Below are 72,089 nucleotides of genomic sequence, written 5' to 3'. Positions count from 1 at the left end.
ACAACATATTTTTTGAAAAATTAATTTGCAACAAAAAAAGACAAGGATTTTTCTTGCACATTTCATATTTTATTATTGTAATTCTTAGATAAAAATTTTAATATATGTTAAACGAGTGGGTGGATGGTTAGCAGGTGAAAAAAAAATATCATCCACATCCGATCCGATCCATCATCTGCTTCATCCGTCACCCGCTTCTCATCCGTTTAATTCGGGTTTTTGTCCATTTATTTAAAGCGGCGGGAGCGGGTTAACGAATATCCACTTAATATTGCCATCCTAGTAATATTCAACTTATAGGATGATAAAAAGTACTACATGCATAATAGTACACAAAAAGTATTATTAGACAACTTACACTTTAATGGTACATTATACATGCATAATGGTACATTATAATGTATCACTGTTGAGTCAGTTTTTTTTTTTTTTTTTTTTTCAGAAGCTTGTCAATTTTACATTATTACCTTTCTATATGCTTTGTAAATACATAGCAGTTATGTGTTGAGATGCACTCGCCTACAATTACAAAATTGGTGAGATGGAAATGTGATTCAGATTCTGCATTTTTTTCCTTTTGGGAATTGTACTAATATATTTAGTAGTGTGGAACTGAGTCAATAAAAAGTGTAAGTTCTAGCTACATTTTAGTAAACATTTTTATAGCGGACATTGCCTAATTTTGTTATTTATTTAAATATATTAACTTTTTAAAAATTCCTAAACTACTTGTGTTTTGTGTATGCACAGTTGCACACCATAACTCCCGTACCAACCTAAGTCACAAATTAATTAATTTTGTAGCTCAAGTGCTCAACCATTGGTCGTATGATATTATTATACGTGACCAAACCATATCTTGAAGCGTCAGGTCATGTAGCTTAGAAAATGAACCAACATTGCCAAGTTACGTTACTTCGCTATTAACCTCAATTATTGATGGACAATCCATCCCTGATCTTGCCCTTTGTCCCCCCAATCAAACCTTCATTGGCAAATCTAATCTTCATTTCAATTTCAATCTTCAAATTCAATCATAAGTTGTCTCTTATCTCTTCACGATGAGCATCGCATGATATCATGCCTTAAACTGTACACCCGAGCAAATAATTCAAGATTTCGAATTATATAATAGAGGCAATTAATTACACTATGAACAAACACCTAACCCGAGTGTATGATATCATGCCACAACTGTACATCCAAGCATATAATAGAAGATCTTAGATTGTTCAATATATTACACACCACGAATGGACACCTAACCCAAGCGTATGATAACATTCCGTATACACCCGAGCAAATAATACCGAGTAGAAGATTTCGGATCCTGTAATAGATGATCTTGGTAATAAATTGGGAAAATTGAATCTTTCAATTTTAACCTTGTAGGCTAAGATTGTTGAGTGTGTCACAGGTTGCAACATTTGGGTGCAGATTAGTTGGCAAACCGGCATTTAATTGGGCAAATGCAAAGATCATTCTCGAAGTCTCAGCTTTTCCACACAAAATGTATCTGTCCATCAATTGCTTCTATCATTCCACCCTTTCTTCGTGATTTCTTTCATCATATTCAAGGTCCACTCATATTCCCATTAACAAAAATTTTACTTAAAAAGTAAATAATTAATACAAAATTTGACAGTTCATTCGTCAAAGCATTTTCAATATTTTTTTTTTCAAACCTTTCCAATTTTAAAAAAATTCAAAAGATTTTGTACAGCTAATGAAATTATTTCTAGTAAAAAATTGTTACACTCAAAATTCCAAATTAAACATTTGACTAAGACAATATTACAGTAAAAAACTAAAAATGTTTGTTAATTGACTTTTTAAAATAAGAATTTTTGGACAATTTGAGAAATTGTTTTCGAAAATATTAAAACTAACTTTTATGGTAAACAGAGTTAGATGAAAATTGTTTCCGAAAATATTAAAACTAACTTTAGAAATCGAAATAGAGTAAAAGTGGGTAGAACTCGAATTGAACGAAACCGGAAAGTGGGTAGAATTGAGACCCGAAAGAGGGATTTAATATTGCATTGAGTACAATGTATATACTCATAGTAATTCTTGAAAAATCCCAATTTCTGGGTAAAATGGGATCAAAATTTTGCAATCAATTGAAAAATTAGTGAATTTAAGAGACAAATTAAAAAAGAAAAAACTAATTATGTAATAAATTAATCAATTAACACCTCTACAATGGAAAAAAAAAATGTTAGAAACAAATAAATCTACCCTAAATAAGAGATTGAGGGAATTTTCATTGTATGATATAATTAATTTAATCAACAAGGGTTGGTTTGAGAAGATTCAAAGAACTCCGGGCCAAGTTTGGTACGACAAACCGGGCAAACGGGTTGTTTAGCAAGCCATGTGTCGGCACAATGGAGATGAAACCCGTGATTACAACCGGGAACCATTCGAGCCGGTTGATCTCCTTCAATATCGTCAAGGCAAACAGCGCATTCGTTGCCGTGGACGAGCTGGTTGCCGGTAACCTTAGGGAGTTTTTCAAGCTCCGCCGCTGACAACCCCTTCTTGACAACCGGCTTAACGGCCTCTGGAGGGGCGTGGCTGGCGGCGTACCATAGTAGACAAATGTATACAACGAACACTACGCTCATACCGGCGCACGGCAGAAACAGAGCTAAGAAGATTGACAACAACATGTTACCAGTAGCCAGTTTTTGATGCTTAGAAATTGTGATGGGTTGATTTTTATTTGTTGAAAGAATTTGTTTCTAATTATGGAGGGTTGTTAGGAGAGAGAGGGAGAAGAGGGGGCGTAAAACACATTATAGCGCAGGTTAAGGGTTTTACTTCTTGAGGAAGAGTGAGGGGGTATTTATATGAGAAAAATAAATGAGAAAATAAATAAAAGAAAAATGAGGAGAGAGAATAAGGGCGTGTTTGGGTGGCGGGAAAGTATGAGCTGGAATAGGGTTGTTGTAGGTTAACGATATTAAAGGGTTTTTTTTTTTTTGGTAGTAAATTTTTTGATTCAAGGGAAAATCGTGAATGAGAGATTTTTATTGGTATGATTGATAGTGAAGAAGAGGAGGAGCTTCGAAGTAACGGCTATATAAGGTACATGATAGGGCTAAAACGACGCGTTTTGTGATTAAAGTATATCATAAAATAAATGTAAAGAATATTTATTTATTAAAAGAGTGTGATATGTTTTTATTTTATTTTGTATATTTATTATTTACCCTTGCTTTTTAGGGGTTTTCTTTTATGAAAAATGGAGTATGGAATGGACCCAATATTTGGTTAGGGGGTTTATGCAATTAAAAAAGAGATAGAATTTGTTGGCAAAAAAAGTTTAATGCATTAAAATGAGAAATGGAAAATTGGGTGGTTTTTGTGGGCCGTTTGCGTGATGTGTTTGGGTGGGTTTGGTAATTATGGTCAATTATCTTCTACATTCATTCAATTTGATTTTGATTTGTTATTGTTTTTATTTAGTGTTTCTGTTTTGCCAATTGAAACTAGTATAACCATAAAGATGATAGATTGATAGGTGTGCAAAGAAAAACATTTTAAGAAAATCAGCAAATTGTTTTATTCTACAAAAATAAATTAATATTACTTTTTTTTTTTTTTTTGAAAGCAAAATTAATACTTGTATTACTTTGTACTATGTGTTATAGGCCGCTTGTGGAAGCCTAACTTAATTGATCGTTTTGTTTGTTCATATGCTCTTCATTTTCAATTGATAGTTCTATTTTAAATTATGTATAATTTCAGGTAAAATAGAAATCTATATTATTGTAATAAACTTATGAGAAAAAATGCACTCATATAAATCTTGTTTAATTTGTCTTGATATGCAAATTTACATTATCTAAATTTATGAATAATATTGAGTAGTAAGTAAAATATGACTATTTAAGGGAGAAGAAAAAAACTTCCTTTTCTTAGTTTTCATTCTAAGATAGTAAATCAAAGCGAACAAATTGTTTAACTAAATAAATATGGCAATATTTTAGAGATTCTAAACAAATCAGCAGATTGGACAACTGTACTAGAGATTTACAAAAATAATTATAATTTGTCTTAATAACATTTGTAAGAAATCTTTGTTAAAAATCAAAAAAAGGGGAGATTTTTCACTAATCTATAGGAGACTCTTAAAATATAAAAAAGTTAAGTTAGTGTGAATCATTTTCTAAAATGGGACCTATAATAGAGGGAGGTGAACCGTTCTTTTCATGTTGGTTTAGTAAAATAGTACCCCATTTCACAGTAGTACACTAGTACTCTACAAGTCTCTTTTTTGGGTTGGAAACTACCAATTGTTACTTTTTTCTAGCTGTTTTTATTTAATTTTTATTTTTGTGTGTTTTATTTGGATACCTTTAGCTTTTTTAAGGATGGGTTTTGAGTGTTTTGCATTTGAAGAGATGGGGATGAAGTTGTACGAAACCAACAATCTAAAACAGTAACAACATTGACTATTTAAATGATTGGTGATTTGGTTGTTACGTATTACACTTGATTGGCTACAAATGTAAAATGTTACTACTCTCCTATTTTCTTTTATTGGTTTCATGGTGTGCCTAAAAAATATCTTAGTCACACTAAAGTTTATTTTTATTGGCGCAATAAGGTATACTACGGGTATACTTTTTCCTTTTTTTTTTTTTTTTAAATTTTAAATTTTTTTTTATATATATAAAAAATATAGGTGAGAAAAACATCATTTGCCCAATTAAATAGACTTTGATTGTCAAAGGATTTTAGTTTTGTAAAAATGGTAAATACCATAGACTTGTTTAAAATAAAAATAAAATTTACCTAGCAAAGAGTTGTGATTTAACTAAAGCTTAACTAGCAAAGAGTTGTAACTTAACTAGCAAGCTTTTTCGAAATTATCTATACATACATAAGATTCATCTTTCTAATTCATGAGTGATAATGCCAATAAAAGCATATTAACTTTTGTTTATATCTAGTGAAATAGAAAATGGAAATATAATTATTTTATGTAGATAAATTTTACTTGTAACCAACAAAATTTATTGATGAGATTTTGAAGGCACGATTACCATTATTTTAAATTGGGTGATCAAAATATTAAAATTGGTGGTCTTTTAAATTTTAACTAGCCTTTTGGCCCGTTCAATGCACGGGTTATTACCTGGGATAATTATATTCATATGTAGGTATGCTTTTATACAAAGTAATTGTTTCTTTTCAAAAACTTAAAAGAAAAAAAAAAAAAAAAAAAAAAAAAAAAGAGTGAGGGTAGAACTGTGAAAGAACATGAAAGAATTGAGTTAGATATATATACATGAAGAATGTGGCATATGAAATGACATATTAGTTTAAATTATATTTAAAGTCTAGGAGATGAAAAGACAATTTATGTTTATGTAATGTGTACTAATTAATTGAACATTATTTGATTTCAAAAAAAAAAAAAAAAAAATTGAACATTATTTTATGATGGTGGAAATGAAACACTTCATTTTCTTACTTGAATTTGCAAATTGTAGAATGCATAAAGACTTAAACATACATAATTAAGGGAGTTGACATGTGGCATATGGGGTTGATGAGTGACTTGTGAATTGTGATGCCATGTGTCATATGAAAAATTTGTGGTTTGTGTTTTTAAATACTAATAAAGTATAGAAGTATAGATATAGATATAGAAGTATAGATATAGATATAGATTTATCAATGGTGAAATCAAGCTAAGATGAGTATAACATAGCACAGTGTTGAAGTATTTTGTTTGGATCACTGCATCTCCATCAATTGTGTGATTAATCATAACTACCAATTGACTTGAGTGAACGTAGTTGAAGAGGTCTATTTCAATTTGCCTTTTTGCTTGATTTCATATTTTTCCTTTTTTTTTTTTTTTTTGAATCATGAATCATGATGTATGGGCCATTTGATGAGGTACAAATTGTTGTGCGTGCCAGTACTATCTACTACGGAGTAATAATAGACGTAGATTTTGACTCTATTGACAAATTTTACTAATGTTACACATAAGTACTATCATGGTGTGATGGATTTATCTTATCTTAGGATAAATCACACCACAATCATAGGTTTTACCCTTTCGTTTTATGAAAAGTCATTTCTAAATTCATTCTGCACATTCTTGTAAAAACTTTTTCTATCGCAATCAATTTATATACTTGTATGCAGAGTGTGTTTAGACAATTTTTAAAATTACGAATATAAAATTTTACGCACTCAATATTTAAAGAGGCTACCAATTTACCAAAGGCAGGCGTTTAACACAAATAAAGTGTTAAAACTTAAAATGGTTGTTCAACTAGCCTTGTAGCCACAATGCTGAATTGCTTACTCTTTTCCAAACTGACAAAGTCATTAATTCTAATAGACCTAAAAGGAGTGGCATAGTTTATGAGCTGAATTACTCAATTCAACAACTTTGAACTATATTTGACATTTCATTACTTATTAATCATGGTCCATGATCCATTCCATCCGGAAAAAGGAATATGATTAATCTTTATTGGCTTATCAAAATATCATAAGCTAATTGACAAAATTATTGAATTTGATTGATCCAATAATACAATAATGCCAAATTTAATAGTTGTACGGGGTGTATGTGATTGTGGTCAATAAGTTAATTAAAGATGATCAATACATAGCCATAGCCATGTAAAAGACACAAATGATTAATTGTTATAACAACATTTTTTCAATGATGGAAGCCAAGTAATTTTACTACTGTATGATTTATCGATATGATAATACATGTGAAAATTTCACACCTACCTAATATGTAGATTTTAGCCGTGATGGAGTCCTATATATACCCAACTCACTATATAGGAATATCCATGACATAAAAAGCCTCAATAGATTTATACTGGCTTTTTCATTGGCATGAAATTCTTCAAACCACTCTTAAGGGTAATTAATGTGCAAGTTAAGCACACGACAAATTAAACAAATATCACCTATAGACTCAAAATATAAGTTCTGATCCCCCAAATCATACCCCAAACAATCAAATAAAAATACTAAAATGATCTAATATAATTCGAACACTCATTCACACAATCAAGTGATCAAGTCCAAGTACCTAACTTTAAAATAAAATAACATCATCAGGTGGAATGCGATCTTGCGTATATTTTCCACTTACCACCCTCTTTTAGCAATAGACTAACATAAATTGATGGGTTCAAAACAAATATACGCACATAGTAATATGCTCCCAATTGAATGGAAGAGAATCCATGTTGAGTTCAAATATTTGACGACTACGGTCTAGAAAGGAACCCCAGTTGATAGATTCATGCGTGAATATGTGACTTTTTTTTTTTAAATTTTGTTTTTTTTTTTTACCTTTTAGTTGGAGGCTAGAATAAATCACACTATACTAATTTCCTTTAATCAATATTTAATCGATGCTTTTTCTGCGTACTTTGTCACATCGTGCGGCCGGGTTACTTATTCAGGTGTTACTCAATCAGTTAAAAGCTACTTATTCCAAGGTTATTTAAACAATTAGCACATTTTTGTCGGGATTACTTAATCAGGGATTACTTATTTAGGGGTTATTCAGTCGGTCAAGGATTATTTATTCTAGAGTTACCCTGACTAAGTAACCCCTGACCAACTATTAAATAAGAAACCCTAACTGAGTAACTCATGAATACCCTGAAATACCTTTGAATAAGTAACTCTGGTCACACGGTGTGACCAACCACATATACAAATTATACGAGTAATAATTAATACTCCCTCCGTCCCTTAATATAATGCCTCTTTTGAGCATTTATTCCTCACATAATAAAAATAAAGAAACATTGTATTAAGGGACGGAGGGAGTATTGCGTATTTGCGTATATTGAAGTGTTTTTAGTCAAAAAGAATTTTTTGAAGAATTTAGACAGTCAACATATTTGGAATAACATAAAAATATCTGGAGGACTGAATGAAGGCAACTAGGCAAGTCGTAAAACACTAGAAAACCTGGGGCTCAGGTTTTGTCGGGAATTAATTACTCCGTATTAATTTGATTAATTAATCAATTGATTAAATTTTTGTTTGGAAGACAATTGATTAATTTTTGTATGTACACATTCCTTTAATTATTAAGATTTGTACTATAGTGTAGTACGAGACGAGTAGATTATTATTTTTCCACTAACAAAGGTCCACTAAACGGTGGAATTGGTAAGCTTCCTCTAGCAATTATCATGGTTTTTTAAATTAAAAAAAAAATTCTTCACAAGGAAGTCGTGTTAAATACGGTGTAGGTACAATTTAAATAATACGAATGCAAGATCCAAAATTGACCACTATATTATTCTACTTGAAATAATCTGAATTAGAGCTCTAATCAAATTTGAAAGATCTTACTAATTAGCTTAATTAACTTAAATAACTTTAAAGTTTGTTTCCCCAAAAAAAAAAACTTTAAATTTGAATTTAATTATTCCGATTACATTATGATGAGCTAGATGAAGGACTCTTATTGTGCCATATTAAAAGCTGACTTCGATTTGAATTATAAAGTTATCGTGTCTTATTAAAACAACATGGAGTCTAATTTTCCACCTTTCAGTTATTACTCAATAAAATATCAATATAAAATACTGCACATGTCTTTAACAGAAATTTTAATTATTATGTTTTCAAAAAAAAAAAAAAAAAAAATTGTTATCATTTGCCTCTTAGATTTAAATTCCGTTAAATTAAAGAAAAGTTTTGGTATTTTGTCAATTCTCTTAACATATTCAATTAAAAATATATATGGAGTAATAAAATTGATTGCTTATTACTCAATCTCACACTTTATTCATAAATAGGTATATTTTGTACTCACAAGTACATCTAAAAAACATATACCACTATAAAAAAAAAAAAATATTATCAAAAACACAATTTTGTGAGTAGTTACAAGGCAAACATAATACCATGATTGCATGAAAAAGTGTAATAAAATAAAATTCAAAAAAAAAAAAAAAACCTTTTTTTCACATGATTATCATTTAGTTTAATATTACGTCCTCACATACTCACATATGTGTACCAACTTTCATATTATGCGTTGAAAAGGTTTTTATAATTTGCAAATTTTGCATAGCATCTAAAATTCATGACGTGCTCTATAAAATTGGTATCTAAGACTACTGAACAAAAATTATGTCAAAAGCTAAATAATCAACACACACTCCAATCAATGGAGACTTCATTAATCAATAACGAATTGAGAGTATGATTCTCGAATTTTTTTTTCCAAATAAAACACAAGCCAAGAATCCATAAAAAATAAAAAAAAAAAAAAAAAATTCCAATAGCCCCTTTCCCATTGTTTTCTCTATTTTTTACAACAACTTTAGAGGCCATGAAAAAAGTTATGGTCAGAACCGTAGAAGAAGGTACCTAGAAGCCATATAAAAAGTAAAAACCAATAAATTCTGTTTTAATGAACCTTAAAATGTGATAGGCTAAAAATGGTTGGACAATAATTTGCCAGTTTTTAAAGCTTTGCTGCTACAAATAAGAGAATCGTTGACCATTAGTACTTTCTGGAACTTGATATAAAATCTTTTCTATAGTTTAAATATTTTTAAACGTACCAAATTATCAATAATCAGAGTGGCGCAGCGGAAGCGTGGTGGGCCCATAACCCACAGGTCCCAGGATCGAAACCTGGCTCTGATAAATATATAAGAGAAAGCTTCCTGATTGCCAACTTTTTTTTTCCACTTTTTTGGGTTTAATTTGTTTGATTCAATTTAATTTAATATTTTGTATAAAAATAATTCATACCTGAGCTTTTTTTTTTTTTTTTTTTGGGTAGAAAATACCTGAGCTTTTGATGTCAAAGTTTTCAGCTTTCATCATTGGTTACTAATACAAAAAGTCAAAAGGTAGCCTAATAAATCATGTAAAGTTCAATTTAGAAGTTCACTTTATGATGAGAAGCTATAAACAATTGCAAAAGAAGGATTAACTTTGATTATGATATATAAAGTACTGTATGGAACTAAATTTCATGAAATTTGTTTACTAACAACATTTGTCTCATTTGAAGTATTAACATATCATCTAATCCTCTATAAACTAAAAATTAAGCATAAGTATTTTTTCATTGTTTTGACACACAATTTTAACCATTAGTATTTTATTTACGAAATAATTAAATTAAAACAAAATTAAAACTGTTATTTTGCAAATACACATCCAAACTAATATACATACCGACATACGTGTACAAAGTGCAGCGTAACAAGATTCATACTTAAATCTATGGCCATTAAGTCATTAATTGAAACAAAGGACATGGTATCTTCAACTTTTGTTTTTGGACAACAACATACAAACATATTCCTTAATACGAGTACTTTATTTTTACAAACCTAGTGTTCCATTTCCATTATCTAGAATTTTTTTAGCAAATTAAACTTCTAGAAAAATATATCTTTACAAGTAAGAGCCAATGAATTATCTAAGATCTAGCTTGTTTGTATATGGAACGGAATATATACATTTAAGCCTTTTAATTAAGGTCATTAATAATATTTAATTATATCAAGTAGTTTTGATATTGATGTTCTTTTCTCTTGTAATTTGGCTTTCGCAAAGTCGCAAGTGTATATCCACTTATCCACTACTCCGTATAAAATAATTATATTGTGCACCTTAGAGAAATTAATTTATTTTAAAGCGAGATTAATAATTCTCTTTGTGTAGTGTTTGATTAACTATGATTATCGTTTGCAAGGCTACGTATTAGGATGGTAACCCTAATAAATGTTATCATCATTTTAACGATTAATTAAATACTATGCTATGGCCATTGTTATTAAAATGTTTTTCACATTGACCTATTTGATCATCCTATAGATATAGATGACTTCAAATAATATAAGTTGCAATACGAGGGTAAAGCTTACACAATCATAACATATATAATAGTGTCATGTTGATTTTCATTGTACGCTTTATAATTAACTTGTTGTTCATGTAAGAAAACAAATGACTACTCCATAGTGTGATGAATTGTTGGGGCATCAAGAGAGTTTTTAGGTCTTTAGAGGAATCATTTCAAAGAAATTTTTATGAAGTTTATAAATTTTGTTTGGAGAAGTTTGTGACTTTAATTTCGTTTTACTCGTAAATCGATTGGTGCCATTAGATATGATCTTTCGATTAATGATATTTTCACTTCTCTTTAATAGCTAGGTTTCCGTACATATCTATTCCTTTTACACTAATTTTTTTGGTTCAAGTATCACTTTGATTACTTGTACATCTACGTAATAGAATAGTAATCCTAACACACATAGCTAATATAAAATTATGAACACGACACTGCTTGGATATATTGTACGAAACTCAAGCCAATTTCCATGAGACACCAACACAATTCCTTAATCTCTCCTCTCATATTATATGTTACGGCATTGATCTTATTGAACAAGGTATATATTATCTATTCCAATTACAAATACTTAAATGATTGAATAAGCAAATGGTGGAGTAGGTGCAAAAACAAACCAACAAAAGCAATGGATTATACTAACCAAAGTTTATTAAAAAACATATCTTAGACCCAAAAAAGACCTTATAAAGCACAAAGAGATAAACCATTAAGTCAAGCAGATAAGGCACTAAAAAGATGATCATATGTGATTGCCACAAACTACTAAAAAAAGTAGCTAAGTTACTATCATTGTGTATACTATATGGTACCACATTTAGTCTAGATTTCGATTTCGAGCTCGCATTGCGACACAGCTTCGCCCCGGAGTGCTATTTTAATGGCGGTATGGACCAACGAGGACTATAAACAATAACTTCTTTATGTACGCTTGATGATCAAGTCTAGGAACTTTAATTTTGTTGCTGAATTTTTATTTGATTTTTTGATTTGTAGGAATGGGGAAGTGGCCAGTGGGGCAGTGGGTACGCCACTATTTAATCCTAATATCTTCTTCAAAAGTTGGTCGCATCTCTTTGTAGTTTCTTACCCTAGGTAATGATTAAAATAGTACGAAAGATACAATTAAGAAGATTGTTATGAGAAAAAGGTTATAGCTAGGAAATATCTTCAAGTATACTCTTCGACTTTTGCAATGTCTCAAAAGTTGGATTACGGATACACGTTACGGAAAGCCTATCCAAAGCAACATTATATTTTGTCTGTCCATAATTTCTTGAAGCCAAATAGCCAATTAAGCAAGCTGAGCCAATATTATTTTTAACTAAGCAAACTTAGAGGGGATGGTATGAAACTTGTTTAGAATCACTTATTCGAGCCTTATAATTCATTTTTGTTTGGGAGTATAGGGATTTCCTTATCTTTTCTCTACTTTTATCTGTAAAAACTCTGAAAGGTAGAGGTTTATTACAATTGTATTCGCATAAAATAAAAAAAAGAGGGTCGATTGAGCCTCTTATTATATTGTAATATGCCATTACTTTTCCTACATAGTTTTAGCAAGCCTTATTGGCATCAACATTATTATTGCTAACAAGCAAGCTAAAGGTATACTGACTTTGTCATTCTGAAGTCAGTAATTTGAAAGTCATATAAACTTTTATTCGTGAGTGGAAATTTTCTATATGTAATTAGGCAGGTTGACTAGTGAAAGGTGACGATTCATTAAGGTCTTCGTTATTCGAATAAAAAACCCTCTAATCGAGCCTTATTGTAGACTTGTAGTACGTAGGGCCTTTTTAAACCCAACTTAATGAATGACAAGACAACATGAGCTTAGTTTTCATAATATATACACTTATACGAGTTTAATGGAATATGATCCGTACTTTCTTCCCTGCTCATTCCCAAGAAGTATGAGAGGATATATGTATAAATGTATACTGAGCACCCAAATTCTGATCTCAGTTAGGATAAGCACTTGAAGTACCACTATAGTACTGTAGTGTAGCATTACCATCACAAATATATAAAGTACCACCATAAGCTTATAAAATACCATTACATCTACTAAGTTCCTCATATGTTTGAGTGCTTAAGTTTTGCAACTTTTGTAAAAGATGAAAAGATACAAGGAGAGAATATGTATTAAAAATTAGGCAAAAAAGAAAGAAAAGGCAAAAACCAATTTGTAGTCTAATCGTTGGGTATGTTTCACAGTAGTTTTTGGTCATGTTTAAGCTCATTTTCAAATCTTTGTGTTCAATGCTCCTAAACAAGCTACTCACCACAAATAAAATATAATCGTAGATACAAAATTAAGGAAAAGCCTTGTAATATTTCTACTTGATTTGTGTTTGATCCTACATTGAAACAATAAAGAACCATGTTTCCTCAGTCAAGCTGAAGCAGAGCTTCGGATCCTTCTTGATGCAAGTCCCTGCGTTGTAATTCGTGACACGAGTTTAGGATCAAACCAAAACAATTAACATCACATACTCCGTATGCACATTAGTTCACATCTCTAGATTCTATTAATGTCACAATAAAGGGGCAATGATGCAATAAAACGGGTTTCAACTCCCAATCTTCAGCACAAATAACAGAGGTTTTAGTAGCTAAGCTGGCCAATGTTTGCACAACGGAATATGATACAATATTATGGAGTATTATTCACTCTTTGGGTACGATCTCAAAGACCCAGACCGTAACCTAAGTCCTAGGAAAGGTGATAGGAGAGAGCTCTTTAGAAATCGCAAATTACATACATGACATTTTTTCTGGGGATAGGTTCATAGGTAATAATCCAATTACCCTCTTCATACAGTTCAAGATTAATAATGTAAGTGGTAATGCACAAAGAAATACAATACTGATACTCCTTTGTCCCAAAATAAACAAGAACTACCCCATAATTGTTGTAACGTATTAACTACTAATAGTACATCAATACTACATTTTGACAATTAACAAAAGTACTTCGGAGTAGTTAGTTAAGTAGTCAGATAATATAGAATCAATATTCACACTAGAAAATAATAAAGCATGTTCGAGTAGTATCTAACAGGAAAAGTTAAAGTAAAGGTGGAATTCCCAGTCATATCATGTACTGACTGGATAATATAGTCACTACTTTGCAACTTGAATAATAAAGACAAATTTGTACTATAAACGGAAATAACCTTATACCTACAAATATTTAGCTCAAGTGGATGCCAATAAAAGGCTGCCCTCTTAGAGTAACTGAGCCAGGTGATGCAGATAAGTATGGAATTTTAGCAAGGACAAACAAACTGACATCAACTTGGTAAAGTAAAATTAGCACAATTTGCACAACCAGATATTTAGCAAGTTACAAACAAACTAACAAAATGGAAACTTAAGAAGCATGTCTACCTCAACTAAGTGAACTAACCTTTTGATGGGATGTTAAAGCACTAAGTATATTCAGATGACTCTCTAAAGTGATGATAATGAGAGGATATGCATCTTGGCAAGTTGGCAACGATGTCGATACACAATACAGTATGTCATCGTCTTGGTACCAGAATTCGGCAAAGGTTCTTGTGAAGAAGGTTCTGCTCCACTCGAAACAGTGGTGATGTATGTGACATAGTTTGAAGTATAAGGTTCTTCTATATCAATATGAAACTGTTCCACCTGCAGAAACCTGTTTTAGACAAAAAAAGTCTTATTTACAAGAAGAATAACTCGCATCAGCTTGATAATCTGTGGAACGGCTCTTATTACTTACTTTGCAGTCGATAAATGTTGCTCCAATAGAAGTAACTACAACCTGCAAGGTGAAGCGTAATGAGATCTATCACACAAATATAAATCTGTGTGGAAATAGTAATTTTCTGTCACAAATCTGAAGTAAATCAAATCTTCTGCTCCTTGGTGAAAATCCAGTAAAAGTGCAAATGTGGTGTTTTACTGGATTTAACATTTAAGAGAGCATTAGTTTACACTTTTAGTGCAATAGTAGCAAAAAATTTCAATCACCTCTAACTGTTAAAAACACCATTAATCTGACTACTATCTAGCACCTGCACTGCCGTACTGACACTGGTGCCTGGTAAAGTAGTATAATTTGTTGTAAATATTTCAGGATGGATTTCAATCTCTTCTAATCCTAGCTGTTGGCGTTTCATCATTGTAACTAATAATGTGTTTTACAGCATATATCTAGAAGCCACGTTACTGTTGTGGATGTGCTAAACTTTACACCCTCACTCTATATTGTTTAATGATGCCAGAGCCATTGCGACTCACGTCCTAAAAGAAATCATGGCCATTTTCACTAACAATAATAGTGGTTCTCTTCAACTTCTTAACCTTTCAATTAATTTGGGAAGGAAAAGTAATCTTTAACGGCGCTCTACTGTACTGTCTGGTCTTGAAGCATCTGACCTTCAAGGGTATGTAACTGGAGGAATTGTTGCATCATCACAACATCTTTTACTCAAGCAGAGGTGAATGATCTTAACCCCATACTAAACCTCCTAATTCAGGTTACTCTACTTGGAGAAAGAAGGATTGTATAGTCTTTTGGCTAAAATCTTTGAGCTGTTATTTAGGGTGATGTTGGTATTACCAAGGCCACTACAACAAGAGAAGAATTGTGTATCCTTAAAAGATGTTTACAAATGCAGTGGACTTTGCAAACCAATCCAAAAGGCTAGAGCATTGGCAGATACTCTCAATGTCATTCAAAATCCAGAAGATGATTTTGTTAACTATATTTTACATGGTTTGGATGCAGACTATGCTCCTTTCAGCACATCTATACTCGGAACCAATCACCGTTGATAAACATCTTGGTGTGCTCTTGCAAGAAGAAAGAATTGTAAACTATCCAGATATTCAGATTGTGGCAAATGTTGCCAGCCCATAATGTGCAATTTCAGGGAAATCAATCTTCCAATGGCCAGTTGGCCACGGAAATTCAAACAAAGGCATAAAAGATACAGTGGTCAAAATGGAAGTAATACACCAAAGCCAACCTTCAATAAACCAAAGACATCACCTGTTTGAATCGCAGTAAATCGTCGGAACACTCTGCTCGAGTGTTACACCCGCTTTAATCATGCCTTCACTTCTAAAAGGCCTCCAAAATCTCAGACATTTTAGCTACTCCAATCACTGTTGCAGAACCAAGTTGGTACATTGATTCAGGTGTATCGAAGGCTTCTCACTGCTGATATTACCAATTTATCCATTCATTCTGAGTATAGTGGAATGAGCAATGGTATGGCTCTTTCCATTTCAATATTGGTATTTCCTCTCTTAATTATCATGGAAATCCTTTTACGTTAAATAATGTCCTACATGTGTCAAGTATTACAACAAATTTGCTGAATATGCCTCAATTTACCAAAGACAACAATGCCTATACGGATTTCATTCTGATATATGTTTAGTTAAAGAGGATGAAGGGCAAGGTTATGTGATAAAGAACAGAGAAATAAAGCTGTGAATAAAAGAGAAGTTCTATTATTAATATATCTAAGAAGTCCCAGTAACTCAGTAAGCCATAAGGAGTTCAGCTCATAAACACTCAAAAGTGATCATTAATCACCCTAAAGAACATAATAATGGATTTGACGGTTTAACCACTCTTAAGTTCAAATTGTATGGTACCAATAGATCACTAAAAGGTGGTCAACAATCACCTTCCAAAATAATCAACTTATATAGAAGACAATGCAGAGATCTTGACTAGAAGTATAATTTACCATGCAACAAAAGCAGCAACTAAGGTGAACAAAAATATGAACATCAAACCAAAGAGATATATTGATAAAAAGTAGAAAGAAGAGAGAAACAGTTATACCAAAGGAGGAGCTCTCAGATTCAAATACTGAATACAGCAATCCCATAGAATATGAAAAAGGTGATACTTCTGCAACAAACAAAAGGAAAAAAAAAAAAAAAAAAAAAAACAGTTTTAATTACTTACAACATGAAAAGGTTTTTTTTTTTTTTGGAAAAAAAGTTAAAATTTTTTATTAATCACCAAAGAAAGTTTATACAACAAAGGGCAGAACTGCCCCTAAGAGAAAACACAAACAAAAACAACACAAAACAAAAACAACACAAAACAAAAACAGCAAATCCTGCAGCTATCCCTCTCTGAACAAATCCTTGAACCACTTCTGCTTGCTTCTGCTAGTCTTACTTGGCATATCAAAAGCAATAATGTGGAACAGCTCAAACCACAAATTCTTGATCACTTTCTCTGGCTGCATGATGCATTTATCCCATATAGCCTTGTTCCTTTGCTTCCATATCACATACAATAAACCAGCAAAACAGCTATAAACCACTTGCCTCTGAAATCTAGCTCTGATCTGTCTTATCTTATTATTGCAGACTTTGCAATCTTCAATACTGTTAGGCTCAATCTTCATTCTCAGCTTCTGCTGCAGAACATCAGTACACTTCCTGCTATAATCACACTCAAAATAGGTGATCTATAGTTTCCTCTTCATTCTCACAAAGAGGGCAAGTAGAGTCAGCCATCACCCCAATCTTGCAGAGATGTGCCTTGACCCTAATTCTTCTCCACATGGCATCCAGCATATAAATTTATGCTTAGGAATATTCAGCCTATTCCACACCCAACCATTCCACTCAACCTTGTCATATTGAGTATTCAGCCATTTGTAACCACTTGCTATAGTGTAGCCTTTAGGATTACTACTCTAGGTATTACCAGAATAGCCAACTTTCATCTTATCCTTCACCCACCATAGCTACTTCCAGTTCCAGCCTGTGTTATGAGCACACTAGGACCTCTTCCAAGTTCTATTTTTCAAATACAACTCATGCACCCATCTCAGTAATAAACTATCTTTTTCTGAGCAATGTTCCAGATTTGCTTTCCAATAGAAGCAATATTCCAATTATAGCAATTTTGAACCCCCAAACCACCTTGAATCTTGCTCCTGCAAACAATATCCCAAGCATGGGAGGAGCTTTAGTGAAAACATGCCTCCCTTCCCAAGAGAAAATTTCTACAAATTACAGAAACACCATTTAACACCCCCTTAGGAATTGTGAAGATGTTAGCCCAATAGATATGCAGAGACATCAGGACATAATTTACAAGTTGAGTCCTCCTAGCATAAGACATAATTCTACAACCCCAGCTTCTAATTCTTGAGGTAATTTTATCAATCAAACATTGACAGTCATCCTTAGAGAGCTTCTTAGAGCTGACATTCACCCCAAGATATCTAAAAGGAAGTTTTCCTTCACAGAAACCAGAATTATGAAGAATTCTATCCTTCTCATCCTTCTCAATATTGCAGCAATACATATCAGACTTGCCCTCATTAGCTATTAACTCAGAGCTAGCAGCAAAAGTAGCAAGAGCCCTTAGCAACAACTGAATAAAACTGAAATCACCCCTACTAAACATGATTAAATCATCTTCAGAAACAAGATGATTAAGCTTCAATCTCTGACATCTAGAGTGAAATCTTGGTCATCAGCCACCTTTCTCAAAAGCCTTGACAAATACTCCATACAGATTACAAAAAGTAGAGGTGACATAGGGTCACCCTGCCTTAAACCTCTCTTTCCTTGGAAAAAACCTTCAGCTTTGCCATTAATGGCAAGAGAAAAAGAAGTCCTCACACACACACCATAATCAAAGCAATGAACACCATCTCTTCAAGGAAATCTCATTTGACTGAATCATAGGCTTTCCTAATATCAATCTTCAGCAAACAACCACTAGGAGCTGATTTCCTACCATATCTTGCCACTGTATCTTGAATAATACTGATGTTCTATATTATTTGTCTCCCTTCCACAAATCCTGTCTGATTCTGAGCAACTATATCAGGCAACACCAACTTCAATCTACTACAGATCATTTTAGTGATGCACTTGTATAACACATTGCAACAAGCAATGGGCCTAAACTCGGTACCTCATTCAGGTTGCTCACCTTAGGAATCAAAGTAAGGATGGTGCAGTTTAACTCCTTAAGCATCTGTCTTAAAGAACTGAAGAACAGCATCAGTAACCTGTCACCAATAATTTCCCAAGATGCCTTAAAAAAGGTGATGTTGAAGCTATCAAGTTCTGGAGCTAAGGAATAGAAAAGATATCTTTCTTAACATCATCTCTCGTAAAAGGGCTAATCAACATCTGAGCCTGCTCCTCATTTAACACATACCCTTCCTTCACAACCCGCTCACTAATCTTAGTTCTCTCCCTAGGATCATCACCAAGAAGGCCTTTATAATATTCTATAAAAGCATCAGTACGAAAGTTGGATTATCACACCAATATGAAAAGTTGAAACTAGATCATTATCAATAACAAACAAATTCTCTGCAATTTTAATTATCTAAACGTGATTCCTTGCACGGTTGCGCCATTATTCTTGTGGTAACAAGCTAGCTAACAACAATAGCAGTATGTTACTTGGACTCGGATACCCATGTCCAACACGGATACGTGTCCAAGTGTCCGACCCGGCTATTTTGTGAAAAAATTCCATGATTTTGAACTAAAATGAAGTGTCTAAGTGTCCTACCCATGGCCGAGTACTGAGGGTCCGACATGGGTACGTGAGGCCAAATGAAGAGTCCGAGTAACATAGGAGTAGCTAGCCTCTAACTAAAATTGAACCCCCCCACTCCCCACCCAACCCCCCCCCCCACCCCCCGCCCGCCCGCCCGCCCAATTTTCTTATATTATAGCAAAAGGCTAACAAAAATCTACTCCCTCCGCTTTACATTGTTCTTCCTACTTTGAACAATTGTCTCACAAAAAGATTTGTAGTGAGAAGAACAATATGAAACGGAAGGAGTAACAGACATCTGATACAAAACCAGAACTGCATTGAAGTATGTATAGACATATCTTACCCGTCATACTTGTATACAACCAATGCCTATGTATGTTTACAAACTACAAAGGCATACTACAGACCTACAGTACCTTTCTTGAATCAAGAAGTCACTTTCTTGACAGTATTTATTGATGAATACATAGAGCAGAGTTGTGCAAAATTTTTGATATTTAATTGAGGAAAGGTGGCACTTAATATCCTCATTAGTGATAAGTAGTCAATTATGACAGTGTCAGTCACCAAATGATTCCCACATTAAATCAATCAGTCACTGACAAAAAATTCCCGCCTTTCATAATTTACATGGTCTAGATGCATCGATGCAGACTATGCTCCTTTAGATCATTTATCAATATTTTGCTTGAATCAGTCACAGTTGGAACTTTTTAAAATGCTTTTGTAAGAAGAAGAAAGAATTGAACTATCCAGAAACCTGATTGTGGCTAAGATTACCAGCCATTATGTACAGTTTTGGGAAGATCAATTTTCGGATGGCCGTGGTAACTCAAACAACAGCAAACAAAATACAGTGGTAAAAAAGGAGTTGATGTAAGTATACAACAAAGACAACCTTCAACAAACCAAAGATTACTTGTCAGAATTACCATAAACCAGAACACTCTGCTTGAGTGTTACAACTTCTTTAATCATGCCTACACTTCTTAAAAGGCCTCTAAATACTCAGCCAACCCCAAGCACAGTTTCAGATCCAAGTTCAAATGTGGATTCAGGTGCATCAAGTCATCTCAATGCTGTCTGTTGATGTTACAAATTTATCCCTACACTCCCAAGTATAATGGAGATGATAATATAACAGTAGTGCGTAATAGATTGGCCCTTCCAATTTTTCATGTTGGTCATGATAATATAACATTAGTGTGTAATAGATTGGGCCTTCCAAATTTTCATATTGGTAACTCTTACTTGATTATTATTAGAATTCTTGTGCATTGAATAGTGTCCTGCAAGTGTCAAATATAACAAAATATTTGCTGAGTGTGTCTTTGTTTATCAAAGACAACATCTGCAGAAATTTCATAGATGTTTTGTTAAAAATATGCAAGCGAAGGTTATGTGATGAAGAACAAAGAGTGATGTTGCCCTTGATGTTTTGATGATAACACAAGTCAAATAAATGAACTAATGCCTTGATAAGTTTTGTAGTTTGTTTATGACAAGTTGCAGGGATAACTTGAGGCAAAGGAACAAGAGCTAAAAGAATAAAGAGATTAGTAGCAGTGTTCCTGTGAAGGAACTAAAGATTCAGAGCAGAGACTTCTTAGAGAAAATAAAGTCCGGAATATTTTATATTTTAGGTTTTATGTAAGTGAGGTTAATTAGGAATTGATGCACAGTGGAATGCGTTTTGAAATGATAAGAATTTACTTGATTGCTAGAAAATAGGAAATTTGGTTTGGAAAATATCTTTTCTGATTTTATCCTTTAAACTAATGTCTTTTGTTTTCAGAAAAATATCTTTGAAAAACTAACTTCCTAAACCTGCGCAACTATGTTGATTCAGTCTTCACCACTTGCGTACAAGCTGCTTCCTAGAGGATCAACGTGCCCTGGTTTTTAGGACACGATTGAAAATCTGGAAGTGGTGGAAAGTAGTGGCGTTGATATGCAGCAGTGGTGGCGTAAGTGGTGGGAGGTGTGGCGTTTTCACCAAGCAATGCTTTCCTAGTAAATATCGGGTAACTTCACCTTGCTCAATCATATCTTTTTATCTTTCTTGTTTTCTAAAAAGAGTCAAGAGTCGCATTCCAATTAAGTGTTCTTTCTTAATTACTTTCACTAGAGTTTTATTTACTTGAGTTGTAATTTGGGAATTGGGAGTTTGAGTGAACTCTAAGAGAAATCAGTAGAGAAAGAGAGAAAAGAGAATAGAGAAGAGAAGAGTGGCAAGTAGAGGGACTTGCTGCTGGGAACTTCAAGTTCATAGAGGAACTTGAAGATTGATTCTTTAGTTTGTAATAGGTTGTTTTCCCTGTTATAGTGAAGAATCTTTCCTAAAATCCCAAGTGGTCGTGGTTTTTCCTCTTGTTAGGGCCAAGAGGTTTTCCACGTAAAATCTCTCAGTTTTATCTCAAAGTTCCTCTAGCTTTGTTTTATAAATTCCGCAAAAAGTTAGCTTAATTCTTCAAACTACAATTCACCCCTTCTCTTGTAGTATTCTTCTAGAATAGCAAGTGATAATGCAAAATATAAGAGAATTTGATTTTATTTTTTTATTTTTTATTTATTTTTTATCACCATGAAGTACCTGTAAGCCATAAGGAATTTAACCCAAAAAACATTCGCTCAAAGGTGGTCAATAATCACCCTACAGACTACAGAGATAGATATGTACCGCTCTTAAGCTCAATATAAATGGTACCAATAGAATAGTCAAGTGGTCAATAAATACCCACCTAGAATTATCTTCTTTATAGAAGACACTGCAGAGCTCCTGACTAAAAGTATTATTAACAAAGACTTAAAAAATCACATTTTAGGAGTATAGTATAAACAGTGCAAACTAGAAAAAAAGGTTTGACATTGGACACCAATCCAAACACAGAAGCATGAAAGACGATAACGTCAATACGACATGAACATCAAACCAGAGAGAAAAAGTGATTACAATGTAAATTCAGAGAGGAAGAAAGAATAGAGAAGCAGCAATACCAAAGGAGTAACTCCCCGATGTAAATGACTGAACACAGCAATTCCAGGTTTTAGGTTCAGTAAAGAGACGGAGGGTACTTCTGCATCAAACAAATAGAAGAAAAGATGATCCAATTAGCAACTTATGCTATGAAAACGTACAACAAACTGTCTGCAGTTTTCATAACATATTTTTGATTTTCTTATGCCAGCAATCTTGTGGTAACAACAATATCAAAACTTGGTACTTAAAATATTCTACAAATTAGAAACTAGACTAACCCCTAACTCAAATTGACAACTCCTAAAATTTTTAAATTAATAGCAAAGCTAACCATCTGTAATAAAATCAGAACTGTATAGAAGTATGTAGAGATCTATCTTGCTCATCATACTTGTACTCGTATACGATCAAACGCCCGTGTATATGTACAAACTACAAAGGCATACTATGGTGTCTTTTTTGATCAAGCAGTCACCTTCTTGACAATATATGTTGTGAGGTAAGTAGAGCACAGTAGTGATGCTAAAGTGAGGAAAGGTACCTCTTAATATCCTCATGTAAGTGTTATATTGCCCCTATTATTACTGTGTCAATCACCAATGATCCCCACAAGAACATTCCCCATCTTTGAAATGATGAAATCGATTAGTGTCTCTAACAAAAATTTCTCGCCTTTCAATACTTGAAATAAATTTTATAACCGCATGGCAATCACCACATATTCTAAGGTTCTTGATTACACGAAGAGGAAACCCTGCAGGTGTATTTAGGAGTCCAAAAGCTACAGCCAACTTCTCACTATGTCCACACAACATCTGCTCCTTGTCCTGCTCTTCTACATCTTGTAGCACATAATCAATTTTGGGATCCAAACCTGCCTTCTTCATCTCTTTGCCTAGAGCTTCCATCTTATGAATGATTTGGGACATCTGGGGATGCGTTCTATCCCCTGCTAGAAGCATGTGGACTTTGTTCTTTATCTCAATCCAACTGCATCCAGGGTTTTTCTTTAAACCCATATCCTTCATCAGATCCCTTACCCTGTCAACATCACCCCACATGCCTTTTGAAGCATATATATTTGACAGAAGGACATAGTTACCAGGATTCCTAGGTTCCAACTTAAAAAGCCTGTCGGCGGCTTTTTCACCTAGCTGTAAGTTTTTGTAGGTTCTACAAGAACTCAGCAGAGCTCCCCAAACACAAGCATCTGGCTCAAAAGGCATTTCTTTAATCAATAAATAAGCTTCTTCAAGCTTTCCTACACGACTTAGGAGGCTCACCATGCAAGCATAATGCTCCATTTTAGCTTCAACACCATGCTCTTTTTGCATGCTATTGAAATAACACCAGCCCTCATCGACAAGGCCTTTCTGGTTACAAGCAGATAGCAAACAAGTAAATGTTATAAAGTTAGGTTTTTGTCCACTCTTGAGCATCAAATCAAACATCTCCAAGGCTTCCTTGTATTTTCCATGCATAGCATATCCACCGATTACTGCATTCCAGCTTACAGTGTTTCTGGTGGGCATTGCATCAAAACATAGCTGAGAATCCCTAATTTTGCCACACTTTGCATACATGTCTATGAGGGCACTGCCAACAAAAACATCATTCGTTATTTGCCTCCGGATAGAGAAGCAATGTGCTGCTTTCCCATGCATTAATGCTGCAATATTGCCACAGGCAGGTAACAAGCAAGGGATGGTGACGGCGTTGGGCTTCACACCAGCAAGCTGCATATCAGTGAAAAGCTCCAAAGCCTCAACATCTTTACCATTTTGGGAACAACAACCAATCATTGACGTCCAAGAAACAACATTTAAGTCCATCTTGTGTTCTCTCATTCGGCTAAACATTGCAAGTGCATCATTGACAAGACCGTTCCGAGCAAGCGCAGAAACTAAGGCATTGCACGAGCCTATTTCCATACAGCCCATCTCATCAAACACTTGTTTCATCTCCGAAACACAAGCGTACTTACCATACATATCAACAAGGGAACTAACAACCCATTTATCACAAGCAAAACCCCTCTTGATCACATAACCATGAACTTGAATTCCCACATTCAAAACCTCCAAGTCCGCTATTGCAGCTAAAACACTTGAAAAACTACTTCCATCCGGCTGACAACCTCGTAAATGCATATCAAGAAATACATGAATAGCCTCCAAATGCCTTCCACTTTGATTAAACCCTGCTATCAAACCATTCCAAGACACCAAATTAGGCTCCAACCCCAACTTTCCCATATCACCAAAAAGTCTTTTCGCCATACCCACATCCCCATTTCGAGCATAACCAGCAACCATAGCACTAAAAGTAACAACATCTGGTTCAGGAATTTCGTCGAGCACCTTACGTGCAACACTCAACCGACCACATTTCACATACATATGAACTAAAGAAGACTGCACAACAACATCCAATGAACACCCAGATACTTGCGCAAGTCCATGAACCTGCCTACCAAGCTCGAAAGCCGAAAGCCCGGCACACGCCTTCGAAACAGCAGGCAGAAGATAGCTATCAAGACATACACCTTTAGACAACATTTTCCTAAACAAATCAACAACATTGTAAAAAAGATTAAATTTTGACAATGCGTTGATGATAATGGAGAAAGATGAAGAACTGGGTTCGTCAATTGAGTCAAGAAAAATGGAAGCTTCAGCGAAACATCGGTGATTTGAGTACAAAGATAGTAGCTTTGAGGAGAGAGAATTGTCGATGAGAAGACCAGATTTGATAATGTGGGCATGAAGTTGACGAGTTCGAGCAGATGAAAAGGTTGCTAAGTTGAGAATGGTGGGGATTGTCAAGGTTGATTTGCTTAATCGGAAAACTGGGCTTGACATGGCAATTTTACTTAGAAATTTTTGATGATCAGAATATGTTTAGAATTTCATGTTAGTTTGGGAGTCATATCATAATCTGAGTTAAAAATTTAAAAAAATAAAATAAATAAAAAAAAGTGAGTACTAGTTTGAGCTGTGAGTTCTATACGCATGTAAGAATGTAAAACAGTTATGCAGATCAGCAGAGGAGATGAACTTTATAAGTTTTGAGAACCCGAGTAGTAGAATGGGCCGGGTCGGGCGTAAATTTTGGGCCGGGCCTAACTTTAGGCAGGAAAAATCAAGCCTGAACCATGCAAATTTTTGGCTGAGGTCGCGCTCAGACAATGCTGGCTGAGATTGCGCCCAACAAATGAACATTTGCTAGGAAAAAAATGAATATTTAATATGAAAAAAATAACCATTTATTTTAAAGGAGACTAGAATCATTTCAATTGTTATAGTAAATCTAATGGGCACTTGGCAATGTATTATTGAAAAAATTTGCGCCAAAATTATTTTCTAAAAAATCATTATTATATTAAAATATGATTACATTTAAATTATGAGTTTTATCAATTACATATTACTAAAAGCAAATCTAAAGGGACACTTAATAATGTATTATTAAGAAAATTCCCGCTAAAATTACTTTGTACAAAAAAAATCATTGCTGTATAAAAATAAGGTTACATTTAGATTATGACCTTTATTTATATAAAATCGAAAGTAAACCTTCTCAAATATCTTGCACATTATTACTATTACATAATTAAAGATTTTTTCTAATATGTTTTTTTATTGTTTTAATATATATTTAACGCGTTTTTTTTTAAAGATATATTTAATGCGTGTAATACCGGGTTAATCGATACAATTTTTGTTAACCTAGTTGTAAACTAAAAAAGAATATTTCGAACTACCCAAACATGTTCTATTTTTGGAAAATCGGGTCTGGGCTGGCCAATTCTTTTCAAACCCGGGTTTTTTGGGTCAGGACAGGGAGTTTGACTTGGTTTGATCATGTCTAGATTAGATCTAGTAGAAGGAATAACATGAGAGTCACTGATAAAAGATGATTTTAGGCCGGATCTGGCTTCTTAGGCACTGCTCATGACTCAAAATGTAATACTCATGTGGCTCGGCTCAATTTCCCAAAAATTATGATCCAAAAAAGTCTTTTATGAGTAATAAACAAACAAAGTACATAGGTATTAAATTTAGGAAATAACTCTATTTAAAGCTTGTTCTTCTCACCTTAAAAATAAGTTCAGTTCAGGAAAAATAAGCTCAGATTAGTTAAGTTTAGATAATTGAAAGTTAGGTAAATAGAACACACCCTAGATGAGTTCGAATCAATCAGATAAATTCGGATTAGTTACAATAAGGTCCAATAAGTTTTATAAGTTTTAATAAGTTCTATAAGGTGTAATAAGTTTCAATAGGTTGAATAAGGTCTAATAAGTTTCAATAAGCTATAATCAAGTCTAATAATAAGGTCTAAAAAGTTTCAATAAATTTAATAAGGTATAATAAGTTCCAATAAGTTATAATCAAGTCTAACAGTACTGTCCAATTAATTTCAATAAGGTCCAATCATAAGTTTCAATAAATTTAAGGGTTTTGCTATACATAGCCGTAAGGATTATGCATAAGAATCACCAATTTCACATCATTAATTCTATTTTTCTTGTTCCAATGGAATCTTATAGTACTATTAATTTAAGTTATTATTAATTTAATGTACTCCCTCCGTTCCTTTTTGACATTCATATTTCTAAAATTACACGGGAATTAAGGAACTTTGAATAAAATAAAGAACAATAAAACAAAGTACAATGAAAATTACAAGATATTAATTGATGTCATTGAATAAAACAAAGATTGAATAATATTTAACGATTCACATGTCATCAATCTTTTGAAAAGAAAAAGGACCAATGACATTTTTTGGTGAAAAATAAAATGACCAATCATATTCATTTAAAGTGATGCACGTGGATACTGAATTTTTTTTAAAGGCATTAATAAGAGTGAGAATGAGAAAATAAGAGTGAGAAAATAGAGATTGCATTTTTATGAAACAAAAAAATAGGAATAATTTGGGATATTTGGTAAAAATTTACTTACTAGAAAAGGAAAGTAGGAATGTAATTTTTTTTTTCTTTTTTTTTTTTTGACAGAAGTAGGAATGTAATTTTGAAATACTCAAATAGTATAGCATGAATGTAAATAAGGAACGGAGGGAGTAATTTTGTTTATGGAATAAGTTATTATCAAAATGCATTTATTAACCCATTAAAGCTATTTTTGTTGTTGTTGTTGTTGTTTTTTTTTTTTTCTATTATTGTATTTTATTAATTATTTAAGCACTAACAATCTAACATCATACCAATAGAAAATTATGTATACTGTAAAAAGAAAATTTTGTAGTAGAGTAGTATTAAAATCCAAAATAAACACCGTGCAAATTAAATCAATCTTTTACCCATATTCTTCCAAAAACAACATATAGCAACCAAACCATCTATTAAACCAAGGACTCCAACCAAACCATCTATTAGATAATACTAAGTGGACAATACTGCAATATATTAGTGTGCAGCTAAGATAATTTAATTTTTTTTTTTAAAAAAATGTTTATACATCGTGGTCACCTGATTTGGTTTATCTATCTATAATAATATTATTAAAACTCATGGGGACAACATGCTAACGACATGTGTCACCCATATGCCACATATGCACTACAATACTACATGTCATCCTACGTGTCATCCCTCTTCTCTCACCATATTGATGAACTGTATTAATGTTTAGTCTCTTTAACAAAAACTCTTCATTGGTCTAACTTTAATGTTATAGTATTTAGTTTAATTGAAAATCTTTTCAAATTAATTAACCTCTTATTATATATTCAGTTATTAATATTGTTCAACATCAACCCTTCTAAATTAATTTGATCAAACGAAATTATGAATTTATGATAATCCGGGCCGGGGCATCTCCCGGGTCAATAACTAGTTAGAAGTTAAAATTAGTTAATCATCCTTTTCAAGCTTTTAATTTGTTTCTACGTACTCCCATCCGAACAAAACTATGGAGTACTATTTCTATGCCTAGCCAATCTTCATTGGTTCAAAATATTTCATTCATATAGATCAAATAAATGTACTCCCTCCGTCCCTAAATTACATTCCTGGTTTCTATTTTGGGTATTCCAAAATTACATTCCTCCTTTTCATTTTTAATAATTTTTTTTTTCCAAATATCCCAAATCAACTCTCTTTTTATATATGTTGTATATTTAATGCTTTCTCACTCTTACTATCCTAATCTCACTCTTATTTTCTCTCTCCATCGTTTTTCTCAAGTTTGTACTTGTCATAACTAACCTAATAAATATGATTGGTTCTTAATTTTCAATTAGAAGCATGTTATTGGAATTTTTTTTTTTTTTTTTTTTTTTTTTTTTTTTTTGCAAAGAATTGATGACATAGCATCATTAATCATTAATCTATCTTTGTTTTTACTCAAAGACATCATTTAATATTTTGTATTTCCCATTGAAATATATCATTATTGTTATTTGTCTTATTCTTTCCTCCTTAATTCCCGTGTAATTTTACAAACAGGAATGTAATTTAGGGACGGAGGGAGTATTTTACTTGTATATATATATATATATATATTGGAAAAAGCATTTTCATGGTAATTATTGTGTAGGTAAGAAAACTAGAAAAGTACTAATTACATTTTTTGGATGGATTAAGGCACTTTTCACTTCACCTTAAAATAATAATATTAAGTAAAAATAATTTCAGTTCAGTAAAAATAAGTTCGATTCACTATAATTAATTTCAGTTCAGTAAAAATAATTCAGTTCAGTAAAATTTAGTTTTCTTAAAGAAGAATTATAATATAAAATTAGTAAAAATAATTTCAGATCAGCAAAAATAATTTCAGTTCAGTATAGTTAATTTAAGTTCAGTAAAAATAATTTAAGTTCAGCAAATATAATTTTGTTTCAGTAAAAATAATTTCAGTTCAGAAAAAATAAGGTTAAGTGAACAAGGCCTAATTATGGATTAATAATACTAGGAGATTTCATTGGAATAAGAAAAATAGAATTAATGATATGAAATTGTTGATTCTTATGCATAGCCCTTAGGCGTTTGGTTCGCGGATTATAGGTATGAGATATGGGTTTAGAATGACTAAAACCCATATCATATGTTTGGTTGTCAAAAATATGATTTTTAAACCCATACCTCAAACCCATGAGGTATGGGGTTTGGAAACCTTGGGGGGAGGTGGGTTTGGTTCATTCCATTCCCTTAAATATCAAATACATGAATTTAAGGGGATGATATTTCATTCCAGAATTGAACCAAACACATGGTATTAAGTATCAAGTTCCAACCCGATACCACCTTAACCCTATTCCTGATTCCAAACCTATACCACTGTGCGAACCAAACGCCCAAGGTCTAATAAGTTTAGATGGTGAAGATAACACATCATAAATGTGTGTCTTTTTTAATTAATTTTTAAATAATGATGGTTAAGACCGCAAAAAGAATGAGCCTTGAATAGTTGAATTTGGACACTAATTAGAAACAGATTAATATATTGACAATTATATTTTATTTTGGGAAGATATATATGACATATTAGTCTGTATCACTTAGGGCCTGTTCACGTTTACTGAAGTGAGCTGAACTGAACTGATTGGAGCTGAACTGAACTGAACTGAACTGATTGGAACTGAACTGAACTGAACTGAACTGAATTAAGCTGAAATGAATATTTTATGAGAGAAGGAAATTAAGAGCTGAACTGAACTGAACTGAACTGAACTGATTAGAGCTGAACTGAACTGAACTGAACTGAAATTAAGTAAATATGAACAACCCCTTAGTTGTCAATACAAGCTCTATTAAAAAAAAAATTGTCAATACAAGCTGTTAGGTAAATTGATAATCTATGACTTGGTGCATTTACGTATAGTTCTACATAGTATGACTAGGTACTGTGGAACAATGGCAAAATTTAAGAAATTAGTTCAGATTGTTTTTCTTATTTGATTTTCTCCTGATCTTTAGTTATCAATCTTTATTGTATAATAAAGTTAAAGAGATAAATCTTTCAAAAAAAAAATGAGAAAAAAATGAAAGTTATAAAGAAAAAGTTGAACACTACTTTTCTACCAATAATAATTTCCCTTTTCTTGAACATAATTACACGAATACACGATAATATCTTTCCATAATATATTGAGAATATACACATACTATACTCGTATTTGTTACTCCTTTAATTTCACACCTTTACTTTTGAATTTTACTGGCTATAAATAGCATCAATCCTTTTCTGTTTATATCATATCATTTGCCAAAAAGTGTGCAAAATAGAGCAGAGTAAAAATGCTAGCAAAACACTCCCCAATTTTATTGTTCACATTTATTTCATTTATTCTTGTTCATTCTCATTTAAAATGGGTAGTTGAAGCGCAAGTAATTCCTCCAAATTTCGACGGATTTGTGCATGGAAATCCAAGGAAATTCAACCCAAAAAGAATTCTAATTGAAGCTTTCTTTGATCCACTTTGCCCTGATACTCGAGACTCTTGGCCTCCTCTCAAACACGCCCTTCACCATTATGGCTCCAAAGTTTCTCTTGTGGTTCATCCTTTTCCTCTTCCGTATGTCTCTAAAATACTTCTACTACCTCTGTTTCATATTTTTTTGCAACGATTAGAACTTTCCACTCACACTTTATGTTTATTATTTGTTAGTCTTTGCATTATTAGTCTTTGCTTTCGTATTTTGTGTTTGTTATTTATACCCCCTCTGTTTCATATTAATTTTATCCTTTTGACCTTTTCATGATAAAGGTTTTATGCGTGATAAATTCCATTGATAAGGCTTACAAGTTCAAATATTTTTTTTGTTATAATTCATTTAAAAAGATGATAAACCGATTATAGATGATATTTCATTTTGCATATCCTAAGTTTGAATTTATTTAGAGATGGAGGACTTTCAATTGTTGTAATTAATGTTATGTACTAGTCAAAATTATGTTTTGGAGACCGTGTAAGAGTAAAAGTGAATTGTTTAATCATGTACTTGTTGATACACTCCAAATTAAATTTTTTTCTTGTAAATGTATTATAGGTACCATGACAATGCGTACATTTCATCTCGTGCTATTCATGTAGTTAATGAATTGAAAAAATCTGCGACATTTCCCTTATGGGAGAGTTTTTTCAAGGGTCAGGTATATACTTCATTCATGCTGGCTCTTTGTGTATTTCTTTACCACAATGGCGTTATGTAGACATGATTTGTTCTCCTTGAATACCAAATTTCGAAACTTTAACCAACTAATTAAGGGTCCGTTTGGCATAGCTGTGGTTTTCTATTTTTTGTTTTTTAAAAATATATTACATATGTTATATAATGGATCAAAAAATATTTAGACTTATTAATTCATGATAATTTTGAAAACTGACAACAAAAAAGTGAAAACACCTTTTTCTTGTTTCCTGTTTTTGGTTTTTAGTTTTAAAAAAAACAGGAAACTGAAAACCAAAAATGATGCCAAATAAGCCCTAAGCTAACTTAACATCCTTTGGTTGTGTTTTTGAATTGGTTACATTAGGTTAATAGGTTATGCTTTGATACTCTGCATCTCTACACATTTATCAGGTTTTATATATTTCATGAATACTTTTGCGGATTTGTGCATTGTACATGTGTAAATTTTGTATGTATGGCTTTATATATCCTCTATCACTCTGTAGCTGTGAATTATGCTTGTATATTATTCCATGGTACAACTCGTTTATATCATGGCTATAAGTTAGGCTATAAAAGATACAAATATATGCCAAATATATTAGGAGTATATTTGTATATTTGACTAATTGATTTAATGAATTAAGCCTTTTTCTGAGTGATGTACTTAACTACTTGTCTACTAATGTGGTAGAAGATATATACCAAATATATCAAGGTTGTATGAGTAATTAGATTACCAAATATACCAAATCTTTCGCATCATTTTCTTCCTATTGATGTAATCTTTGGTTTCGGTGACAATTGACAATATATTCGTACCACAAACTTTTAAATAAAACGGATGTTCAGTAAATTACTGAACATCCGTTATAAAGTGATAATAAAATGTGCAAAAGTTACCTAAAACGCATAAAAGTTACCCTGACATATATAAGAATTATTTATGCTTCATTGATAAATTGACAAAAGTAACACTAAATTTGACAAAAGTGACACTAAATCTGACAAAAGTGTACCCGATGTACAGTAAATTACTGAAAACCGGGTGTATACAAAAGTTTTCTTATTCGTACATGCCTACATGGACATCTTTATTATTTCTGATACATACCGGAAATGTGTTCGTAAGTCTGAGTACTATTGCTGTTTCCTGCTAGCTTAGGCTTCCTATATGCTATATGTAATGCAGGAACAATTTTACAACGAGAAGACTAGTAATTGGACAAGAAATGAGGCAGTTGATCACATTGTAGACTTTGTAACAAAAACCGTTGGTGAAGAATACAAGTCTGATTTAATATCTGGCCTCAATGATCCGAATACTGATCAAAAAACAAGAGTTTCATTCAAGGTACATAAACCAATATAGTTCCCATTAATAATTTTCTTGTTTATAATTAATACTGCCTAAGTGTTGGTCTTCTATATAACGCTCATTGTAAGTTTGTAACTCTATATATGCTTGGTCGGCAGTATGCTAGTTCACGGGGCGTGATTGGAACACCATCTTTCTTTGTCAATGGGTTTGCATTACCTGATGAAGGCTCTGCTATAGACTACAAAGCATGGAGGAACGAAGGTTATCGATCCACTTGTTAGTTCAAAGAAGTAATATGAATGAGTGAACTAGAAATCTTAGTATATGTTTGTGTAGAATCATCTTCTTTCTATTAGCTATAACAAATGTGGCGGAAGAACTATGTAAATAAAGACCACTAGTCTTTTGCACCAGGACATATGAAATTAAGAAAGTTTTTAAAGTTGTTATTTATCCTTTCTTTCGCTGTTGTAGTTTTGTAGGACAATTCTTTTGAAGAATTTGAACCTTGAAGTTTCGACAACCTAGTACGAAGTACATAATTGTTCAGAAAAGATTTAGGGGGCGTTTGGTTGGTGTGTTTTTTGGATTGGAAACCGATACCGCTACCGTGGTAATAATTACCCTTATCTAAGGGTAATGGTCACTCCTCATTTGTTACCTCTCAAAAACTTGAGCTAACACCCTTACCCCGTTTTTTTTTTTAACCCCCTCTTAACAAATACCCTTCCATGGGGTTAAACCAAACAAATAAAAATGTAATAGTTAAATGATTCATTTCCCCTCTGTTATTTGTTTCCTTTTCACTCTATTTTCATTTTCCGAACCAAACACACCCTGAATTGAAAAAACATGCTAAGAATTTAATCTTCACCTACGATATGTAAGCAGCTCACTACACTCACTAAGGCATATTTTTTGAAGTGTGTAATTTCAAATGACTTTTTATGAATCATAATAGTTAAAGTAGTGAGATTGAGGGATAATTTATTTGGTTAGTGCTTTTCTCTCAGTTCTAAAAGTCGGTATCAAAATGACTAGATAGTTCAATAAAATCAACATAGCCTATATTAGATATTCGGATAAGAATTATATGGACTATAGACTTAGTTTCTTACCAAGTAATTAGATGAAGTGTATCATGACTATTTAGACGAAATGTATCGTGAGTGCATGACTCATAAGTCATAACACAAGGCTTTCTTTTATGTAGGATGGTTTTTTTTTTTTTTTTTTTTTTTTTTTGACAAGACGAACTAAAAAAGAACTACTGAAAAGAACAAAAACAACTAAAAGGACCAGAACAAAAACCGGCGACGACGAGCCTGAATAGCCAACCAATGAGCCGGAGCCACCCACTGACGAGGAACCCTCCGAAATTCACAAGCTGAGAACCTAAGGATGATATTCCTAATGTCCTGAATCAACCAGATACAAGAAATGTCTCGACCTTCTTTATCTTGAAGAAAAGAAAATAAAGTCGAGCAGTCAGTGTAGATCAACAAACGCCTGAAACCACGACGATCAGCAGCCTTGAGAGCCCAGAGACAAACCTGTAATTCTGAGTGTAGAGCAGAGGAAGAGAGGAAAGCTCTAGAACCACCACCAAATACCATATCCGAACCTGGGTCGCGAAAAATCCAACCAGCTCCTGCAGCGCTATCATGAGCTGTAAAAGCTCCATCGAACACCAAGCAAATATCATATGTAAACCCAGAAGGACCTTGGAGACAGCAAGACGAAAAGGAGGATCTAGATCTAGGACAGAGTCTTGCACTGGACAAGAGAGCTGAAGCTTTACAATCCTGAACTGCGAGGCCTCGAGAGACCCAATCTTGCATAATGTGAATAACAAGAGCAGGAGAAAGCACAGCTTGTCGGAACACTTTATGATTACGAGCAATCCAAATTGCCCATAAAAAAGAAACCAAATTCATTAAAAGCTCCCAAGACTTAGTTTGTCGCAAAGATAACACCTGGTCTACAAACCAAATAGTGAATGGCTGATCTTGGCGTACAACAAGCGACTGAATATTTGGAACAGTCGTCCAAAGAGTGGAAACAAAAGGGCAGTCACGAAACAGATGATCGATCGTCTCCTGATTACCAAGACAAAGGACACATGTTGGATCCGCTGGAATCCCTCTTGCCTGTAGAACCCCATTGAGAGGCAAAGCGTTATGGAGAAATTTCCAACAAAAACACTGCAACTTTGGTAAAAGTGGCAAACTCCAAAACAACTTCCACCATGAAGTAGGGAAGGAAGTTACTCCACCCGAGTGATTAAGCTTGCGAAGCAGCATAGCATAGGCAGACTTGGTAGTGAAATTGCCATCCCTTGAGAATTTCCAATAAACAAAATCATCCATTGGCCTACTAGGACGTTCCATAGCCAAAATACGACTGGTCGTGGAAGAGTCAAAAAGCTGATGAACTAAAGTCGAGTCCCACGCGTAAGAACGCGGATTAATGATAGAAGAAACATGACACGGAAGAGGCGCCTCACTATTGTCACGGAAAGAGAGAGGTTCCCCAGGAACCCAAGAGTCCTCAAGAATTCGAACCTGAGAGCCAGAACCAACCTTCCAAGCTATACCATCAGACAACACTGACAGACCTTGAAACAACCCCCGACAACCCCAAGAAGACTCAGGAATTGCCCTCGTCTGAAAAGAACGAAGAGAAGGATACTTTGCTGAAAGGAGCCTGGAAACAAGAAGCTGAGGGTGATGATGAATACGCCAACATTAACGAGCCAGGAGAACAGAGTTGAAAGAACCTAGACGTCGAATGCCAAGACCTCCCATCCCTTTAGGAAGGTGTAAAAGAGTTTTAGAACGTAAAGCAAGCCCTCGAGACTGAGAATCCGACTTCCACCAGAAGCGGGCCAAAAGATTATCCACTTTGGAACATATCGAAGAAGGAATCTTAAACACCGAAAGAACATGATTGAACGAGGCAACCAAAACCGAGTTTATGATAACCAACTTCGTAGCTGAGGAAAGACCCAAGGAGGCAAAACTTGTCAAACGCTTAACCACCTTGTCAATGAGAAAACCAAAATCAGCAACTTTACTACGGCCTAACTCCACCGGTTAGCCTAAATATGAACCCAAGGTAGGCTTATGCTGAAGCCTCAAACTTTGAGCAAGGAAATCACGATAGTCTGTCGGAGTATTAGGGCTAAACTTAACAAAAGATTTCTGAAGATTAATCACCTGACCTGACAAAGAACAGAATTCTGATAATAGGGCTGTAAGATTCTCACAGGCCTTGGGAGTAATCAGCAAGAATAATAAGGAATCGTCGGCGAAAAACAGGTGAGAAATCGCAGGAGCTCCACGAGAAATATGTATTCCTTTAAAAAGAGAGTCTCGTTCCGCCTTGCGGAGCATAGCAGACAGGACCTCCATACAAAGAACAAACAGATAGGAGGATAGAGGATCGCCTTGACGAAGACCACAATGAGGTTGAAAAGCCCAAAGAGGGTTACCATTTACTAGATCCTGGTAAGAAACTGTTGAAACACATTGACGGATAATGTGAATCCAATAAGGAGGAAACCCGTAAGCTTGAAGCAACCGAAATAGGAAATCCCAATTGACCCTGTCATAGGCTTTATTCATATCTAACTTGATAGCTGCATAGAATCTCTTTTTCGCTTTTGATTTGTTCATATAGGTAAGAACCTCATGAGCAATCAGCGCATTATCCGAAAGAAGACGGCCCGGAACAAATGCATTCTGATAATCTGCTACCAAACTAGGTAATACCTGACGAAGACGACCCGTAAGACACTTCGCAACACACTTATAAATCACATTACATAAACCTATTGGGCGGTATTGAGAAACAACTTCCGGATTATCCACTTTCGGAAGTAAAGCCAAGAACGTACGATTCCAATCCTTCAAAAGATAACCATGAGCAAAGAAGTATTGTACTGCTGCAACCACTGAAGGACCCACTATATCCCAAAGAGTTTTGAAAAAAGCTGACGGAAAACCATCTGGACCAGGGGACTTGCTATCATCAATGCTAAAAATCGCAGTTTTAATTTCTTCCGGCGAAAAAGGCGTCATGAGAAAACCTTGTTGAGCAGAAGACAGAGAGGGTAATTGAAGGTTTTCCCACCACTCTGTATCATAACTAGATGTATGATCAGAGGCCGAATAGAGATCTTTATAAAACTCCAGGGTCATAGAAGCAATCCGATCAAGCTCGCGATGCCAACAACCAGAAGAATCTCGAAGACCTGAGATCCTATTTCTTCTTTTCCTGGACTGAACTGAGGAGAACAAAAGACGAGAATGTGAATCCCCCAAAGCATCCCATTTAAGCTTTGCTCGTTGTTGCCAGAACATGTAAGCTGCTTGAGCTTCAGCTACCCTGTCATTCTTAGTAGAAATAAATAAACATCGATCCGCTCGAGAACAGAGAGATTGTGAAGCTTGTTGAACATCAAAAACTAATTGCTTCCAATTAATACCCCAAGCCTTCCTATGAGAAATGCACCAGGCAAGGAGGCGATCTCGAGAAACAGAGAGTTTTCGAGACAAAACAAACATAGAGGATCCTGGAAAGAACAAGGAGAAAACAGTAGCGATTATACCATGCACCGCCGGAGCAGACAAACACCAGTTCTCAATTCTGTAAGGACGTTTAACGAAATCAGGATCAACTGTATCTGATAAGATAATAGCTGCATGATCTGAGAACAAGATAGGTTGATGGATAAGATGAGTATCAGGGTAATTTGCAAACCAAGTGGAAGAACCGTAAGCTCGATCTAAGCGTTCAAAAATAGGGTCAAAATCTATCCTATTATTTGTCCAGGTATACCGAGGACCTGAAAACGGAACATCCACTAAATCTAAACCCATGCGCCAATTAATAAACTCCGATTGTCCCGGAATAGAGAAACTACCACCCAATTTATCCGAGAAAAATTCCACCTGATTAAAATCGCCAATAATAACAACATTCGGAATAGTCTCCAAAATGCTACTAATCAATTGCCAAACCTCTAATCGATTAGTAACATGAGGCGATCCATACACAAACATCACATACTTTATTTCATCTCCTTGCACCAATTTACAGAGAAATACGTTTTGAGAGCTAAAGATAGGAACTAAGCCTATAGGAGCAAACCAGCATATAAACATACCACCACTAAGACCTACAGCATCAATGCCACAACAACCCAAAAAAGGCAAAGAAGCTAGCTTTTGTACAACATTATCTATAGAAAGCATAGTTTCCAAAAGGCACACCATATCTAAACCATGAGAGCGGACTAGGGAAGTAATATAAGGAATTTTAGGGGAGTCCGCTGATCCTAAACCCCTACAATTCCAAACTCCGACTTTCATTTAAACTGTGGTGACCCAAAACGAGAGGTCACCGATCCCTCAGAAGTTGTTGAAGGCACTGACACCGAACTTCCTTTGCGCCTCTTATAAGGTAAGAAGCACGGGAGACTACCAGATACACGAGGTTTCTGAATTTTTTCCTCATGTAATGGTGATACAAAAGGTTCAACCGTGGAACACAACCGTTTCTTAGGTCCATGATGTTTAACCCACTCCCATAACTTTTCTTTGCTCCCCCTCACCCTCATACCAGAACAAGCTAATCTCATAAAACTAGGTTTCGGCTTTTTGGAGTAATGTGATCTATGTGAGGAGAGTGACCCATTAATCAACTTGGGATTTAAAACAGGCGGGAGTTTTGTAGAAGGTAAGAAATTGGATGTGGTTGGTGTGTGGTTGGGTTCTTTAAAAGAAAGGTTGCGTTTTGTGGGTTCAGAGTGCACCTTCCTCTTTTTCAAAGGGGAGAACGATGGAGTGACATACCCAAGGGGTCTCTTTCGCGATTGGCTACTTTGGGGTTGGGGTGGGATGATGTCTTTGAAGATACTCCGAAGATTTATGGTAGTAGTTCTGAACTTTTCAATCCTTTTTAGGCCAATATTTGAATTGGAGAGATTATGGTGTAGATCATTCTTTGACTTACACTGTCCATTGTTATCAGCCACCAAAGGAGTAGACAAGTTGGAGGGCAAATGACAAGTATTCTTCTTATGTCCAACTCGATTACACCCAGAGCATAAAATAAACAAATTCTCATATCTGATGTTAATCCATTTAAATTCAGAATTGCCAAGGTCCAAGAAGAATCCTGGTAATAACGGTTCAAAAACTTTAATTCGGAGCTTTACTCTAAGCAAGCATCTAAGTGAACCCGGAGGGGGTTTATCAATACACAAAATGTTCCCAGCCAAAGAAAGCATTGGTTGAACAACGTCCAACTGACACAAGTTTAAGGGTACCTCATCAAGTTGTACCCATATAGCAGCCTCATTGAAACGGATGTCTCGAATTGAGTCACCTAGAGTCCAAGATTTGAAAACCAGAAGAGCCGCCTGGTAAGCCGAAGAACCCTGTGTTGGAAGTTCTTGATATAAAACAAGAGTGTTGGGAAAAATAAGAGAGAGAGAGAGAAAAATAAATGAAAGGGGAAAAGTCCCACATTGATTGGGGAGGAAGGTTTTTCCTTGTTTTTATAATGTAGTGCTTTAGCACTACTCAGTTGAGTGAGTTGGAGGTGTGTGTTACTCCACACACACACACACGCGCGCGCGCGCCGAGCCGAGCCGGGTCGGGTCGGGCTCGGGCCTCGGGACTTGGGACTTGGGGTCTTGGGGAATGCGATGCGCGGGCGTGGGTCTTTGTTATCTTTTTGGAGAAATTTTATTTCCTTTTTCTTGTTAACAGAATATTCCCAAGTATCCGTTTTTTGACTGTTGGGATTTTCTGACTGTTGTGGGAATTAATCAGCCATTAATCCCTTGATTTTAGCTGATTAATTCACTCCCTTGTTTCTTGCCTCGTTTGTTGACTGACTAGATTAATCTGGTCATTTTCTTGGCCAGATTCTTCCCACCTTTTATGCTTTCCGTTTTTCCTCTTCACCCTATAAATATTCGGTGGTTTTCTTAGCCAAAATACACAACACAATCAGTCTTCTCTCTTCTCTAAACTTATCTAAACACATGTTCTTTCTGTTCTGTTTTCTGGGCAAGTATTCTGAGTTCCAGTCGGGTTTGTGAGTGCACATAAACTCCGGCGCCGTGCTTATCCTGGAGGGCGACCGCAATTGTCTACTGCACCGGGAGGTAGCGCGGAATCGTCTTTTAGGTCAGTGGTTCTCCACGACGCGGCTATTGTCAGTTTGGTTCACGCATCAAGAGATAAGTTATTTCTGTTTTATTGCTTATTAGTGTAACAATCTAAAAGACGATTATGGCTTCCAAATTCCTTGTTCCTGATATGTCTAAACTAGAACCTCTTGATGGAAAGAATTATAAACGTTGGGTTGTTAGGATGCATTTTTATTTGGAGCAGATTGATGTTGCATATGTTCTTGATGATATTGTTCAACCTGTTGATAAAGATGATTTGTCTTAATCTGAGATTAAGTTTTCTAAGGATGATAGAACTTGTAAGGGCATGTTGTTGCATTATATGTCGAATAGTCTGTTGGATATTTATATGGGTTTTTATCATGCTAAGGATATTTGGGATGCTTTAGAGAAAAAATATGGAGCTGATGATGCTGGTACTAAACGTTATTGTGTTAGTAAGTGGTTAAGTTTTCAAGTTGTTGATGATAAGCCTATTATTGATCAGATTCATGCTTATGAGAGTATTTGTATTAATATGGCTGCTGAAGGTCTGTCTATTTGTGATACTACCCTTGCTATTGTTCTTATTGAGAAACTCCCTCCCTCTTGGAAGGATTTTCGTAACCAACTCATGCACAAAAAGAAAGACCTAACCTTAGAGGAACTTGCTGCCCACCTCAAAATTGAGTTGGAAAACCGTATCAAAGACAAAACCCCTTCTGTTTTTCCTTCCTCTTCTTCTGCCAAAGCCAACCTTGTTGAACCCAAATCAAACAACCAGTCCAAAGCCAAAAACAGTAACCTTAAGCCTAATGGGAAAATTCAGAAGTACAAGTTTAAGGGAATCTGTTATGAGTGTGGTTTGACTGGTCACAGGGCTAGAGATTGCAGGGTCAAGAAGAAGAATGGGCAAAGTCAAGCAAACCTTATTGAGGATTCTGACGTTATTGTTGCTGTTGTTTTAGAAGCTAACTTTACAGGTAATGCTGCTGAGTGGATTGTTGACACTGGAGCTACCAGGCACATCTGCGCCAACAAGGACATGTTCACTACCTATGACAAGGTTGAAGGTGAAAATGTCTTCATGGGCAACTCAGCTTCTACTTCTATCCAAGGCAAAGGGAAGATCGTTCTCGCTCTCACTTCTGGAAAATTGCTTACTCTCACTAATGTTTTGCATGTTCCAGAAATGCGCAGGAATTTAATTTCTGGCAGTTTGCTCATGAAAGCTGGACTGAAGCTCTCCTTTGATTCTGATAGATTAGTTCTTACTCGCAATGGGGAATTTGTGGGGAAGGGCTTTTGTAATGGGGGGCTTTTTACTCTTGATGTTAAAATTGACACTATGAATAAGAATGCTAGTACTTCTTCTGCTTATATTGCTGAGTCTATTGATTTATGGCATGCTAGATTAGGTCACGTTAATTTTGATTCTGTTAAAAGGCTTAAACACTTAAATTTGATTCCAAGTTTTTCTAAAACTGATTTTTCGAAATGTCAAGTTTGTGTTGAAGCCAAATTTACTAAGAAGCCATTTAAATCAGTAGATAGACAGACTGAAGTACTAGAACTTGTTCATGGTGACTTAGGTGATTTTAATAATCACGAAAGTAGAGGGGGTAAAAAGTATTATATTACTTTTGTTGATGATTGTTCACGTTTTTGCATGGTTTATCTTCTCAGGTCTAAGGACGAAGCTGAGGAAATGTTCCTCAAATATAAAGCTGAGGTAGAAAACCAGTTAGACAAAAAGATCAAGAGGGTTAGGAGTGACAGGGGTGGTGAGTACAGCCCTGACACTCTTAAGGCATTTTGTGAGCAACTTGGCATTGTTCATGAGACGACGGCTCCCTATTCACCCGAACAAAACGGTATAGCTGAAAGGAAAAATAGAACTTTAAAGAATATGATGAATTCTATGCTTATTAGTTCTGGGCTTCCTAATAACATGTGGGGGGAAGCTATTCTTTCTGCTTGTCATGTTTTGAACAGGGTTCCTCACAAGAAGCTTGACAAGACTCCATACGAAATATGGAAAGGTCGAGCGCCAAACCTAAAATACTTGAAAGTGTGGGGGTGCCTAGCAAAAGTAGGCATACCTAGCTTCAAGAGGGATAAGATTGGTCCCAAAACTGTTGATGCTATTTTTATTGGCTATGCTTATCAAAGTGCAGCTTATCGTTTCTTTGTTAAAGGTGCTAACAATTCTTATGCAGGTGGTCATATCATTGAAGCAAGAGATGCTGAGTTCTTTGAGAACATTTTCCCTTTGAAAATGTCTCCTTCTAATCATAGTGAATTGCATGCTAGTAGTTCTGTTAGTTTACCTATTGCTAATGCTCCTATTACTAACGATGATTCTGTTTTGGAGCCAAGGAGAAGCAAAAGGGCAAGAAAGGAAAATAGTTTTGGTCCTGATTTTATTACTTCTTATTTATCTGAATCTTCCTTAATTGATGATGATTTTGTGCATATTTTTGTTTTGGAAGATGATCCAAGAACCTATGATGAGGCAATGGGGTCAGTTGATGCTGTTTTTTGGAAAGAAGCAATTGATAGTGAATTACAATCAATTCTCAATAATAACACTTGGGAATTGGTTGAACTTCCTAGAGGTTGTAAGCCCATTACTTGTAAATGGATCTTTCGGAAAAAATTAAAGGCCGATGGATCCATAGACAAGTATAAGGCAAGGATAGTGGTAAGGGGTTTTACTCAAAAGTTTGGCATTGATTATTTTGATACTTACTCCCCCGTTACTAAAATTGCAACCATTAGGACTTTAATTGCTCTTGCTTGCATTTTTGGTCTTGTTGTTCATCAAATGGATGTCAAAACTGTTTTTTTGAATGGTGACTTGGATGAGGAGATTTACATGGTCCAACCTAAAGGGTTCGTTGTTCCAGGACAAGAGGAGAAGGTTTGTAAGTTAGTCAAGTCATTGTATGGGCTTAAACAAGCTCCAAAGCAATGGCATGACAAATTCGATAAGACTATGACTGGTAATGGTTTTCATGTTAATGAAGGTGACTCTTGTGTTTATTTTAAGCATGATAGTCATGGTTGTGTAATTATTTGTCTTTATGTGGATGATATGTTGATTTTTGGGACTAACTTGGATCGTGTAAATGAGACAAAACAGTTTTTGAGTTCGAATTTTGAAATGAAAGACATGGGTGAGGCAGATGTGATTTTGGGAGTAAAAATCAAGAGGACTCCAAATGGCATCTGTCTTAATCAGTCACACTATGTTGAAAAACTTCTTAAAAAGTTTGAATCATTTAATGTCGATCCAGTTAAGACTCCCTATGACCCAAGTTTCCACTTAAAGAAAAATAATGGTAATCCAGTTAATCAGTCTGAATATGCTAGAATTATTGGTAGTGTTATGTTTCTTATGAACTACACTAGACCTGACATTGCTTATTCTGTTAGTAGGTTGAGCAGGTACACTCATAATCCAAGCAGTGATCATTGGATTGCTCTAAGGAGGTTGCTTAGGTACCTTAAGGGTACTATGGATTGGGGTTTGCATTACTCCAAATTTCCTGGAGTTTTGGAGGGTTTTTGTGATGCCAACTGGGTATCCGATAATGATGAAGTTAACTCCACTAGTGGCTATGTCTTCACCCTTGGGGGTGGAGCCGTATCCTGGAAATCTTGTAAGCAATCTTGTACTGCTATGTCTACTATGGAATCTGAGTTTATTGCTCTTGAATTGGCAGGTCATGAGGCAGAATGGTTGAGGAACATGCTTGCAGATATTCCACTGTGGGGGAAGCCAGCTCCTTCAGTTGCACTTCATTGTGATTCGCAAGCTGCTATTGCTGTTGCACACAACCATGCCTATAATGGGAAGAAGAGACACATCCGTCTGAGGCATAAAGCCGTCAGAAATTTGTTGTCTGAAGGGGTGATATCACTGGACTATGTTAAGTCCGAAAAGAACATTGCGGATCCGTTAACTAAAGGCCTATGTAAAAAACTAGTTTTGGAAACATCGGAAGAGATGGGGCTAAAGCCCGTTGTATGAATTGTGAAATAATGAACTCCTACTCACTATGAGTTCAAAGGGGAACGTTATGTAATAATTCGGAAGCACATTTTTATTTTTGTCCATCTCTAGATGTTTGTTTTGTGCTTAGCTACATATGAGAAGGAGGTTGAGCATACGGCTCTTAATGAACCCATATCCATATTTTTGGAGGTGTGTTGTAGCTCACACTTGATGGAGTTCACCTACTTAGGTGTGGAAGTGTGGCCGCTTCCTATGAGTATTTCGTGGGCTTATACTCTAGAGCACCTATGAGCATCCAGGCTGGACGTATGGCCAGTATAATGCGTCACCTTTATTCGCGGAATTTCAGAATATTATACATGTTCAATTGTGTGGCTCAAAGTGACGGGTCCCTAACTCCCTATTGAGTTCAAGACGAAGGTCACTTGGTAGGTGAGGGATCATAGCTTGATGTCCACTATGTGTTAATTCAAGTCGCGAGACATTGACACTTATGCAATTGTTTTGTTTTGCCCAGAATTCATTTTTTCATTCTTTTTCATATCTTCGAACCTGTGGGGGATTGTTGGAAGTTCTTGATATAAAACAAGAGTGTTGGGAAAAATAAGAGAGAGAGAGAGAAAAATAAATGAAAGGGGAAAAGTCCCACATTGATTGGGGAGGAAGGTTTTTCCTTGTTTTTATAATGTAGTGCTTTAGCACTACTCAGTTGAGTGAGTTGGAGGTGTGTGTTACTCCACACACACACACACGCGCGCGCGCGCCGAGCCGAGCCGGGTCGGGTCGGGCTCGGGCCTCGGGACTTGGGACTTGGGGTCTTGGGGAATGCGATGCGCGGGCGTGGGTCTTTGTTATCTTTTTGGAGAAATTTTATTTCCTTTTTCTTGTTAACAGAATATTCCCAAGTATCCGTTTTTTGACTGTTGGGATTTTCTGACTGTTGTGGGAATTAATCAGCCATTAATCCCTTGATTTTAGCTGATTAATTCACTCCCTTGTTTCTTGCCTCGTTTGTTGACTGACTAGATTAATCTGGTCATTTTCTTGGCCAGATTCTTCCCACCTTTCATGCTTTCCGTTTTTCCTCTTCACCCTATAAATATTCGGTGGTTTTCTTAGCCAAAATACACAACACAATCAGTCTTCTCTCTTCTCTAAACTTATCTAAACACATGTTCTTTCTGTTCTGTTTTCTGGGCAAGTATTCTGAGTTCCAGTCGGGTTTGTGAGTGCACATAAACTCCGGCGCCGTGCTTATCCTGGAGGGCGACCGCAATTGTCTACTGCACCGGGAGGTAGCGCGGAATCGTCTTTTAGGTCAGTGGTTCTCCACGACGCGGCTATTGTCAGTTTGGTTCACGCATCAAGAGATAAGTTATTTCTGTTTTATTGCTTATTAGTGTAACACCCTGCTCCAACATAGCATCCCTGTCACGGGTATCTTCACAGAGGAACAGAAAAATATTATTGAACTTCTGAACCGTAATATCCCCAAATTTGATCCAATGATGTGACACCCAATCTTGGATTCGACGCTCCGAAAAATGACGATAGTCTACAAACTTGCCAAGAACTAGATGAAGATGGAAATTGGAGTGTTGGGGTTTGTGATAAGGCGAATTCCGGTTTCGGATATCAGAAAATTGTGGTGAAGTCATATTAAATGAAAGGGGGAAGGAGAAAACTCGAGGAATAGAAATCAAGTAACCAAGGGAAACCAAACAGAGCACAAGAAAAACCAGTACTTAAAGGCTTGTGTTAACGAAAAAGCTAAAGAATTTAAGGAATAGAGATACTAACTATCATCGCCGGTGATACGGGATAGTCATCAAAGAGCTAAGGCCGCTGACGAACCGAACTCAGAGGTACGTCAATGGGCAGAGCCGTAGAGTAAGTGTCAACAAACTGTTCGATTGAATTGGGGTTTTCGACCTTATAGCTGTAATGAGTACGAAAACGTGAATTGATTGATAAAATTCCTTGATGAGTGGCAAGATGATTGATGAAGTTGATGAAGGTGGAAGACGGTGGAAGCGGTTGGGGATAAGGCTCTAGTTTTCTAGAGAGATGAGCTCTCAATTTAGAGAGATTTTTTTTGAACATCTATAATTGATACATTATGTAGGATGGTTACAATTTCTTAAAACATAATACCTGCTTCTTGCATTGTCGCATTTTAGATTCATACGTCTATATTTTGTATACTTGTTACCTTTTATGTTTTGTGACAACGGACCCTTTTAATGTTTTTTTTGGTAAACTACCCAATAATTCAAGTGTGCTACCTCGCAAAGGTTGTCTCGTCATGCTTATATTGGCTTATATTTGTGCCAAATTCAAAAACGTTCACATCCTATGACCTATCGAAGTGCTTAGCTTCTCGTGCCATGTGTAGGCACTCGAGCTTATAGCACTCTCTTGTTAGGTTGTACCATGTTCGTGTCATGTCAAACTGGTCATGGCCAATTGTACTTCTACGCATTTTATTTTCTCAGTATGACCCTAGATAAATCTAATATTTATAATTGTCTGGTTCAATATTAAGTGAAATTTACAAGGTCTAACCCGTCTGCAACCTAAACTACTTTAACCAAAACACAACATCACCTAACCTGAATGTGACTCGACAAGAGCCTAAATTGTACCCAAGCAAAGCATATACAAGAATACAACTAGCTTAACTTGGCTTGATAATGACCACGGTGTTTCAATGAAGAAATATGTAAATTTGCACCAATCTTAAGACATGCTAATTAAGTATATATTTGATTATGCTAAATTGCTAATAAATTGATTTGATCAATTAAAAATTGACTTTATTATCAAAACACCAATTATGATCAATTAAAAGATTAAAAAATTTAGTATGTTGATTTCCCTTGTTATTACATGGTTTTGGTTGGTGGTAAAAATTGAGGATTTACATATAATTGGGCCAATTGGTTATATGGTCAAATTCCCCACTTCTATTTGTAATTTATACTTTGTAACGAATAATGTCGTCGATCATTTGAAAAAAAAAAGGGTCTTTTTTAGGTAATCTTTTAGCTAGAAGGACGAGTATAAGAATTATGTTGAATCGGGTCAACTTTTGACAAGAAATACCTATCATGACTCAACTCACAAAACATTTTACTCTAAATGGGGTGTGTGATTGTTGCAAACGACGCGTGCTTCTTTGTGTTGCGCATCTACTGATCATCGATACGCATGCATTTGTGTACTTGTTACCTTTCACACCTTTTGTTTTTCAATTTTCTCGACCATAAATAGCACCCAACTCGAACCTAGACAGATTAGATAAACAAAATGCAGGCCCAATTCACAATTCTTTCCTTTCTTCTTCTTAATCTAATTATCCATCTCCAATTAAAATGGGTAGTTCATGCTCAATTAATTCCTGCAAAATTCGATGGATTTGTGTATGGAAATCCCAAGAAATTTAACCCAGAAACTATTTTAATTGAAGCTTTCTTTGACCCTGTTTGCCCAGATTCTCGTGATGCTTGGCCTCCTCTCAAACAACTTCTTCATTTTTATGGTTCTAAAGTCTCCCTTATTCTTCATCCTTTCCCTCTTCCGTAAGTCAACTCCTTCCATTTTTTTAGTGTTAGCTTCGATTTTAGTGTTTATCAATGGCATTAATTTTCTGGGTATTTCTTTTATTTTCAATTTGATTGGCTTTGGCTCGTGTTTTTGTATGATGCGTCACACACTCAATTGATGTCGGGTTTTATTGCTTTCATTTGGTTCATGTAGCCGACCCCACTTATGGGATTAAGGCTTTGATTGATCGATTAAAATTAAAGTAGTACATTGTTAAAGAACAATCTTTGTTGATTATCGTGGACTAGATGAGTCAATGCGTTGATTTCTGACTAGATTTTCACAATTACAACAGTGTCATCATCTTCAAGTCTCAGAATATATCCTGCCTTCAATGAGATTTGAAAAGGCTCGAATTGCACAAAATTGACTCTTTAAATAGTCCAGGGGATCAAAAACGGGGTATCCATCCTACATTCGAGTGTAAAATTACGGGTTTAAGATGGACATTGTTACTATAGAGTTCTGTAAGAGATTTGGTTTCCAGATGACTTACAGGAACATTTGACATGAAATCTTTGACTATGATAAACAATAAATAGAATCTTTGACAAGTAAAACAATAATTCATACAAGTATTTATTTAGTACCATGATTATGAGCATATGTATCTTAAATTAAGAGATACTCCGTATATATTTTGAATTACGATCAATTTATAGACAAATTAGGTTCTATAGCTCAAAACCATTTTTATTGGTGTAGGTGTTTTGTCAGAGAAAAGAAAATCATTCACCTTCAGAATGTCTTCTATGTGATATCGATGCTATTGTGAATTTGTTATTGTATTTCAGGTACCATGATAATGCGTTTGCAACGTCTCGAGCATTGCATATTGTTAATGAATTGAATAGTTCTGCAACATACCCCTTATGGGAAAGTTTCTTTAAGGAACAGGTTATATGCTCTTGATGGTTTTTTTTCTTCATATGTTTCTTAAATTCAGTCATATATATTGTTTCTATAATGTTTTTCATGATTAGCTCAGCTTTCTGCCTGAGTTGTAACTGTTTGACTGTTTTGGGATTGTTCTATTATGTGTTCTTCAATTTGAGATTCTATGAGCGACGTGTCCTCTTTGGAAACTTTGAATTGTCAGTTCTATTCTATTTGTGGTTTTTAGCTATTTTAGGTGCAAAACTGTAACCATTTGAGGTTGTAACGCTGATGTATCTGTCATATATTATCAGTGTTTGGCTCATTGGCTATCCAATATTGCAATGTCTAGCTCAATACTTAATGTCTTCATCGAAGTTCATGTCTTTTCCTACCATGGCTGGAATTTATCGCCTGCTTGATTCTGTTGTGAAGTTGAAGTTTTGAGGATTTTAGTAGTAATGTAGTATGTACAACTAAGAGACCAAATCTGCTTGAAACAACTAATGTGAATAAATTATCATCTGTAAGATGTAGTATTGTGCTGCTACATGTGATTTATGACCTATGATCTTTGCACCTTCCAACTCTGCCAGTGGATTTTCTGCTGCCAGTCCCAAGCCTGGATAAAGTAGGAGGGTTACGGTAGGCCAGTGACAACCAGTGTAAAATTTTGTCACATCGCTTAGCATGAGCCACAGTGACTGAGAGTAGTACTAGGATGGGTGACCTCCTGGGAAGTCCTCATGTTGATTCATATAGCCGACCCCACTAATGGGATTAAGGCGTTCAAGGCGAAGAAGAAGAAGAGCCCTGCACCCTTTCTTTTCTCCTCCAAAATGATGACACTAATGTAGAAGTTTGAGATATGTCATGTGGGCATCTAGTTTTAATAGTAGCAACAAAATATATTTCTCTGTGAAAGTTTCTGAAACCAGAAATTTCTGAGAGTAGTTGTGCAAGATTTTTTACTATAGTTTAGCTGTAACCCCTTCCTATTGAATTAGGAAAGTTTAATTAATTAAATCACATGTTTAACAGAAGGCTGTCTATAAATTCACTAGTAGTCTGTTACTGTGTTACCAACTGATATATTGAACTAAACAATCACTCAAGTATGTTGTTAATTGTTATATTTGTAATTTAATTTACGCCTGGGTTACATGGCCTCCCTTCTTTTTCAATGTCTGTATCTTAGCCTCTTATGTATAGTTTTCTTCCTTCTATATGTCAAATGAGCTATAGCTACAATTGAATGCTATACATAATTGGAGATATTTATTTTTAACACATACTGGACATGTGTTTGGAGGTTTGATGCAGAGCATCAATGTGTATTTGTTGTTTCTTGCTAATTAAGCCTTGCTATATGTGTGATACAGAGTAAGTTCTACAACACAGAGACTAGCAGCATGACGAGAAATGAGGTTTTAGATCACATTGTCGACTTCGTAACAAAATCTGTAGGTCATGCCTATTACTCTGATGTAAAATCTGGCTTCAGTGACAGGAAGACTGATCTCAAAACAAGGGTTTCATTCAAGGTACATATGCCATTAAAATTCCTTAAACTCTGACTCTCTTGTTTAGAATCACTCTAATTCCTGTCAAAAGTTTGCTTTCTATATTGTGCTCATCGCATCTCTACTGTACATGCAGTATGGTTGTTCAAGAGGCGTCTTTGGAACTCCGGCTTATTTTGTGAATGGCTTTCTTTTGCCTGATGTTGGCTCTCCAATAGATTACAATGGATGGAGGAAGATCATTGATCCACTTGTTAGTTCAAAGAGGGAATATGAATATATGTAGTATGAATCTTAATACCTCAGCATTGTATGTTTCTCTTAAGCCATCTTCTACTGTATATCCTAACAATGTGGATTGTAAACTTCCTCGAAATATGTAGATCAATTCCCTATCGCAGATTGTCTTGGTTGAAGTTAGTTTCCGACTTGAATGTTTGTTGTACTTGTTATATTCTTGAATATGGAGTATGCAATTAAAGTACATAAAGATCAAAGTGCCAACTCTCTAGTGTATTAAATGACTAGATAGAATAAATTGATTGTCCATTTAAGGGCCAAATCTTGGTCGACTGCTTGAAAATTATTTTTGCAAATTATTTGTGAATACTTGTTCTATTATGTAGGACATCTAAAGTTGGAGCATCACATAGCCAAGTTAGACAACTAGGAACTCGAACTCAATGGGAGGATTCAATTAAAAGTCCTTTTATGTTTATGTTGTACTAAGGCACTCTAGTGAAAAGGGTTTTTAAACAACTCTTTGAAACTTCCACTACAATTTTGCTACAAGAACATGGTTTTTTCGTAGATCGTAGTTGGTATCCATATAAAGGATTCAGTAAATGATCAACTAACTTAGTTGGTTAAAGTTTTGAGATAGTTGGTGAAAGTCTCAAGGTTTGGTACTCAAGATTTAAGATTAAATATTGTCTCCATAATTTGTTTATTGACTTTCTTTACACACACACAAAAGAATTGAAAAAAAATAAAAAAAAAATACCCCTAAAGTAACAAACACAATGAAATAACATTAGTTATTCATCCAATATAGCAAACATAATGAAATGAAATCAATTACAAGTAATAAGAAATGTGTTTAATTAAGATGAAATACGATACCTGATTAACGTATAAGGCAACAAAAAATTGTGATGCAATAAGGACTTTTGTTCCAATAATTGAGACCGATGGCATATATTGGTATTTGAATTTAACTGTACTTAATTAATTATTTTATATTTATTTAAATCTGATTAGAATTTATTAGAATGGTTTGAATGATTAAACTTGGTTTGAACTTTTTATAAACTCTTTAACCATTATTATTATTTGTAAAGTCATTACTAATAACTACAAAGCATATATACAATAAGAATTATAAATAAATTAGCTAGTAGTAATACAACTATTATGTACTAATATTATAAGGCAATTATATACATAATACTATGATCAATAAGTCTTATATGAGGCGGATTTACATTAATTTTATTATAAGATGGCCAATTTCAGTATAACTTTAACAATTACTATAGCAGCTTTAACCGGTCTAAGGGTAAATTCGTAATGAGTTCAACTTTTTTTATGTGTATTTTCTAATATATACATGTTTAAAAAAAAAAGGTAATATGATTAATATAATGCATTATAAGTGTTTTTCTAAGGCCTTGTTTGGTTGGATGTAAAACATTTGCAATGCAAAAATAGTTTTCATGAAAAACATATTATCAAGGAAAACAACGCTAGCAAGATAGTTTTCCTTTGTTTGGTTATTACAAGAAAAGTTAAAGAGAAATTAAAAATAGGAGTGGACATGTGGGGATGGGTGAGAGGAAAGTAAAAAGGAGATAGGGAGAAGGAAGAAAAATGTGGCTTCCCTTGTTTTGTAAGGGAAAATGTTTTCCAACCTTGGGAAAATTATTTTTCACCCCTTTACAAACCAAACAAAGGAAAATGGGAAAAAAAAAAAAAGGAAAACCATTTTCCATGAAAATATTTTACATCCAACCAAACGGGGTCTGTGTTAGGAAAATGGTAAATTTTATAGTATAATAGGGTAACTCTAATCCGTTATATAATAATTTAATTAAAGTTTGCCCGTTAATTATAAATTATTGCACTATGATATTATAATATATATACTACTCCGTATTAGTATAATAATATTTACTCCCTCCGTAGGTTAATAAGTGAAACATTTTTACTTTCTGCAGTATTCATCTAATTCACTTAACTATGTTTGTGACTTATACGTAAGAATAAATATAGTCTTGTGTGTTTGTACTTGTTGGAATAGTATCAATAAATAGTTTATTATTATTCAACCGTTTTAAGTTTTACTTATTAATTATTAAAGATATTATCTGTCAAAGATTTGCATTGGGATACATGCACTAGATAAATGCTTCACTTATTTAACTATGGAGAGGATTATTACATTAGATTTGATTGGAACTTAAGCTAGCTAATTGTCAAATTAGTTGCCATGCCACATAAAATTTCAAGCTAACCCTACTCTTTAAAGCTTGTTTTCCCCAATAGTTAGCAAGTACAAGTTAAATAAGCTTGGATTTCTTAAACAAATTTTTAAAAATCAATTTACTAGCTTAGGGCAGCCAACGCGCGCAGCGCGCGCGGAGTGGCTTGCCCTTTCTTGATGTTTATATTGGGTTGTGTTTAAACTCTTCTCGACATTGAGCTTTTAGGAAAATTAGTTTGCTAAATTAATGGAACTTGTATATTGAGTTGTGTTTAAACTTTTTCTGCACTACTTTTCCTCAGGAAACATCTATGCAATTATTCAACAGTGCAATATTGTTAAAACATCTACAAACTTAATTAGAAATAATTAAATATAATTCAAAATCATAGAACACACATATCTATATCTATATCTATATCTATCTATAATCTATATCTATACTTAGTATTTAAAATCACAAACCACAAATTTATACTAAGCCACATGTCTCCATAATCACTCATATGCCATGACATGTCACCTCTCTTAATCCATTCTTTTTAAATTCCCATTTTAATATAAAAACTAGTGAGTGAACCCGGGCGTTGCCCCGAGTTACTACTGTTGTAGACGTACAATCAATAAATTTTTTAGAAAACTTTTCAAAACTGCAATTTGACATTGTCAAACCAAAATTGAGTTATTCTTTAATTATAGTTTTTTAATTTTTTAATTGAACCTTGTGGTTTGCACTTATATGAATTTTTTTCTATACAAATAACATAGTTGATATTGGCTTAGATGGTTAAATAGTAATATGTGTAATAAGAGGTTTAGGAACGTTTTTTACTATGCGGAGTACAAAGTAGAGAATAAGGAGTGAAGTAGGAAATAAATATGTGTTTTTTTTTATAATAATTAAACCATACGGTTTAAAGTTATGTATATTTCTTTTTCATAATTATAACATGTTTGATAATTAGCTTAGATGGCTAAAGAGTCAATTTTGTTGTAAGTGATTTGGGGTTCAAATCCTCTTATCATCATTTTTTTTATTTAGTGATGGTGTGGTATGTGGAGATGTTGGGTAGGTGACATGGCGTCGTCAAATGTTTGTGAAGTGATGTGGCGTCATGAATTGTTGGTGAAGTGACGTGGCGGTAATTTAGAAGAGGCTACGTGGCGCATAGACATTTTTATAAACGCCTTTTAATATATTAGTTTAGACAAGGAAAAATTGCTCCCATAAATCCCAACTTTGCCTCGTCCGCCCAAATTAATCCCTACTTTCGTTTATTATCTATTGCACCGAACTTTGGGGGGTATTAATTTTCGTTGCACCCAACAAGTCATCCAACATGATGTAGCAGGTTACCTAGACACGTGTCAACACGTGATAGGTCCAAAAAAAATTAAAAAAAAGAAAAAATAAATAAAAACAAAAATTAAAAAAAAATAAAAAAAAACTCTTAAACCCAGCCACCACCCCCATTCCCGGAAAACACTGCATCACCACCCCACCCCGCTGGAAATACGCGCCCATCCCCGAAAACTCCTCCCCCGCCGCCGGAAACCGCCGCCCAGCCACCCCTTCCCTTCCCCCACCCCCGAAAACCCCTCCCCAGCAGCCCAACCACCTCCTAAACCCCCTCCCCACCCCCGAAACCCCCCTTCCCAACAACGCCTAATCCTTACCCCTTCGACAATCAGCCACGAAATCGGCCACAAACGGCCGAAATCGGCCGGTGTAGGGTATTTAGCCCCAACATCGGCCAATTTCGGCCATTTGTGGCCAATCTACGTGGTCGATTTCAGGGAGGGGGTTGCGTTGTGGCCACTATTGGTGCCCAATTTTGGTGGGGAAACGGCCGGTTAGGCCTTTGATGGGTTTTCCGGTAGTATTGGCTAGGAAGGGAGTGCGTCGGTGGTGGTAGTGTGGTGAGTAGGGCATTTGTCGATGGTGGTGGTGTGGTGGTGGAGGTGCGGCAGCTGGGTTAGTTTTAGGATTTTTTTTTTTTACATTTTTCTTTTTCTTTTTTTTATTTTCTATATTTTTTTTTCCTTCCAATTACATATTGACACGTGTGCAAAAAAAAAAAATTAGAAATGTTTACCTGATTTACCGGTTGCAGGTCATTTGGGTGCAACGAAAATTAATACCCCCTAAAGTTGGGTGCAATAGATAATAATCAAAAGTAGGGATTAATTTGGGCGGACGAGGCAAAGTTGGGATTTATGGGAGCAATTTTTCCTAAAAACAAAATATATAAATAATGTTTGAGTCTTTAATCTTTATGCATTCTAAAACTTACAAATTTAACTAAGAAAATTAAGTGTTACATATTCAATATAATGAATTAAAGTTAAACTAATTAGTGTTCATTATATTAACAAAGTCTTTTCATCTCCTAAACTTAAATATAACTTAAACCAATGTGTCATCTCATGCCCTACAAAAACACCGACACTTTTCAAGAAAAATAACCTAAGTAACAACCCGTGCATTGAACGGGTCAAAAGGCTAGTTAGTATTTAAAAACACAAACCACAAATCTATACTAAGCCACATGTCACCAGGCCATAATCACTCATATGCCACATGTCATCTCTCTTAATCCTTTCTTTTTAAATTCCCATTTTACTAAAAACAAAATACATAAATAATGTTTGAGTCTTTAATCTTTATGCATTCTAAAACTTACAAATTTAAGTAAGAAAATTAAGTGTTTCACATTCAATATAATAAATTAAAGTTTAACTAATTAGGGTTCATTACATTAACAATAAAATAGTTTTTACATCTCCTAAACTTAATTATAACTTAAACCAATGTGTCATTTCATGCCCTATAATATCTTTGTACATATACCTAACTAAGTTCCACAACAACACCGACACTTTTTAAGAAAAATAACCTAAGTAACAACCCATGTATCGAACGGGTCAAAAGGCTAGTTATATATTAACAAAAGTAATTTAACATTGCACATGCATATAATAATGGAAAAGTTTTCCGGAGCAGTTACTATTTGCTAGTGTATACTCTCGATCATCTAACCTATAACTAGTAATTACTCTACATTAATTATATGGGATTAAGTATATGAAACTAAGGCCCTGTTCTTTTCACCTTAAACACAATAATATTAAGTAAAAATAATTTCAGTTCAGTAAAAATAAGTTCAGTTCAGTAAAATTAATTTCAGTTCAGTAAAAATAAGTTCAGTTCAGTAAAATTCAGTTTTATTAAAGAAGAATTATAATAGAAAATCAGTAAAAATAATTTCAGTTCAGTAAAAATAATTTCAGTTCAGTAAAATTAAGTTCAGTTCAGTAAAAATAAGTTCAGTTCAGTAAAAATAATTTCAGTTCAGCAAAATTAAGGTGAATCAAACAGGGCCTAATAAAGTGAAACAGTTACACCCAACTCGCAAAAACATTAGCATTATTGCAACTCAATTGTAGCCTTTAAACCCTTATAATTCCCTTGATTTCCTTCTTGCTTTTTTCCCCTTTTCACTGTAGTCAGTTTGATTATTTTCTTTCTTCCTAGTACATCCACTTAAATTCGGTATAATAATCAGATTCATTTCATTAGTCTCAATGACATTTATTAAAAATAATTATGTGTAAGTCGTTAATTTTGACTTTCACAAAGAAACAACCTTTTGCTTGTCCAGTTGATAAAGTTGTCATGCAATTAGACTATAAACCCCATTAAATATCAAACATTTTAAATTTTATTATTTCATTTCATTTTTCATTTAATTTAATTAATTGAGTAGAAAGATCTTTCAAATTCATATATCTAATGGAGTCATCTTATTAATTTCGGTCATGAGAGGTGAACTTTAAATTTACCAAAAATAGATTTACCTATAACTAAATAAATAATATAAAAGTGCATAAATGTAAGGAGAGAGAAAGTTCAACAATCATTATATCTGTACATGTGGAAGGACATAAATGTAAAAAATTACCTATGTGGTTAAAAACATAAACAAACATTTTGAAGAGCATATAGGTCCGTGCACTATTCATAAGCGCAATCTCCCACTTTTTATACGGTAGGGATTAATATTTCAAATTTCTAAACTTTTCTCAAGCAAATAAATTAGCTTGCCGCTTTTTATTTTTAAGCCTCAATGGTAATGGTCAAATGAGTAAGGGACTTTTGAAGCAAGTAAGTCCCTATCTACTAGGGTTGTTTAGTTTAGGATATTGGAGAAATTGCAATCTGAATCTGATTCAACATTTTTGTATATCCGGAATTTCGATTTGGATTATCAGATCAGATATTTTTTAACACCCAAACTATCTACAACCATTGTAGTTGCTATTATTCCATATATAAGAAGTTACTTTTAAATTGTAATTAGCTTTTCAAGCTAACCTAAAATCTAACTTCCCCAAAAAAAAATAAAAAAAAATTGACAATATTATTAACATCAACATCATAAACATCCCCTTTAATGTCCCCTAAAGTTTAATCTCCAAATCTAACCTTGTCATAAACAATAAAAATTGTAACTTTAAGTAGATCAAAGTCCTTAATGTAGCTAAGAATGAAACTCCTAGAGAATAAAGAGTTTGTACTTATTAGGGAAAAAATAATAAACCGGTAAAAGACACAAACTCGAACCGGCCATTTAAAAAAAGAAAAAACCGGATTAAACCGTTCAGAAAGAAGGTGGTTAGGGTAGTTTTGAACGGAGTATAAAAGCAATAGAAGAAGCCAGTCAGCAGTTTTAGGGCTGAAAAAGAAGATACAAAGCCGAACATCAGGGCTCCCTTCTCTTACTCTTCAAGGTTTTCTCCATTTTCTCTCTCCTTTATTTTTTCCCAGATTCAACCTTTTCTCCTTCAATTTCCTCTGTTTTCCTGCAATTTAATTAATTTTTTTTGAATTTTTTTGAATTAATTTTGGTTGTTTTTATTAAAATTAATTTATTTTTGTTGCAGAAAAAAAATTCAGAGAGAAAATGGAACAATACGTAAAGGTTGAGAAGCCGAAAGTGGAAACTCCGATTGATGAAAATGAGATTCGCATTACTAGTCAAGGCAGGATGCGCAGCTATATCACTTATGCCATGACTCTTCTTCAGGTTTTTTTATTCATAATTAATTAACATTTTTTCAAAATTTTAAGGTATTTTTTTGGATGAATTTGTACATTTGGTTGATTTTTTTGTTATTTTTTTGTAATTAATTGTTGTACTAGGTTAATTTTTATATGATTAAGTGAATTATTTAATAAGTGCTTACTTGTTTGAATTTTTTGTGAAAAGGTGGTGTTATTTTTTTAATTGTTTGCAAATTGATGCTTTATTTTATGAATAGCACTTAATGTTGAGGTTTTTGGAACAAATGATAGTGTTGTCAATTTGGCCCGATAATTAATAGTCGTGTTGATAGTGTAATTTGAACTAATCCCGTGACAACTAAAGTTGGATTGAGGGAGGAGTTGTACTGTTATCTGAACTTCTTGTTGTGAAAGACAAGACTTGATATCACTGAGATTCTTAATTAAAGTTTTGTTGATAATTTATCTCATCATTCTTGCTACACTGTTAAGGGTAGCTTGGATAATCCAATCATAAACCATCACTAGTTTAGGAAATTCGATAACTTTGTGTTGGGTAGCACTGGTGTTTTCGAACAACAGGAGTAGGCCACACATTTGATTTCTGAGCGCTGTGCAATATGAATGAAGAAAATGTCTGTTGGAGGGTTGGGCCACAACTTGGGTGCTGGACAACTTGGCAAAGGTAGTATCAATGAAGAGAGAAGTGAAGAGTGAAGCTTGTTTGAACGGAAGAGCCAGGAGGATTGAGCGTAAGTAAGTGCGTAACATATGCAAATGAAGTGAGGTGAGAAAGTGGAGTGCTTGGAGGGAAATGAACTGAGGACTGCTGAATCATTTTGGAGGTTATTGGCCATTTTCTTGAATTCTTTATTAGAAATATGTGCCTTTTGTTTCCTAACTTTTCTTGCTCTACGTTACATGACTGTTGATTCATTTAGTGGCCTTTCATTTGGTCTTTAGATGCTTTGAGGTGAGGTATAATAAAGATGGAAATTTTGTGTGTTTGAGTTGCAATATGGATAGAAAGCATAGCTTATAATTTTTGGCTGGAATAAGACAGAAAAAAGTGCAAGTGGACTCTGAAGGTCAACAAAATTGGATTTTAATTTATTTAAGAGTTTGTTGAACTGATTTGATTACCCTGTTACTTATTTACTGCTATTATGGAAGTATGGAGCAAATTTTGTCTTTTTTACCATAAAAAAATAATTCTCTCGTGGAATGTCGTGGAATGTCATTTTTGTTGAGTTCTCTTTGTAGGGGCCCAGCACATTGTGCTATCATGTAACCACCTGTCTCCCAAAAACAACTTCCATAGCTTTGTCAAATTGAGTAGTAGTTTTCTAACACACCAGTTCTGATTTCTAACCCGTGGAAACTATTGTGTTAACCAGTAAATGTGGTGTTTAATTAGATGATAGATCTTCTTTGACATTGAAGATGTTCTCTACATTTACCTTAAACATTCACATGTAGGTTGGGTTTTGTCTGTTTATTTACAATTTGATGTGTTGGTGGCGACTTTGCAAAGGCATTTCTTTTTTTGATCTTCATTCTTGTCTCCTTTAAAGCATTTATGAATTTCTGTTGTGTAATTTTTCTAAATTTTTTCTTGTCTTAAATTCAGGAGAAAGGTTCGGATGAAATTGTGTTTAAGGCTATGGGTAGAGCAATTAACAAGACTGTGACAATTGTGGAGCTGATTAAGGTATTTCTTGTCTCATACATGATCTTTCTGAGTCTCTGGCTTAAAGTACATTGTCATTTTATTCTATTATACTCATTTGCAGAGAAGAATTGTTGGCTTGCACCAAATCACATCGATTGGATCCACAGGTATCACTGATACATGGGAACCATTAGAGGAAGGCCTTAATATGTAAGAATTCTCTCGTATGTTTGGAGCAGGCTAATTTTACCTTTGTTTGTACCTATTTCTTCTTGTCTAGGTTTAAGTTAAGTTTATTGTTGCTTTGATTTCACAACGTGCATTTATTTGTATCGCCTGAGCTCTGATTCACATTTGTTATTCCAGTATTGAAACCACGAGGCATGTTTCGATGATTACTATTACCCTTTCAAAGAATGAGAAGGACACATCTGCAATTGGGTGAGTTGGCATTTGCTGCTTACTGTTTTTGTAATATTAAGTTGTGGTTAAATTTGTTGTGACACAGGCTGGAAGAAAAAGGATGATGTTAGTCTGTAACAATGTATAGTTGTTGATATAATAACTGATAAATGTTACTTTCTTTCCTGTGATTAAAATTTCATGTAGCTTACAGTATTCCTGGCTTTGGTTGGTGTTGTACCCAATATCAGTGGGAGATTCTACCTGATAATCTTTTTCTTATCTAGTGTAATATCGAAAGTGTCAGGTGTTAAAACTAGATTTGATAGATACTCTAGCTACAGTATTTTGTAGGAGTCTTTTACTGTCTTTTATCATTTCCTGAATTATTCATCTTACATGTTTCATAAAATTACAATGGCCATCTGAACTAATTCATTTCCTTTACTTTTCTTTCTTTTTTTGGAATATGGGATCTGAGCTTTTGACTTTTGAGAATATATTAATGTAATACAGACTATGTTTCTTGTGGATTGTTTTTTAATGTCCTGTTTATTTTATAACATAAATCCTTCTTTGTATTGTTCTATAGGTATCAGCCTCCATTGCCCGCTGATCAAGTGAAAGAATCAAATGATTATGATTATTATGAAGGAGGTATTATATATCTATCATGAGTTGATTGTCAAAGTTATTTATTAAAATTCTTAATCATGAACACCTAATTTTTAGAGGGCTCTCCAAATGCCCGAGGCCGGGGTCGTGGTGGTAGAGGAAGGGGAAGGGGCAGAGGTCCACCAGGTTTGTTATTTCTGCATCCTTTTAATTGTAATATTAATTTTTTGGACCCGGATTGTGCTTAAGCCTCTCCATTGGAACATTTGTTCTTTGGTGTAACTTTGTGAAATTGATGCAGTTTCTCTTGGTCTAACATGAGTGTAGTTAAAATTCTCTTTCATTAGAGAGACTGTTAAATATATTTTAACGGTATTCTGTTACATATTAAAATATGGGGACATAATGACAATCTATTTCAGGCAATGGATTTATGTCTGCTGATTATGATGACGGAGGCTGGGATCAGAACCGAGGCTATCCCAGGGGTAGGGGCAGAGGAAGGGGCCGTGGCTTTCGTGGCCGTGGAAGGGGAGGGTTCAATTACAATGGTCCAATGGTAGATCCCCAGCAAGACGCGGGAGGTTACGTGCGAGGTCCACCACCTGTCCAAAGCCGTGGTAATTCTTCCTTAATTGCCCATAACTTTCATATGTTTGTTGAGTTGAACAGAAGCTCATAGAATTAGGTCCATCAGGTCCTTGTTCCTGCAATTGAGCTTCAAATGTGACAGGCTGATCAAATCATGTGATTGTTTGATCTATCTTCTGATAATATGGTGTTAGGCTTGTCCATGTACCTGGATTTTCAATAGGGCCGTCCCAATGATTATGGAGGCCCTGTGTGATTAAGAATGAATCGGGCCCTTATTCAATTTACTGTCTAAAATTAAATGCAATGCTAGCAAATTGTGGATGATGTGTCAAGTTGTTTATAAGTCTTTAAGGGATAATACTTGAAACATAAGATTAAACCCTTTCTAGATCATCTGTCACTTTTGGCTCTTTTTAATCTAGCTAACTGGATTTTTGTGCTCAGGTTGCTTTAGATTTCCTTGTTTTTACTTTTTGTTATTTATTTATTTATTTTTTTTTTAGGCTGATTTTATTCATTGTATTTGTTAGATTTATGTGTGTATAATGTTAGTTCAAGGAAATTTTGGAGTGTTGCTCATTGGTGACAGGGAAAGCAGGATGATGAATATATGAAGCTTAGCAGTCATTGATTGCTACGTGTAATTGTTTATGTTGCCTTCACTACTATGGGAAATAAATGACGAAATAGTTATAAGGGAATGATGAATGAATACATTAATTGGTTCATTTGGTTGTGTGGAAAAAATAAAGTAATCTAGGCACAATTTGTGTTTCTCACAATAATTGGTCCTTGGACTGCTTTCTAAAATGCTTGATTAGCAACCATTGAGCTACACCTTAGCATTTACATAAAAGTTGCAACTGTTCTACTATAATATTCTTACACTTATTTGAGGCTCCAACGACCTTAGCAGCATATGGGTCCTGTGCAGTTGCATAGCCTGCACTTGTTAAGGGTTGGACCTGATATTCAATAGGTCAGAGCAATCAGCATAACTTTTTATGCTGGTGTATTTTTTATCAATCAATTGAAGCATTAAGAGTTGTTCTACTGGCATTTTTTTTCCTTCTGTTACTTGTTGGGGGTAAGACCTGGCTGTCTTTTTTAATTTCTGCTGTCTATAGTCATGACAGGATTGAATTAATTACTACCAAGACAGACTGATACGATTCTCTGATATGTGATTGTGTTTTTATTATAGGTCGTGGTCGCGGGAGGGGAGGAGGTCGTGGAAGGGGTGGCCGAGGTGGGCGTTCCAATGGCCCTGCTCCGGTTGCTGCTGGAGATGCTTAATTGTTCTACCTTTGAACAGATAATGCGCAGGGGTACCTGTTTTGGAAGTGTGTAATGCCTGCTCTGTCTCTATGTTTGACATTGGTTTCTTTTTTGTTGTCAACTAATTGTACTTTTTAGGACATCAAGAATGTGTACCATTATAGACTGTAGTTTAGATTAAAGTTTCGTGTAGCCCAATTTGTGGCAATTTTTCCTTTTTCTTTCCTAGAAGAGTAGGTTGAGTATTTGTTTCGGTAAATGTATTTTGTTCCTTATTACATTGGTGAGCAGTGCATTCTTTTATTGTTTACGTTGGCAGGATTCTGATCGTCACAACATTACCATCCTCGCACAAATTAACTCCAGCTATCAATGCTGTTAGGGAACTGTTGTATGATGTAAATGGTTCTCTGAGGAGGTCGGCTCTCAAGGCCGTCCTTAGTCCATGTATAGCTACTGTTTACAAAAATTACAACCACAGTGCGGATATGAAGGATTGTATTTTGAGACTTGTGACCGCCACAATCACTGTTGGGATACTAATTGATAAAGACTCAAGACTGTTGATATTTGGTTTTATAAGTCTTCCAGAAAATATACAGTTTTAAAACAAGATATGCAGAAAGCAGAGTGTAGCTCATAATAGGTTTTCTAACACTTCCAAGTGTTTTAACTCCTGGAAGAATCTTTAGGCTCTTCAAGTGCAACCAAAATGGAAGCTTTTCTTATGGTAATTGCTTCACAATGATTTGATAAACAACTGTGAGCTTTAACATTGGGCCGTCCTGATCCAAGGCGGTCTTTGCCACCTTGGGAATTGCTTATAGCTATAACAATTTGGAAGGGTGGAAGCCATGACATTCACTCAAAATTTAATGGACACTTTTCTGTTTCATATTGAATCCGAGATTATATTCGTCTTTTATTACTGTATTGTGTTGCTACCTTCATTGGTACTCTCTGGAGTCATTGCCTAAATTTTATGCAGCTCATATGGGGTTCAAATCGTCAGGCACATGTATGACTACCACGGCAATAGATGGCTACTGTTTTGAAGATACATAATGAGCTAGAATGGGTTGGTGCTTTAATAATGATCGAACTTGTAGGCTTTAGATCGAATTATTGGAGGAACTAAATTTGGCAAGGGATTACTAGCATCGCATCAAGAGGCTCTAGCATGTTTATAAGGTCTTCAATGGGCTTCAGAGCTGAACATTCTATCTGTTTTAGTTTGGTAAACTAAGGAGTTTAGGGGAAGGGTATGAGATTAAGGAAGGGAATAAGGGAGAAAGGAAAGAAAAAGTCACTGATTTTGTCGTTTGTTTTAAGGATTTTTTGACTTTTACCACCAAAAAAATTTTAAAATAGTTTTTAACCACCTATATCAAGAAAACCGTTAAATCTAACAATTTAAAAAAAAATTACTATTTTCGTACGCAAAACATGTTTTTCATAGGATTAGGGGGGGGCATTTTGGGCTTAAAGATCCAATTTGAGGTCAAAATTGATCAGAAATACCTTGTTTTGCGTGTTTATGCAAATCGAGATATTTTTAAACACGTAAAAGGAAGCATTTTCGATCATTTTTGGTCAATTCTAATCTCAAATTGGATCAAAGAGCCAAAATGCCCCCAAAACCCCTAAAGACCATGTGTTTGACACAAAAATCAAAGAATTTTAAAAATTCCTCAAAAAATTCCTTGTATTAGAAAAGGGAAAAAAACCCTTCTTTCTCCTATCCTTCATGAAACCACCAAACTCCTCCCCTCTCAACCCCATCTCCACCTCCTCTTGTCTACAAACACACTAGCTAGCACCAATCCACACTAAACTTAAATGCTCCACCGCACATTTGCACCACCTTGGCCACTAGTGAGTAGTGACTGCCTCTCACTTTCTCTCCATTTCTCTTAGATCTAGGGTTTTTTTTTTTTTTTTTTTTTTATTATTATTATTATTTTTTTTATTTTATTAGTGGGTGGTTTTCGGGGTGAGGGTGTGTTGTTTGGCGGCAAGGGTGGTTTCTCAAGGAAGGAGGTGAGCTTTCTGCCTTTATGGTGGGTGGGAGTGGATTTTTTTGGGTGAAAAATGGTGTTTCAGGTGTGAGGGGATGCATTTTCGTGGTGGTTGATGTGGGTTTTTGGTGGTGATTTGCTAGTAAGGAATGCTAGGGTGGCGGTGTTTGTGGAAAGAAAGTTACCAGGAAAGGGCCACGTAAGGAAATCAACAAGTTACTGACCACATATAAGAATTTGTATAATACTACAAAGATTTCTAACATACTTCTTTTATTTTGGTAAATATGTATGGAATTTTTTTTTAAGTAAAAATTATAAAAATTGATACATTTAAAATATATATTAAGACTAATTTAACAAGATATCACATAATTATTTTACTCTCACCGTCCCCATAGGTAAGCTCAAAAAATAAATTTTTTATTTCATAAAAGTAATGCAATGTAAATAGTATACTAAACGATACATAACAAAGAATTAAACTAAAGAATTAAACTAATTAAGATTTCCATTCTATCACTCGAATGCCCATTGATTCTCCCTTCGAACTTCTTCCTCTTCTTCGGGTGTAAAATCATTCACGATGTGGAATGTCTTCCTTATCTCTTCCGGTGATTTTCCTTTAATCATATCGGCAACACATTGGCAAGTTAAATCAAGCAATCCCTTGATATCCATGTAGTTTGCAGCCTACAATTCATCAACAGATAATTAATTAATCTTCATTAATCAACCACATAATTCTTAAAAAAAAAAAACAACACAAATATTTGTAAAGAAAAACACGTATGAAAGTATGACTTGAAACATATATAGTGACGTGAATTGACTCGTCAAATAAAAATACTTTTACAAATAATCAACCAATCTTAAACTATAATTTAAATATAGTCAACCGTACTTTGAATCTTATAAATTACAAAACCCAAAACCCTAAGCAATAAGATTAATTCTTTATAATGTCAACCTAATAATAATCTGCTAACGAAATCATATTTTATAAACTTCTAAACCGTAACACTAAAAAAAATAAAAAATACTTAATAATAATAATACTAACCCTAATCATATAATAAAACAACAAAATAAATAAAAACAAACGACAGGAAAAAAATTAATGAAAAAAAAAAAAAATTAAAGTCAATCACAAATCAACTAAAATAAGAAAATAGATCAAAGTAAAATAAAAAAACTCACAAGAATGAGATCAAAGAGGATGTTCTGGTCGACATTGAGGAATTCCTTATCCCACTGCTTGAGTTCATCATCCTTATCCTTAGGTAATGCGGATTCGGAGTTATCATCATTAGCGTGTTTGTTACAATACTCGATAACCTTAGCGAGAATTTTAGCGGTGACATTGTGAAGCGGGATAGGATCGGTGCTGTCGCCGAGGTCCTCGATCATGTTCTTGATGGTTAGCGAAAGCATTGCCGCCTTTTCGTCGACGTCGAAAGTCTCTTTGTCGGAACTCTTAAGGATAATCTTCTTGGAAGAAGATGAGGAAGAGGTTGATGCTGCCATTGCTAATTAGGTTAAGAGGTGAAAAGACCGAAAGAATTGAGAAAATTAAAGAGAGAGGAATTGTTATTGTTTAAACTATGAGAGAATATGACGAATTGACGAGGAAGCTTTGAATTTATAGGAAAAATTAATAAGGGTTTCCGAATTCTAGTCTAATTCGGGATAAGTCCTTGCCCACCAAGTTTACATCTACTCGTACTAGGATTCTTTTTTCTTTATCTTTTTAAGAGTTTTTTTTTTTATTTTTTTATTTTTTTATTTTTTTTATTTTTTGACAAGATCTTTTTAAGAGTTTTTAGCAAAAAGATAATTTTTATAGATTTTTATCATTATTTTTTTGTACAAATGTTACGTATTCCGTGTAATCCCAATTTAATACGAGTGAAATCAATTACTTAATTGAAAAAATTAAGTAACCTTATTTGTTACTCGTATTGTAGGTTGTAGCCCCGCCCTCTTCTTTTATTTTAACTGGATTGGATATAATTAGCAATGTTTAGGAAACTCTTTTATTGACAACGCCAATGATGAACAATATGTTGCACCAAAAAAAAAAAAAAAAAAAAACACTGATGAACAATATGTAAAAATAAATATAATTAAGGGTATAAATATTCGTAAACTATTTTTCAGAGTTCCAAAATATAAGGTAATTAACATTAATAATGGCAAATAAGTAAATAAATATTTTAGAGGGTATAATGGTTCAAACACTATTCATTAAAGGTATTCATCAAATTAAACAAGGAAAAATTAAGATGCAACTAGTTTAAGCCACGTGCCATGCATGGTAGGTCTAATTATTGTAAGAATATCCAACAAATAAAACTTTGATATACACATCAAATATAGAAATTATAAGTCATAATTTATATAATACGCAAGCAAAAAATTAAACAAAGATGAATTTTTTGGACTTCCTAAACTCGAGAATTTTTTCGGACGAGGCTTGGGTTGATCAGGTTTAGTGACTATATTAGTAAATACTTATTTATAAATGAATTTTTAATAAACATCAAAAATCAATCAAACAATAGACTAAAATTAATTGATATTTTACCTTTTCCTAGAATTAGATATATGATATAATTGTCAAACACAACATTTATTTTATAGTTAAACTATCCTCTATAAGCTAAGTCTTTAACTTGTAATACTATATACCTACTATTAAAATTTCAGAAACAAAATTATAATATATTTGAATATATAGTCATATTAAAATTGAAAAAAAGAAGAAGTGTTTTTTAAAGTAATTTCTATAACATCAATTATATGAATCAATTTATTATTACTTTTTTTTGACAAAATTAAATAATACTCCATTTGAAAGACAATTAAAAAAGATTTAGAATAAGCTAATCTAATATACATATATAAAGGGGAGTTTTTCCCGAGATTTTAGAGCGCCATGTAGGATTTTTATTTTTAAAAAATTATTAGAGCGCCACATATGATTAATATTTTTAAAACGCTACAATAGGATTGTGCCACCTAAGATTAGTTAACGTGCCACGTAGGATTATAAATTATAGTTATATCCAATAAATAATTCAAGTACCACTAATATACATCATGGTGTTGTTTTTTCCCTCAAAAAAAAAAAAAGTTAAAAAGAGAAGGGGATTTTGGAGGGAAAAAACAATACCAGGATGTGACACGTGTCAATCTCAGTGTCTATTTTAGTATTAAGTTATTGATTTTTAAGTGATAATTAACATCTATCACATTAATAGAGGCATATATGTAAACAAACATGTTACAAATACAATTATTTTCACACTATTCATAAGTGTTTTCTTATACTCTCTAAAAGATAAATTTTTAAATATATGTTAAGTTTTAAATACATCATTGACAAAAAAAAAAAAAATTAGTTAAGAACTGATGATGTGATTTTATGACGGTTTTCTATCTGTAGGTGAATATGTTCGATTAAATGCATTAAAAATAAAAAAATAGCAAAATATAAATTAAATAAAAATTGTTCAAAGCCCGTTGGATTGACCCTAACCCAAAACTTTTGACAAGGGTTAAACATTTCTTGATCCATAACTTGAAGTCAACCGATCCAAAATGATTCATGACCCGGACCTAATTATTAATTATATTATTTTTATTGATTAGAATATATTAGAATATATTATAAATGGATTTTTACATTTTGAATTACATTCTTCACTCCAAAAAATATTATGATATAAAATATAATATAAATTTATATGATAATTGTTGAGAAATATAATTCAATATTTTTTGAATAAAATTATAATTCAATTTGTGCCTACGAATTATTGTTATTTTATTGAAAATTAATCTCTAAACTAACAATTTTATCCTAACATTCTATCCAAATTTGATTTAAAATAGAATTTTAAATATTTTTTTTATCCTAAGAAGACTATCTAAATCAATCCAACTAACGCGACATTTGGCGAAAAGTTAGAATGTCAAGTGTCGTTGTCTCGTGACCTGGCTAAAAGTTTAGCTTTATATATTAGTTACTAGTTTTGTGCCCTGTGCGATGCCCGGGTTGTTTATTAAATTTTAAGATAAATTTGTAAAAAGTTATATGAAATTATCTTTGGTACTCACTAATTAACATTTTATAATTTTCAATATATTAAATCGAACAATGATAATTTCATAAATAAAAAACCCTAGTTATTACATGCCTACTAGGTAGCAAATCGTCACAAAAGCACATCAATTCCTAACTAATTTTATATCAATGATATAAATATACATTTATAAGATAACCCTACTTAACTAAAGATAGACATAGTGACCTAGTTAACCATATTAATTAAATAAAAATGTAAAAAAAAAAAAAAAACAGCTACCCCAACCCACTGCCAGCCCCTCCTCTCTACCAGTGGCGGCCAGCGACCCTATCTCTTCCTTCCTCTAGTGCCGGCGACCCTCCCCTTTCCCAATTCCCTCTAATATCCTTCCCGATTACCCCTCCTTTCCTCGATTCCCATCCCAGCCGTCGTGAACCGAACGCTGCCAACTCCCTCTCATTCCCGATTCCGTCGCCTTTTCGATTCCCTCTCCTTCACCTGATTTTCGCAATTCCCTCACCTTCCCCCGATTCCCATCCTAACCACACTCAACCGAACTCTGCCGTCGCCTTTATTCTCTTAATCATTCGCTCATGGTAATGCTAATTTTAGTTTAATTTCTCCTAATGCTAAAATTAAATCCTTCAGATGCTATGCTTCTGGGTTCTTTCCGTATTAATTCAAGGTTTCTTAGAGTTTTATGGGTGGTGGGGTCATCGCCGGCATCGGCATCGTGAGTAGACAATGGCTGGTTGGGTTGGGGGAGGGGGAAGAAGTGTGTGGTTTTTTTTTTTTTTTTTTTTTTTTTTTTTTTTTTTTAATATGGGTATTTTAGACATTTCTCTTTTCCCTCTCTTTTAATACATTAACCATGGTTAATATTACCTTAAAATGCCTAACTAATGCTACCACTGAATTACTTTTACAAATTATAGATTACCAAATATAATTTGATATTTTAGTGTTTACCATCTAAAAAAAATAAAAAGTTGAAGAGTATCATTGAGAATTTCTCAAAAATAAAAAAAGAGCAAAAAGTAAATTAAATAAAATAAATGTTCAAAGCCCGTTGGGATGACCCGAACCCAAAACTTTGGGCAAGTGTTGAACAATTGACTCGTAACCTAAAGTGATCCAATTTGAGATTTGTACATCTAATAATTTTTTTAAAAAAATTATAATTCAATTTGTACATTTAATATATTGGTATTTTATTGAAAATAAAACTTTTAACTAACAATTTTATCCTAAAATTTTATCCAAATAGAATTCTAAACTAACTTTTTTATCTTATGAAATCTATTTAAATCTATCCAACGTGGCGCGACACTTGGCGAAAAGTGGCGAAAAGTTGGAACGCCAAGTGTCGCTACCTTGTGACCTAGCTAAAAATTAGCTTTATATATTAGTTATATAATATGATATGATAATTGTCAGATCAATAATAATAAAACCTCCGTGTTTAATCAGTGTTATACTTTGGCCGACACATAATTTAGACAATTTAATTGATTTAAATAAAATAAGAGGTGAGTGGGGTGGATGAAGTATTAAAAATATTGTAGAAGAAATATATATAGCCCTGGCTTAATAGTTTATTGATAAATAATAAATGTGAAAGGAAATAGATAAGTAGCTTTTTGCCAAAAAAAAAAAAGAAAAAGGTGTAACACTAATTAGAACGTAACACGACCATATTTGTTAAATGTGACGCTTATTAAAACCTGGAGGGAGTGATCTTATTTTCCCATTAAAATAACCTTTATCTGTCAAGGTAAGTCCATTAAATCATTGTTATAACCCCGACCCCATTATTTATTCAGCGTGTTTTTATACGACTAGGCAAATTGTGTGACCTCACCGCTTGTGAGAAAGATTAATGGTTTGTGATGAAATATCATGAAAAATTTCATCAGACGAAAAATTTCATGATAAACTCACGCATGGAATCATCCAACAAGGGCCATTGTTTATGTGACAAGTGGCGGCTTGTTATTGGTTGCATTTTAATTAAACGTTGCAATTATTGTAACGTTAATATCTCAAAATATATTTTTCAAAAAAAAAAAAAAAAAAATACCAAAATTCCTATTTTTTCATTCTCTATAAATAGAGACCAATATTGATATACTTTCTCCAAAAAAAAAATATCAACCCTATTTCTACTACTTTGTAAAAAACCAAACATCACAAAGTCACTCCAAAATCCCAAAAAACCAAAAAAAAAATACCTTCAGTATGAATCCAAACAATCCTAATCATATCCCCACAATTCCAAATTCAACCACCAAGCGTAAACCCAAGAGAAACATCCAACAAAACACTTTACATAATTCGAATAATTATCTCCAAAACACCAAGAAGCAGCACGAAAAGATGTTGAAGGGCTTTTGGAGTGTTGCAAGCTCGATTTGCTATCATTCGAAAACCTTCCCTTGCATGGGATGTCGACATACTTCATAAAATTATGTTATCGTGCATCATAATGCATAATATGATTGTTGAGGATGAACGTGAGTCTTATTTAAATTACACGGATGCTTCTGAGTTTAATTCTAGTCAAGACAACATCGACGACAATTTTGAGTACGACAATGAGCGTATAGTTGATATCAACATATATTTACAACGAAGAACAGAGATCGAAGATCAACAAGCTCATTTGCAATTGAAACACGATTTGGTTGAGCGTACACAAAATATTCGGGCGTACACAAAACTAAAAAAATCTCTATGTATTTCTCTTCGATTGAATTATTCTGGTTATATTATAGTAATTCTGAATGACTAGTGTTAAATAAACGTTTTTTTATTATGCAACTTATGTATTTTATTATGAATTTAATGTATTTTATTATGAATTAATGTATTTTATTTAGAATTGTTTGTGTGAAATGTAAATAAGTTATTACTATAATCACAATTACATAAGTTAATTACAATTAATCAAACTAATTATAACTACGTACGCTTATTAAAGTTCATTACGTTAATTAAAATTAATTACGTTAATTATAATTAACTACGCTAATTAAAATTAATTACGTTAATTATAATTAACTACGTTAATCATTCGGTAAACAAAATATAAATAAAAAGGATAAAATGAAGTGGGGTATGGAAAATATGATGAACCATTTATTTTTGGTTCATTGTTAAGAGGGAAAATAAAAATGGTTTGGTTTGGTGATGTGGATGAGAGAGAAAGTTTGATAGTGACCCATGAACCTTTTAGCTTTCATAGTTAAGATGGTCGGTGAATTGGTGGACTTCCACCCCTAGGTGTTAGCTGACTGGGTGTGAAAGCTAAGTTTGTACCAAAATCATAGTTAGAGTTATACATGCCATTAGGGGAGCCATAAATATCTGGCTGCAAAATATCTACAAAATGCCTTAAGAATTAAGATAGCGAGCTGCATGTACTATTACATAGGCTGCTATGGAGGTGGATCCAACATGACTTTGCTAGCCACCACATCTGCTTTAATATGGATTATATTTGTAGAACAAAAACAATTGATTAATAAAAGTCATCTGACATTTACAAATGAAATCTAAATTAACAAATACATTAAATTGTATTAAATAAAGGTTTCTTTTATCAAATTTACGATTGTTGAAAAAATCTTGCATTGTTCAGTGGTACATCTCTCGCACACATCGCTGAAATATAGTCTTTTAGAGAGGCGGTCTAACAACTTGTTGTAGCCGTTAGAATAAGTCCTATATGATTCTCTTTAATGTATTTGGGAATTCAACAACCATAGCG

General features: G+C 34.0%; 5 protein-coding genes, 1 non-coding gene and 1 pseudogene across 6 annotated transcripts; 4 read left to right on the top strand and 3 right to left on the bottom strand.

Annotated features, from left to right (window-relative positions):
• The first annotated feature begins 9,609 nt into the window (after nt 1-9,609).
• TRNAM-CAU (transfer RNA methionine (anticodon CAU)) lies at nt 9,610-9,681 on the top strand. The gene has a single exon. It is a non-coding gene; the product is annotated as a tRNA-Met (tRNA).
• Nucleotides 9,682-22,928: 13,247 nt separating this feature from the next.
• Nucleotides 22,929-25,428, bottom strand: LOC145615450 (pentatricopeptide repeat-containing protein At1g20230 pseudogene; annotated as a pseudogene).
• Nucleotides 25,429-30,670: 5,242 nt separating this feature from the next.
• Nucleotides 30,671-33,358, top strand: LOC145615355 (uncharacterized). Its single transcript, XM_081670425.1, has 4 exons — nt 30,671-30,972; nt 31,448-31,550; nt 32,763-32,924; nt 33,047-33,358. The coding sequence occupies exons 1-4, from the start codon at nt 30,695-30,697 to the stop codon at nt 33,170-33,172; spliced, it is 669 nt and encodes a 222-aa protein (XP_081526551.1). The 5' UTR covers nt 30,671-30,694; the 3' UTR covers nt 33,173-33,358.
• An 822-nt stretch (nt 33,359-34,180) lies between these two features.
• Nucleotides 34,181-38,266, bottom strand: LOC145614024 (uncharacterized). The gene is made up of 3 exons (XM_081669035.1): nt 36,004-38,266; nt 35,657-35,886; nt 34,181-35,557 (listed from the first exon to the last, which is right to left on the bottom strand). The coding sequence occupies exons 1-3, from the start codon at nt 38,264-38,266 to the stop codon at nt 34,181-34,183; spliced, it is 3,870 nt and encodes a 1,289-aa protein (XP_081525161.1).
• Nucleotides 38,267-47,373: 9,107 nt separating this feature from the next.
• LOC145614990 (uncharacterized) lies at nt 47,374-50,597 on the top strand. Its single transcript, XM_081670074.1, has 4 exons — nt 47,374-47,679; nt 48,499-48,601; nt 49,963-50,124; nt 50,240-50,597. The coding sequence occupies exons 1-4, from the start codon at nt 47,408-47,410 to the stop codon at nt 50,387-50,389; spliced, it is 687 nt and encodes a 228-aa protein (XP_081526200.1). The 5' UTR covers nt 47,374-47,407; the 3' UTR covers nt 50,390-50,597.
• A 6,680-nt stretch (nt 50,598-57,277) lies between these two features.
• On the top strand, nt 57,278-62,521 carry LOC145615147 (uncharacterized). Its single transcript, XM_081670218.1, has 9 exons — nt 57,278-57,376; nt 57,530-57,672; nt 59,281-59,361; nt 59,444-59,532; nt 59,689-59,763; nt 60,317-60,381; nt 60,457-60,525; nt 60,762-60,959; nt 62,138-62,521. The coding sequence occupies exons 2-9, from the start codon at nt 57,550-57,552 to the stop codon at nt 62,227-62,229; spliced, it is 792 nt and encodes a 263-aa protein (XP_081526344.1). The 5' UTR covers nt 57,278-57,376; nt 57,530-57,549; the 3' UTR covers nt 62,230-62,521.
• A 2,036-nt stretch (nt 62,522-64,557) lies between these two features.
• Nucleotides 64,558-65,769, bottom strand: LOC145613524 (SKP1-like protein 1A). Its single transcript, XM_081668640.1, has 2 exons — nt 65,430-65,769; nt 64,558-64,922 (listed from the first exon to the last, which is right to left on the bottom strand). The coding sequence occupies exons 1-2, from the start codon at nt 65,754-65,756 to the stop codon at nt 64,749-64,751; spliced, it is 501 nt and encodes a 166-aa protein (XP_081524766.1). The 5' UTR covers nt 65,757-65,769; the 3' UTR covers nt 64,558-64,748.
• Between the last annotated feature and the right edge of the window lie 6,320 nt (nt 65,770-72,089).

Source organism: Chenopodium album, chromosome 25 (genome assembly GCF_948465745.1).
Source record: "Chenopodium album chromosome 25, dcCheAlbu1.1, whole genome shotgun sequence".
NCBI lineage: Eukaryota > Viridiplantae > Streptophyta > Magnoliopsida > Caryophyllales > Amaranthaceae > Chenopodium > Chenopodium album.
Note: the sequence above shows the minus strand (reverse complement) of the source record. Positions and strands in the feature narration are given on the sequence as shown.

Excerpts from the sequence above, each read along its gene's own strand:
- LOC145615355 (XM_081670425.1), top strand. The coding sequence starts at position 30,695 with ATGCTAGCAAAACACTCCCCAATTTTATTGTTCACATTTATTTCATTT. Across the intron at positions 30,973-31,447 it reads GTTCATCCTTTTCCTCTTCC|GTACCATGACAATGCGTACA; the intron begins GTATGTCTCTAA and ends AATGTATTATAG. Across the intron at positions 31,551-32,762 it reads AGAGTTTTTTCAAGGGTCAG|GAACAATTTTACAACGAGAA; the intron begins GTATATACTTCA and ends TATGTAATGCAG.
- LOC145614024 (XM_081669035.1), bottom strand. The coding sequence starts at position 38,266 with ATGAAAGTCGGAGTTTGGAATTGTAGGGGTTTAGGATCAGCGGACTCC. Across the intron at positions 35,887-36,003 it reads TCAGCATAAGCCTACCTTGG|CTACGAAGTTGGTTATCATA; the intron begins GTTCATATTTAG and ends GTCTTTCCTCAG. Across the intron at positions 35,558-35,656 it reads GTCTAGGTTCTTTCAACTCT|ACGAGGGCAATTCCTGAGTC; the intron begins GTTCTCCTGGCT and ends CGTTCTTTTCAG.
- LOC145614990 (XM_081670074.1), top strand. The coding sequence starts at position 47,408 with ATGCAGGCCCAATTCACAATTCTTTCCTTTCTTCTTCTTAATCTAATT. Across the intron at positions 47,680-48,498 it reads CTTCATCCTTTCCCTCTTCC|GTACCATGATAATGCGTTTG; the intron begins GTAAGTCAACTC and ends ATTGTATTTCAG. Across the intron at positions 48,602-49,962 it reads AAAGTTTCTTTAAGGAACAG|AGTAAGTTCTACAACACAGA; the intron begins GTTATATGCTCT and ends TGTGTGATACAG.
- LOC145615147 (XM_081670218.1), top strand. The coding sequence starts at position 57,550 with ATGGAACAATACGTAAAGGTTGAGAAGCCGAAAGTGGAAACTCCGATT. Across the intron at positions 59,362-59,443 it reads CAATTGTGGAGCTGATTAAG|AGAAGAATTGTTGGCTTGCA; the intron begins GTATTTCTTGTC and ends ACTCATTTGCAG. Across the intron at positions 59,764-60,316 it reads AAGGACACATCTGCAATTGG|GTATCAGCCTCCATTGCCCG; the intron begins GTGAGTTGGCAT and ends ATTGTTCTATAG.
- LOC145613524 (XM_081668640.1), bottom strand. The coding sequence starts at position 65,756 with ATGGCAGCATCAACCTCTTCCTCATCTTCTTCCAAGAAGATTATCCTT. Across the intron at positions 64,923-65,429 it reads TCCTCTTTGATCTCATTCTT|GCTGCAAACTACATGGATAT; the intron begins GTGAGTTTTTTT and ends GATGAATTGTAG.